Source organism: Mus musculus, chromosome 13 (genome assembly GCF_000001635.26).
Source record: "Mus musculus strain C57BL/6J chromosome 13, GRCm38.p6 C57BL/6J".
Taxonomy (NCBI): domain Eukaryota; kingdom Metazoa; phylum Chordata; class Mammalia; order Rodentia; family Muridae; genus Mus; species Mus musculus.
This window is the reverse complement of record NC_000079.6, coordinates 62,122,079-62,194,167: the sequence shown is the minus strand read 5'-3', so window position 1 is coordinate 62,194,167 and position 72,089 is coordinate 62,122,079. Positions and strand designations below refer to the sequence as shown.

General features: G+C 40.9%; 1 protein-coding gene, 1 non-coding gene and 2 pseudogenes across 4 annotated transcripts; all 4 read right to left on the bottom strand.

Moving 5' to 3' along the window:
• Nucleotides 1-20,229: 20,229 nt before the first annotated feature.
• On the bottom strand, nt 20,230-64,311 carry Zfp808 (zinc finger protein 808). Of its 3 annotated transcripts, XM_017315558.2 has the most exons (5): nt 64,140-64,311; nt 24,600-24,726; nt 24,354-24,414; nt 21,045-23,018; nt 20,230-20,960 (listed from the first exon to the last, which is right to left on the bottom strand). In XM_017315558.2, exons 1-5 carry the CDS (start codon nt 64,140-64,142, stop codon nt 20,948-20,950), a joined length of 2,178 nt encoding a protein of 725 aa, XP_017171047.1. In that variant the 5' UTR covers nt 64,143-64,311; the 3' UTR covers nt 20,230-20,947. The 3 variants fall into 3 exon arrangements, with proteins under 3 accessions (XP_017171047.1, XP_017171048.1, NP_001034328.2); XM_017315559.2 differs by lacking the exon at nt 64,140-64,311 and adding an exon at nt 46,642-59,420 and having other exon boundaries at nt 20,230-23,018; NM_001039239.2 differs by having other exon boundaries at nt 20,232-23,018; nt 64,140-64,278.
• On the bottom strand, nt 42,434-43,000 carry Gm36501 (predicted gene, 36501; annotated as a pseudogene).
• On the bottom strand, nt 57,106-57,238 carry LOC115488211. Its single transcript, XR_003950722.1, has one exon. It is a non-coding gene; the product is annotated as a small nucleolar RNA SNORA25 (small nucleolar RNA).
• Selenok-ps5 (selenoprotein K, pseudogene 5) lies at nt 67,798-68,525 on the bottom strand (annotated as a pseudogene).

The following is a 72,089-nucleotide window of genomic DNA, read 5'->3' as shown; positions in this document are numbered from 1 at the left end:
TCTGTAGATTGCTCTCAGCAAGATAGCCATTTTCACTATATTGATCCTGCCAATCCATGAGCATGGGAGATCTTTCCATCTTCTGAGTACTTCAATTTCTTTCTTCAGAGACTTGAAGTTCTTATCATATAGATCTTTCACTTCCTTAGAGTCACACCAAGGTATTTTATATTATTTGTGACTATTGTGAAGGGTGTTGTTACCCTAATTTCTTTCTCAGACCCTTTATCCTTTATGTAGAGAAAGACCATTGATTTATTTGAGTTAATTTTATATCCAGCTACTGCAGTGAAGCTGTTTATCAGGTGTAGGAGTTTTCTGGAGGAATTTTTAGGGTCACTTATGTATACTATCATATCATCTGCAAATAGTGATATTTTGACTTCTTCCTTTCCAATTTGTATCCCCTTGATCTCCTTTTGTTGTCAAATTGCTCTGGCTAGGACTTCAAGTACTATATTGAATAGGTAGGAAGAAAGTGGGCAGCCTTGTCTAGTCCCTGATTTTAGTGGGATTGCTTCAACTGTCTCTCCATTTAGTTTGATGTTGGCTACTGTTTGCTGTATATTGCTTTTATTATATTTAGGTATCATCCTTGAATTCTTGATCTTTCCATGACTTTAATCATGAAGGGGTGTTGGATTTTTTTCAAATGCTTTCTCAGCATCCAATGAGATGATCATGTGGTTTTTGTCTTTGAGTTTGTTTATATAGTGGATTACGTTGATGGATTTCCATATATTAAACCATCTGTGCATACCTGGGATGAAGCCTAGTTGGTCATGATGGATCATTGGTTAGATGTGTTCTTGGATTAGGTTTGCGAGGATTTTGTTGAGTATTTTTGCATCGATATTCATAAGGGAAATTGGTCTGAAGTTCTCTTTCTTTGTTGGATCTTTGTGTGGTTTAAATATCAGAGTAATTGTGGCTTCATATAAATCCATATTGTTAATGGGATGTTACCAAAAGGGAATATATGTTTAAACAGTTACAATTGGACAGAAGAAAACAACATAGGGCAGGAGACATAGCTCAGCTGTGAAATGTATGGGGTTGTTTTGAATGTATGGGAACCTGCATGTAAACTCTAAAGGTCCTTCTCCCCAATTGCTTTTTGATCAATCAATAAAGATGACAGCAGATTCCGGGTAGTAGTGGCACATACCTTTAATCCCAGCACTTGGGAGGCAGAGGCAGGTGGATTTCTGAGTTCGAGGCCAGCCTGGTCTACGGAGTGAGTTCCAGGACAGCCAGAGCTACACAGAGAAACCATGTCTCAAAAAACAAAAGAAAACAAAAAAGGTAAAAAGGTAACTGGACAATTAAGCTGATGGTTGGTTTAAGATGTTGAGCAAGGCCATGTAACTAGATAACTAAGCTATCTCTAAGGAGATATAGAGTGTTGAGCTAGGAGTAAAGGAAAGGACACACTAAGTATGAGAAGCTTGGAAAAGTCCAGCCACTGAGCCATAAGGCAGGGTAAAATTATTAATGTGTCTATGTTTGTGTGACTTTCATCTGCTGATCCAAGGCAACCAGAGCAGGAACTGGATGTGTGCCTGTCCGGAACTTAAGGCAAGGTAGTTAAAAGGCTACGTGCCACATGAAGATCTCTTGCTGCTCCTACAAATGAGTGAACTCAATTCCCTCTACTTACAGGGGTTTCACAGCTTTCCCTTGTTCCACTTTCAGGAGGTCTCAGGCCATCTTCTGTCTACTGTGAGGACTGGACACACATGAGGTATATATTCATGTACACAGACTAAAGACTCATAGTGTTCCCAACATAAGTCACTACAAAAACAACAACTAGAAAGAAGGTCAGCACCTGCCATCCAATGACTGAGAAGTCTAAGCAGTATTAATGCCATGCGTACATGCCATGCTGGGAAATACGATGATAATATCTGTGAAATTTCAAAAACCAGGAGGTGGATAAAGCTCAGCACAAAAGCATATCCTTGACATTACACATATGAAATACACACACATTACAGGCCCATCTGTCAATAAAACAGGCCAGGCTAGTTGGCCCACATTTGGTCCCAACATTTGAAGTCAGAATCAATTTGATCTCTATGTTCAAGGCCTGGCTGGCATACAAGACTACTAGGTAGGGCGACAGAGAAACATTATCTTTAAAGATAGAAAACAAAAATAAAGTATGAAAGTATTGGTTAAGCAAAATAACTTAAGACTGACTAGCTAGCTATTGCTTCCACAGCATCTTAAGGGATTTAAAGACAGAGTCTATTATGGGGAAGGCATGACAGGAAGGAAGGATATTTGAAGGAAGCTACAGGATGAATTTCAATCAAAACTGTATAAACAGAAGGAAGAGGAAATGGATTAAACCAATAGACACTCAAATGCCATCTCAATAAGGAATTGCAACTAGTATGGCTTCTTCTACAAAAACCTCCATATTCTCATCAAGGAAGGACACCGGGAAGAGACAAAAGTTTAAAGCTAACTTGCTATCTGGAAGCTCTTTGATACACCTAACTACCCACCAAGTCATAGTCATTCCATGATAAAATTGCCTTGAATCCTACTTCATAGACCCTTAAAATCTGCAACAGCATATACACTGTTCCAATGTCCAAAGTCTCTTTTGACCCTCAAGGCAATTTTTGCACTGTCACATCTTCTAAAGTCTGAAAACAAGTTATATTTTTATAACATAAAATGGCACAGAATGCCCTTTCCCATTCCAATAGACAGGAATGAGTACAGTGGGTAGATGGGGCAAAGGAAGAAGCCAGCAGGAGAAACAGCAAGTCCTGTTGCTCTGTCTCAGACACATGTAGCTTCAATTTTTTTTGTTTTGTTTTTGTTTTTGTTTTTGTTTTTTTTGTTGAGACAGGATTTCTCTGTATAGTCCTGGCTTTCCTGGAACTCACTCTGTAGAGAAGGCTGGCCTCGAACTCAGAAATCCACCTGCCACTGCCTCCCAAGTGCTGGGATTAAAGGTGTGTGCCACCATGCATGGCCTGTGTGGCTTCAATTTTAAGGGGCAACTTCTCCTACATCTCTTGGGTTTGTTACTTCTCCTCTATATATGCAGCTCTCCATAGCAGATGTCTCATACCTTGTGTATCTCAACATCCTGAGTTCAGATAATGCAACTAAGTATTCATCCTCATAGCTTCAAGCAGTGAGCTCACCCAGGTTTGACACTGGGGCTCTGATGCTTAGCAAGAGAGGAACTGGAAGAGTGCTGAACTGAAACCACAGACCAAGCATCCTTGACCTTAAATTTTGCATCACTCTTCTTTCCAGAACCGACAAGACATAAGTGGTTGTCCTGAGTTTGGCTTCTAAACTGAGATTGAGACTACTATAGGTGAACCACAGTTGTAGCAGATTTTTCATGAAGTTATTTACTGGGACTGGGAATCACTTTGACTATTCCCACCATTAATTAGAAACTTTGTAGGAAACATTTTAATCTCATGTCACCTTCTAAGATTTCCAGTCCATAGAAAAGACCCTGAACTCAGAAATTTGCCTGACTTTGCCTCCCAAGTGCTGGGATTAAAGGCTTATGCTACCTGCCTGTGTAAAGACTTTTTCTTTTCATTTTTTAAAAAAAGGTTTATTTATTTATTATATACAAGTACACTGCAGCTGTCTTCAGACACTCCAAATGAGGTCACCAGGTCTCGTTACGGATGGTTGTGAGCCACCATGTGGTTGTTGGGATTTGAACTCTGGACCTTCAGAAGAACAGTCGGGTGCTCTTACCCATTGAGCCATCTTACCAGCCCAAGACCTTTTCTTTAATAGTGATAATGTTCTTGCATTTCAATTTATGTATTTCTTTCAGCACTTGATGATCATCTCAAACTACCTGATGTTCTTCTATATAACCAACAAATTTGCTTTAGGTTCTAACCCACTTGTTGAGTTATTTCACTTTTCTCATGAATGAGACATTAGGAATAACTGTTCTAAAGATTTATTATTCAATCTAGGAACTCAGCACCCTTATCTTTTAATCCTGCCATAGTCAATATCCCAGAGCATAGGCAAAACAAGAAGGTTTTGAGGCCAAAATATCACAAAAATGGCCCAATAGCTCATTTTTTCATGGAGTCTCTTTCCCACTGGAAACTTATGACATTGATTTCCTTTGTATGCATGTACTGGCTAGTTTTTTGTCAACTTGACACAGGATGGAGTTATCACAGAGAAAGTAGCTTCAGTTGGAGAAATGCCTCCATGAGATCCAGCTGTAAGGCATTTTCTCAATTAGTGATCAAGGGGAGAGGTCCCCTTGTGGGTGGTGTCATCTCTGGTTTGGTAGTCTTGGTTCTATAAGAGAGCAGGCTGAGCAAGCCAGGGGAAGCAAGTCAGTAAGGACCATCCCTCCATGGCCTCTGCTTTAGCTCCTACTTCCTGACTTGATTGAGTTCCAGTCCTGACTTCCTTGGTCATGAACAGCAGTATGGAAGTGCAAGCTGAATAAACCCTTTCCTCCCCAACTTGCTTCTCGGTCATGATTTTTGTGCAGCAATAGAAACCCTAAGACAATATATTACTCTTTTCTTTTCTTTACTTTTTCTTTTGTTTTTTTTTGTTTGTTTGTTTGTTTTTGTTTTGTTTTTTGTTTTTTGTTTTTTGTTTTTTTTTGAGACAAGGTTTCTCTATATAGCCCTGGCTGTCCTGAAACTCACTCTGTAGACCAGGTTGGCCTTGAACTCAGAAATTCACCTGCCTCTGCCTCCAAAGTACTGGGAGTAAACACATGTGCCAGTACACCCAGCTGTGTGCATATAACAGGGCCTATCTTTTGGGTTCTATGAGGACAGTCAATTAAGACAAATATATATTTCAATGCCTTTATCATTTAAAGATCCTATATTTTCAACCTAAATGGAAATGACAATATTCCTAGGTTCTGTCAAGCAGCAAATTCATGTTTTACTCAGCATTTTATTTTTCTGACTAGCAAGCTAGATCTGTTGTGATTAAATCCTAAAACCAAGTGTCTCAATTAACAAGGAAATTTATGTAGCTGGTTCTTACAAACTTCATTCCATTGATCTTCCTGCCTGTCACTGTACCAATACCAGGCAGTTTTATTACAGCTTGAGCTCAGGGCTGCTGATTTCTCCAGAAGTTCTTTTATTGTTGAGAATAGTTTTCAGGAACCTGGGTTTATTGTTATTCCAAATGAATTTCAAATTGCTTTTTTACTCTATGAAGAATTGAGTAGGAATTTTGAAAGGGACTGTATTGAATCTGTATATTACGTTTAGAAAGACAGCCATTTTTACTTTATTAATCTTGCCAATCCACAAGCATGGGAGATCTTTCCATTTTCTGAGGTTTTCTTCGATTTCTTTCTTCAGAGACTTGAAAGTTTTACAAATCTTTCACTTGCTTAGCTAGTGTTACACCAAGGTATTTTATATTATTTGTGACTACTGTGAAGGGTGGCATTTCCCTAATTCCTATCCCAGCCTGTGTATCCTTTGAGTAGGGGAAGGACACTGACTTATTTAAGTTAATTTTATATCCAGCCACTTTGCTAAAGTTGGTTAGCCTGTGATTCTTTAAAAAAATGAGAGGCAGGCAGATTTCTGAGTTCCAGGCCAGCCTGCTCTACATAGTGAGTTCCAGGACAGCCAAGGCTACACAGAGAAACACTGTCTCGAAAAACCAACCAACCAAACAAACAAACAAAAAAGAAATTTATAAATTAATGCCAAAAATGGACTTTTCGGGAAGATATGTAACACACAGGTTTATTGACATTGAAAAAGAGCAGGACATTCCTTGGCAGAGGCAATGGTATTAATAAAATACTTTTTGATCTTGCCTGTATGTGGATTGGTAGTTGCTGAGTCCTGTAACCTGACACACACAGCTGCACCTAATGAGTGGCCTGTGTCTCAAAAATCTGAGCTGCCTTAACCACGTCAAAGAGGACCACACACATGCACACAGGACAGTACCCTAACTGGAAATTCAGTATTCATTGGATCAACCTAAATACCTCAAATTGTACACCCACCACTCTTGTGTGTTTATATTAAAATGTACAAATTAACCTAGGCTAGAAAATTACAAAATCACCCAACCTGTGCAAATCAGGTCCTTCTTCCTATTGGTGAGCAGCTGAGTGCCTTTATCTTAAGTTAGTCTATGATCTAGCTTCTGCCTACCCTGTTTCACTGTTGATTGTACTCAGGGTAACTGACACTACAGCCTGAGGCATCCCAGGAGATCTGCTACTCACAGGGCAACTGATCAACCAATAGCCAACTTATATGATCCCCTGAAGACACCACAGCTTGAAGGAACTTCAGTGGTTCCTCTGTACACAGGGCAACTGGGCACCAACTTCTGAAGACCTCCTGGGGTCTCTGTGGCATGCAGGGTAACTGACCCAACAGACAGAAAGCCTTTCTGGAGTTCTGCTGTACACAGGGAAACAGAAACCACAGTCCACTGTCTGAGAATTCACAAGTGAGGAATCTCAAATGGCTGAGAAACACCTAAAGAAATGTTCATAGTCCTTAGTGATCAGAGAAGTGCCAATCAAAAGGAACCTGAGATTTCACTGTACACCAGTCAGAATGGCTAAGATCAAAACCTAAGGTGACAACACATATTGGAGAGGACGTGGATAAAGAGGAACATTCCTCCATTGCTGGTGAGATGGCAAACTGGTACAACCACTCTGGAAATCAATCTGGAGGTTCCTCAGAAAATTGGAAATAGATCTACCTGAAGACCCAGCTATAACACTCTTGGGAATATACCCAAAAGATGCCCCCCACTATGCCAAAGGGGCAGGTGTTCCACTATGTTCATAGTTGCCTTATTTGTGATAGCCAGAAGCTGGAAACAACCTAGATGTCCCACGACAGAAGAATGGATACAGAAAAGGTGGTTCATTTATGTACAATGGAATACTACTCAGCTATTAAGAACTAGGACATCCTGAGTTTTGCAGGCAAATGGACGGATCTAGAAAATATCATTCTGAGTGAGGTAACTCACACCCAAAAGGACATGCATGGTATGTACTCACACCCAAAAGGACATGAATGGTATGTACTCATTAATAACTGGATATTAGCGGCTGGCGTGATGGCTCAGTGGTTAAGAGCCCCGACTGCTCTTCCTAAGGTCCCAAGTTCAAATCCCAGCAACCACATGGTGGCTCACAACCATCTGTAATGAAATCTGATGTCCTCTTGTGGAGTATCTGAGGATAGCTACAGTGTACTTACATATAAATAAATAAATCTTAAAAGAAAAAAAACTGGATATTAGCCAAAAAGAAAGAAAAAGGAAAAAAAAAATCCCTATACAGAATACACAAGACACAGTCCACAGAATTCAAAAGGCTCAACAAGCTGAAGTGTCCAAGTGAGGATGGATGCCTCATTCCCACTTGGGAGAGAGAAGAAAGCAATCAAACACAAGTGGGGAGGGAGGGAGCAACTTGAGAGGGAAAGTGGATGGGGTTGGGGGGCAGTGGGAGGTAGAGGGGAACCTGATCTGGTATTGGGTGAGAGAAAAGGATTGAAGACTTGAGGGCCAGCCGAATGAATGTAAACAGGCAACCTCAGGAAATAGGAGGTTGGGGGGACACCCCCCACACCCCCAGAATGCACCAGAGACTTGGGAAGTGAGAGATTACCAAGACTCATAGGGAGGGACCTTTGATGAAATGCCTGACAGTAGGCAGAGTGAACTTATAGAGCCCACCTCCAGCAGGAAGACAGGACATCAAATGAGGGATGGGGTTGCAATTCCACAGTCACATCTCTGTCCCATAATTGTTTCTGCCTGAAAGAATTACAGGGATGGAAATGGAGAGGAGCCTGAGGAGAAGAAGGTCTAGGGACAGGCCCAAAGTGGGATCCAGCTCAAGGGGCGGTCCTAAAGCCTGACACTATTACTGGGGCTATGTAAAGCTTAAAAAAAGAGCTAAAGCTCACAAAAACCTGAAAGACCCAACAAGCAGGTGAAAGGGTCAGATGCAGCTATTTATATCCAAGCAAGGGACAGAAGCAGCTGACCCCTGTTGTTGAATAAGGGAAGGCTGAAAGAACTTGAGAAGGGCGATCTTGTAGGAGGAACAGCAGTCTCAATTAATCTGGACCCCCGAGATCTTTCAAACACTGGACCACCAAACAGACAACATATATCAGCTGATATGAGGCCCCCAACATGCATACAGTAGAGGACTTCCGGTTCTGTGTTCATTCAGAGATGATACACCTAACCTTCAAGAGGCTAGGTGTTTAGAGTTCAGGTGGAGTTGGAGATGGAAGCATCCACATGTAGATGGAGTGGGGTGGGGAGGAAGTGTAGGATGTGGAGCACTCAGAAGATGGATGGGGAAGGGCAGGGAATGGAATATGGAGTGTAAAAAATGAATTCGAAATAAAACATTTTTTAAAAGGATGTTTCTACAGGAAATCCCGTATTCCAAATGTTTTTGTAGATCCAGCTCCCATAAAAAAGTTATTAGGAACCTGACAGAAGGCTTCTGGTTTCTACTCCGCCCAGGGGAGAGTCACCACCTCATCTCCCTCTTCTCAGTCCACTAGGAATTCAGGTTAGGGGGCAGTGGTCACGGCTGCCACTCCCCTAAGGCACTCAGCAATAGAAGTCAAAGCATATCGCACCAACTGCAAAAGCCTGCTCAGCAATGGAGGTGAATGGAACAAGGCATATGGAAGAACCCTCCTCCTCTTCTGACTGGAGGGTCTTCCTGGTGTTTCTCATTGGCCAGCGAATCTTGAGTGACAATAGCACCTTCCTTAGGGTTAGACTGTGCTGAAGGGCACACAGCAACATTAGGTTTCCTGGCCCAACTTTCTTGTGCAGGAGCTGACCCATTATCACAATGGCAGGTTTTGCCTTTCATGTCACTTTTCCCTATCTTTCAATAGCCTACCTTTCTGTCTTCCAACACTAAGCAAGGATTTCTTCCCCCACCCCAGCTGCTCCTCCTCCCTTCTCCTCCACCTTCTCCTCCTACTGTTGCACCTCCTCTTTCTGTTCTATTTCTTCTTCTCATGCTCTCCCTTCTTTTCATCTTCTTCTTGGTCTCCTTCTTGTTCTTTCTCTTATTTTTCGTCTTCTTTTCTACCTGCCCCTCCTCCCCCCTCCTCTTCTTCTCATGCTAAACCTCCTTGAATCAAGATGGACAGCGTCAAAAGTCCATTAGTCATTGTATGATCCATGCACAGAATGATTCTAAGGACATTAAAAGTTGAAGAGAGATTTTAGGACACAAAATACGATATGTGAGGCAGGTGTGGTGGTGCACGCCTTTAATCCCAGCACTCGGGAGGCAGAGGCAGGAGGATTTCTGAGTTCAAGGCCAGCCTGGTTTACAGAGTGAGTTCCAGGACAGCCAGGGCTACACAGAGAAACCCTGTCTCGAAAAACCAAAAATAAATTTAAAAAATTTAAAAAAATACGACATGTGATTCTGTGATTTCACACTTCCATCAGGAAAACTGTAGGTAATATTCATCTGCTACATAATGTATGTGTCTGAAAATCACTGAAGGAAGACCCCAGACTCAGATACTATGCAAAAACAAAGAGGGCTTACTGTGCAGAAACAATCATCATACAGGGGTCAATCATTCATTGAAATAGCGACCTCAGGCAAAGGCATGAATGCTTTTTTTTATAGGAACCAGGGAAACAATCTAGGGTATCAAAAATTTCATTGGTGGGCCCTAGGGGGTCACAGGTTTTCAGTTGTCTGCATGCCTCTGTCATGGACTTCTAACCACATGATGAAATAGGGTTGCCCAGTGCAGATGGCCCATTCTGAGAGAGGATATCACCCCTTGTTTTTTGGGCTGGTCCCTGTGGGTTATGAATTTGTTCTGGATTTAAGATCTGTTCCTAGAGCTGGTGTCTTACGACTTTCCTTCTGTTACTGTGGCCTGTTCCTGAAGCTGGTGCTTTATGGCTGTTTTAAAAATCAGGCCCTGTCTTCCAAATGGAGACAAATGGGCTCCTTAAAGGAGATAAGTGGAGTTTATCTCTCCCTTTCATTATGATTCTCCAGAAATGAAGTTTATTTTGCCCTTTCAACATGAGATTCCAGACAACCTTGGGACAAAAGCAGGGGATGGATTCCAATCACTATGGAGCACTATTGTTAGCCAGCACATCTTCCTACGTGGGAAGGTGAAAAAACATATCTGTATTAGTAAAGGTTTTCCATGGGAACAGAACTTATAGCATGGATCTCTCTATGCATGCAGATAGTGGATGTGTAAGAATGGCTCACAGCAGGGCTGGAGACATTGCTCAGCAGGTAAGAGCCACTGACTGTTCTTCTGAAGGTCCTGAATTCAAATCCCAGCAACCACATGGTGGCTCACAACCATCTGTAATGTGATCTGATGCCCTCCTCTGGGGTGTCTCAAGACAGCTACAGTGTATTTACATAAAATCAATCAATCAATCAATCTGTGGGCCAGAGCGAGCAGGGCCAGAGTATTTGAGGCCGGAAAGAGAGATAATGTGTCTGAAAATAGCTACAGTATACTTATACATAATAAATAAATAAATCTTAAAAAAAAAAAAAAGAATAGCTCAGAGAATGTGGTCCAACTAGGAAAACAAAGACTATATACGAAGGGAAAGTTGAAGAACACAGTAGTGCTTGTATGTCACAGCTGGTCTGCAGCATATGCCAGAACTCCAAAGAAGGAATCTTTAATGCTAGAAAAATAAAGTGATCTCTCTTACAAGAGTATGGCAAGCAGAAAAAGACAAAGTTACCATCTTCATTATCTTTTATATATGTAAGCTGCCACCAGAAGCTGTGTCCTAGATCAAAGTATTTTTCCTGTCGAATCAAAAGCTCCTGAATAAAGGTCGGTTTTCCCATGGTAAGGATTGCAAATTGTAAAAAGTCCTCATTGTGCCCACCTGTTCAGTGTTAGGTAATTAACTACAGTAACTACAGTGCATTTTACCTAACCTGATTGCTGTCTGTCTCAAAGCTGTGACATCTGCATAGAAGACTGTTTTTATACTTTATTTTCATTTTATGTCTGAGTGTTTTCCTGGCACTTGTTCGTGTGCAGGGCCTGCAGTGTTCAGAAGAGGGCACTAGATTCAGTGGGATTGCATTTACAGCACCTGGGTCACTGCCAAGTGGTCACCTGTAACAATAGCTCATACCTATGCCACCTCTGTATCTAATACATTTTGATTATAATTAATTTTATACATGAATTAAAATATAAGATATCACTTTCTGCAACCTTTACCTGTTTACATTTTTGTAATACACATTCGCAAAGACAAATGAGGTTGGAGGTTTGGTAACAACATGCTGCCCTTGTGAGCTAACTTCATTTCCCCAACTGTATGCAAAATATCTATTTACAAGCTTGAATGTAGGAAGAAGCTGCTAGATGCTGAGAAATCTCCTATCATCTATACCCTTTTACCTAGCTAGTCTACCTTTCACTTGATCTCATTGAAACAAAGGTGGTCCCTGTTGCTCTTTTCTCAAATCCTGTTTCATCTGTGTACTGCTACTTCTTACCCCTCTGCTTCCAGGATGCTTTTCAAAAACCAGAGATAGAGATAAGAGTCCAAAGAGAGTGCTCACCAAGAGAGCTCTCAAATGTCTAATTGCTGTAAAAGAGGGGTCTACCTCCCTCACTACACCCTTGACAAGCTGGAACAGGTTATATCTTGATGGGGGTTTGGGCGGGACAGGGGTTACCAAGGGCCAAAACTTTTCAACTTTATTGTGGAGCTCCTCAGTGCCAGTCAGCTGACTTTGCCTCAAGTCGCCAAGCAAAGACCACAAGACTCCTCCCAAGCAATTTGCCTTACAATAGGCAGGAACACTCCTTTCTTTAGCATTTCTTCTATTGAGGCTTTGGCTTTCAGAGCCACACCCAAACAAGGTTTCTGGAAACCCCTAGCTGCATCAGGTTTTCTATGAACCATATTCAAATATCCTTCATCAATTTACCCCCTTACTTCTCCCATCTCCATTCTAAATTCTTCCCTGCCAATTTCACCCTTGTTACAAATATGTGACTATGAAGACTCAAATACATAAATAAAACTTGCTGATTGCATTTTTATTGGTTGTGTGTAAATGGTTGAAGGGCTGCCCACCTTGAATTGATTAGCTAAATAGGGAACTCACTGCCTGGGGCTAATTCTCCAACCTGAGTGTTGCACTCTTTAAGAAGCAATAGCATTTGAGGAGCACCAATCACCCACAGATCAAGAGGTCAATAAGATATGGTCTCTTCTCTGAGAAGTAGACAAAATACCTGCCTTGAATCCAAAAGCTGCAAGTGGATTATTTTATTTACTTGTGAGCATTTTGCTACTGGTCATGGCAAGGCTACCATACCTTCAATATAGAAGTAGCTGTCACCCACATTCCCCAGAATGATTATCCCAGACGTTCCCCCTGCTCCTCCCAAAGATTTCCAGGTACTGGAAAATAAGTATTCAACATAGGAGCAAAGGGCGACATTCCCATTTAAACACATGATCTTGCTTCAACTCTTATAGAGTGAATCCTGCCTCTTACCCTACCACACTCTTCCATGACTATCAATGAGACTTATGATTCCAACATACAATGCTAATAATAAACAACATTATTCCACAAAGAGTCACAGCCTATCAACGATGCAACATAGCAAAGAAAGACCAAATCCAGCAGGAAAATATGAAATCATGAAGTTCATTGTTCAGCTTCTTCAGATAATGATGAAATGGCCTAGACTACAATATACTTAGGCATCCCTAGTCTTCCACCTCTGTCACTGAAGCACACATGGCTTCACTTTTAGGCCAATCCAACAACATGCTTAGAGCTCTTTTCAAAGATTCTCTTCTTGTCCCAAACACCTTGTGTATGGTATTATATTTTACTTTGTTGAAATTGGGTTAGTCGGGTGGGGGTGGCTCATGCCTTTAATTCCAGCACTTGGAAGGCAGAGAAAGGTGGATTTCTGAGTTTGAGGCCAGCCTGGTCTACAATGTGAGTTCCAGGACAGCCAGGGCTACACAGAGAAACCCTGTCTCGGGAAAACAAACAAACAAACAAACAAACAAAAACAAAAAAAAACCAAATAAATGAATAAAGAAATAAAATAAAAAGAAATTGGGTTAGTGGGGCAGGAGAGATCTTTCAGTTGTTAAGAGCACTGACTGTAGAACTAAGCTTCATATCTAGTATTTACATGGCAGCTCACAACAATCTAGAACTATAGTTCCACAAAAACATAAGGTCTAAATTGTTACATATATGCTGTTAGCTGGCATTTTCTGGGGTATTACCATAAATGAGACCTTTTCTGCATGTCTTTCATATAGATTCTAAAATGAATGGCATGAAAATATTCTTCTATACTACAGAGGAACAAAACAAAGTTGTTTGAATTACGCTTTCATTCAGCAATGACATGTGAAATAAAGTATCAAATGTATATTCTAGTCTATGATTTCAGGGGAAATAAATCACCTATACCAAAAACAAAAAACAAGCTTTTAAACAATTTGTGTTGTTATTTGTCAAAAATCCTAATCTACAGTGAGAAGAGTTTATTCTATCTACAAACACAGAATCCCCGACCACAGATAGATTCACAGTTCAATTTTGGACCATGCTTTATTTTCACTCCCTTTGTTTTCTGTGTTAAACCATACTTACTGGTATCATTTTCCTCTGCCCAGTTCACTACATGTATGAGCAGGACTACTGTCTCTCTAACAACCCTTCCCAGGCCCAGCAGATCAGAATCTGATAGCTCAGCCAACCTGTTCTTCCTGACCATGGAATTTACCATCCTAAACACTGGCTGCCACACTCAGCATAGTATTGCTTGTAGGGCTGCTTCAGAGGAGAATCTTAGAATGAACCCACAAGGTTCCTCCTACTGTAGCTACTGAGTGTTAGCTCTTTCCAGCTTCCATCACTATCTAGGTCACCTGCTGGACCTCAGGAAAGTAGCAGCACTGCCACTGGATGGGAAGAGATCAAATGACTCAGAGAGGCCAGGCCTATTGAGCTCTGCCATTCCACAATGGGTGCAGACAGGGTCCTAGACTGGGAAATTTTAGATATGAAGAAGATGTTGCAGTCTTCCAGAGCATGTCTATTTGATTTATTCAATCAAGAAACAGGGTACATCATGTCTACATTCTCTTACACACCTACAGTCAGTTCAGCCATCAATTTGCTTCATAGCTGGGAAGTCCTGCAGGCAAACATAGGTCACATTCAAACAGTAACTGTTGTTTAAGGAGAAATGGCCGTCATGAAAAACAATAAATTGTCTATGAAGGAATTCAGAGACAGAAGAGAGATGGTGAAAATGCTGTAAGTATAATGGAAAATACAGTTTTTAAAGTGGAAAAGGCTTGATGATTATGTGCTCCAGAGAGGAGGGAAGTGTATTAGAGCACACCAAGTGTTACTCAGGCCTAGTCTCTCAGGAAGATCATTTTTTTAAAAGATTGATTTACTATTGTGTATAAGTACACTGTAGCTGACTTCAGACGCACCAGAAGAGGGCGTTAGATCTCATTTCCGGTGGTTGTGAGCCACCGCGTGGTTGCTGGGATTTGAACTCAGGACCTTAAGAAGAGCAGTCAGTGCTCTTACCAACTGAGCCATATTGCCAGCCCTCAGGAGGATCATCTTAAAAGTGTAAAAAAATTGTCTTATTTGGTGGCAAGACAATCATTACCTAGATATTATTCTTGGTAGAACAAGTATAAATACAGTAATTTGACATTTTAGCAAGTTCAGCTTCTTATCCAGATTCTTGATTGCCTGGGGTTTGATAGAAAAATGGGTCAGCAGGACAGTTATCAATCATCTAAAATTGATTACCTCAATGCGAATCTTAAGTACTGTCAAAGCAGAGATATTATCACTTCCTTTTGTACTGACCCTTTCTGGGCTGTGACTAAACATATTTCAAAGTTGGTCACAAAATTCAATTCTTGCACAGGTGCAGCTTCATTGGACAGTCCCAACAGAAAACAGAAGTTGGATGACAATCATTCACTGGCCTATCTTTCCTTTCAATGCAGTCAAGGCCCAGGCTGGGAGAGGTGCAGGACTGACATCCAAGCTTGTGGCAGCAGAGACAGGATTGAAAGTTCAAATTAATTCTAAATTACAGAGAATGAGCCAGTCTATGCTACAGCAGATAATGCTCTAAACAGAAATAAATAATCAACAGCACTCTTTAAAAATGAAAAGAAATTTTTAATGACTGGGAAGTACTGGAGAATGAAAATGATTAAGAGACAAGAGCAGAGATGCATTTTAAGGAAATCACATTCAAAAACTGAAATTACAGGGGGTGGTGGCATACGCCTTTAATCCCAGCACTTGGGAGGTAGAGGCAGGTGGATTTCTGAGTTTGAGGCCAGCCTGGTCTACAGAGTGAGTTCCAGGACAGCCACGACACAGAGAAATCCTGTCTCGAACAAACAAACAATCAAAAAACTGAAATCAATTATTAACTCTTTAAAAAGATAAATATCATTGAAAAGTTCTCACATATCTCCACCAATTTTCAAAAAAAGAGAGCATTCCCTGGCAGAGGGAATGCTGTTAAGAAGATAGGGTTTTACCTCACCCCATGAGCAATGTTAGCTGCTGAGTTATGTAACTTAACACATGCAATCACATGAAATCACTGGCCTGTTTCTCAGCCCTCAGAGCTGAAGTAAATTTGCAAGTGGATTGGATATAAAGGCAATATTGACATCTAATCGGAAATTCAATATTCATCGAACCAAGCTAATCATCCCAATATGTATGCCCACCAGTCTGATCTCGTTTCACTCATATGACATGAATTAATAAATGCCGGGGAACTACAAGTTCACTCACCCTGGCATAACCAGGGACTTCTACATAATGGTGATACTAAGAGTTGTTTGTGTGCCAAATATCTTTCTGTGAATTACACAAAAACTTGTCCTCCTACTCTGGTCTGAAGGTAGAAGCCATGCTCCACATGCAAATCCTTTCCCCCCTTACTGCAATGGAAAGTTGACTACATGGCTCTAACAGGTAATTTAAAACTGAGTGGTGCTGCAGGCAGTTCATTTAACCATTTGGCTAGCTTAATCAAGAAGACAATATGTTATTGCCCTCAGGAGCAAGAACTGAGATCAAGGCCACCTGAGTGTAAGTGGGAGAGTTTTTCTCAGAAACATCTTTCTAGGCTGGAGGTACAGCTGCTCTAGCACTGATGTGTTTGATAAGGAAATCACTGCACAAAAGTAAATGATTATTTTGAAAAATCTCTTTACAAAGAATGTGTATTCAGCTCAAAGAGAAACCAGCCAAGAAGAGATTTTGCATTTCACATATGCTACCATTTTAATTCTTTTTAAGTTTTAGGACCCAGGTCATTTTTTTTTTATTTTTTAAATTTATTTATTATATGTAAGTACGCTGTAGCTGTCTTCAGACACTTCAGAAGAGGGAGTCAGATCTTGTTACGGATGGTTGTGAGCCACCATGTGGTTGCTGGGATTTCAACTCTGAACCTTCGGAAGAGCAGTCGGGGGCTCTTACCCACTAAGCCATCTCACCAGCCCCCAGGTCATCTTTTGAACCACAGCAATAGGGAAAGGAGTCTGCAAGTCTAGCCACTGAGGTACATGGGGATTTATAACTCAAGTGCACATTTTAATCATGAAGGAGGATTTCAAAGATTGAGTTAAAAGATGTATCAGTGCCACAATCCTCACACATACAAGGGACACAAACACAAATATAGAATATTGCAAAAGTCACCTAACAGTACTGTGGTTGCTGCTCTTACATGAACAATTCTGCTGAGCTACTCTAACCTCAAAGAAACCTCGGCCTTGGCTCTCCAGACCTTGCAACACACTCTGTTGACCACTTTTAACTTGGATGACTGTGAAATCCTGGTGTCCTCACTCTGTAAGCAGCAAGAATATAGGTATGTGCAACCATACCTGGTTTAGGTGGCTTCCACTTCAATTCCTAACGCATTAGAATTACAGTGTGTGAAAGATGAACAAGAAAGTGAGTTCCAGGACAGCCAGGGTTATACAGAGAAACCCTGTCTCAAAAACAAAACAACAACAACAACAACAACAAAAACCCAAAAAGCAAAACAAAACAAAAAAGAAAAAGGATAACCATGATTAAAGACTGACATAAAAGCTAGGATGCATAACAACCAACTCTCAAAGGAATTTGTGAGAAAATGACACAGAAAGCAGCGCCCACCATGCTTTCACCAGCAACCTTCCTGGATCTTACTTATGATCTCACTGCCCTCATATTTAAATAAACAATGGACCACTTAGAAGATGAGTATCCAACTCATTTCATTGCAGTGGAAGAGTACCTATCAACAAGAAAAGTGGGATTAAAGCTGAACAGAAATCACAGAAGGAAGTCAAGGATCGCATAATATACGTTTGTAAATGGATTTGAAAGATATAGAAAAAACTTTAATATCTATTCCAAATGTTTGAAAATAAAACCACCAGCACAATTGGTGATCTCTACTGCAACACTCGAGGGACCATGGGAAATAATTTACTTCCTTCAAGGCTATGATGAAGAAGAGAAGAAACAGGATGCTGTCCCTGATATGGAAAACATCTGTGATGTTACAGGCTATAACAAGGTCATCAACATGGATAGGGTGTTTCTCTTGTATAAGATTTTTTTCTATTTCCTGACATCATGATGATATAAAACACTTTAATTATTTAGATGGCTAGAGACATGGTCAAGTAATTAAGAAAATTTCATTCCCAGGGACAAAGTCAGGTTTGGACATCTTGGTGTATCTTCTGCTAGAAGAAGATAACAACAACTTAATGATCATGGAAATCTTCATAGACATGCACATACTCACCCAAAGATGCAGATAAACCCCATAAATAAAATTAAACGAAATTGGTCAGCAAAGAAAATTTTATTCATGATGTTATTCTTGTATAAACATTGACTACTATAACCCAGGGTTTGTGGCAAATAACGCTTATCCAGAGTTTTTCTTCATCATGTGTTGGCTTATATAACAAAAAGCAAGCATAGAGGATTGATGGCAGAGAAATCAATACTTCTCAGTTAGTAGTGTCATTTGGGGAGATATAGGAAATGTCTGCCTGCTGGAGAAAATATGTCACTAGGTTGAATTTCAGAGTTTACTTCCTCAAATCATGTCTAGTCCTAACACATTCGAACACATTCATATTCTTTCTCTCTCTCTCTCTCTCTCTCTCTCTCTCTCTCTCTCTCTCTCTCTCTCTCTCTCTCTCTCTCTCTCTCTCTCTCTCTCTGTCTCTCTCGGTTTTATTGAGACAGGGTTTCTCTGTGTAGCCCTGGCTGTGCTGGAATTCACTCTGTAGACCAGGCTGGCCTCGAACTAAGAAATTTGCCTGCCTCTGCCTCCCAAGTGCTGGGATTAAAGGTGAGTGATACCTCACCTGGCTCTAACCCTCTCTTTGAGGCTATAGGTTGAGGACGTGAGCTCTGAGCTCCTCCTTTAGCTGCCACAAATGACACTTGTTGCCCTGACAATATCATGGTGATCCTATATCCCTTTAGAACTCTAATGAAATTTAAATGCTTCTAAAAATTGCCTTCATGTTGGGGTTTCATTTCTTGCTATGACCTGTAATGTTAAAAGCAGGAAACTGAAAAAATGATTGCTCCATAGAAGACAAGATCTGCACACAGAACTAAGAGAAGGTGTGTGACCTTGCTCTCAAGTTTCTTCTGACTGGTTATTAAAGATGACAACAATCAATAGCTGGACAGTAGCTGGGCAGAAGAGACATAGACAGGGATTAGGGATACTGGACTTGGGGTCAGAGGAGAACCACAAAGACAAGAAAGTAGACAGAGAAAAGACAGCCTTAAGTTAGGTCAACAATAAAATAATGGAGTTAAGCCTAACCCAGAAGAAATAAAGCAAAATAGTATGACAAAATTACTGGCTGGCAAATAGACAAGATAGCATAGAGGATAGATATTAGCCAATATTGGGTGTTGATTAAGGTTTATTACAAATATAAAAGTTGTGTGTGTTTTACCTGGAAAAAAATTGGCCAAAGCTGGGGTGGAAACCCTGGTTTGGGACTTCAGTATTCTACAATACCTTAGACATTTTATCACAACAACAGAAAAGGCACTAATACTCACCAACAGTGTTTCACACCTGAATGAGTTATTTTACGGACTTAAAGTGAACTGTGAATTTTAAACCAGTACGTTATCAATGAATCTCACAGGGCTTTTGTCCCTATGAGTTTCCATGTATGAACAAAATAGAGACATCATCATGCTTGAGCAGATAGTTGACATTTGCTAAAGGTTTTCTCAAGAATGATTAATGTTGTGTGAATTAATGTAACTGGGTTGGCACAAGATGGAACTGAAGAATAAAGTTACTGAACTCTTCCTCACCTCAGAGCCAGACCCCTTCCATCCAGAGATTGTTCCCAGAACACTCCTGAACTCTTCACCCCAGAATACATTCCTGAACTCCTCACCCTGGAGTCCGAACCCTCCCAACTAAAGACTGTTCCAAGAACATTTTTGAGATAAGGGCCTCCTGGAACAACCTCAAAATGAACCGGGTACATTGCCAAATAATAAGACATGACCCCTTAGTTACGTAGATTCCCTTGGCAGAACCCCTTGTCCCTTGGCAGAACCCCTTAGTTATGTAAACTTGTACTTTCCCTGCCCAGCTCTTCCCCCCTTGAGTTTTTCCTATATAAGCCTGTGAAAAATTTGGCTCGAGGTCGATTCTCCTCTACACCATACTAGGTGCATGAGTTTCGACCCCAGAGCTCTGGTCCATGTGCTTTCTTGCTGTTGCTCTATTAAATCTTACCTTCTACATTTTGAGTACGGTCTCAGTGTCTTCTTGGGTCCGCGGCTGTCCCGAGGCTTGAGTGAGGGTCTCCCTTCGGGGGTCTTTCAGAACCATGTCCATCAGAGTCATAGATTGCCTTATTTTTGAGTTCTTTAAAGTCCTAAAAGATTATTGTGACATGCAAACTTTAAGCGATCCAGTCCATGCTAAAGGTTTTACTCTCGCATACAGATACTGTGACATACAAAATGTTTCCACAGTGGCTCCATTTACAGGGTTAACCTGCAGCATGGATTTTTCTCAAGAAAAAAAAAAAACGACTGGTCCACACACAAGCTTACGACATTTCTTATTTTTATTTTTATGAGATTTCTTACAAGTCTGTGTTAATTTATACATGATGAGATCAATGTCAATGTCAACTGCAAAGGCCTTACCACATTATTCACACACAGTTTCTCTCTTCAGTGTCTTCTTTTATGAATTCTGAGATATATTGTGTGCTCTTTTATGTATTCAAAGATAACTGTGATACGCAAAGGTTTACCACATTGTGTATATTTATACTGTCTCTCTCTGTATCTCTCTGTCTCTCTCTGTCTCTGCAGTATGTGCTCCTTGCTGCATTAGGAGATAACTGCCTGACATAGATTTTTCCACATTCCTTATACTCAGAAGGATTCTGGCCCCTAAAATATGTTCATGACGATTAAGACTATGATCACACCCATGGTCTTTCTCTTCAGTACGTTCACTTATACATTCAGAAATGTAAATTGTAAAAAATTGTAAAAAATTTGCTCACAATCCAATTCCTTCGTAGCTTTTTTCTCCAGTGTGGATTCTTTTATTTTTTGAAGATGAAAATGTTTTGAAAAGACTTACACACACTGAATACACTTGTAAGGTTTCTCTCTAGTATGTCTTTTCTTATGAATTTGTAGATTATAATGCTGGGAAAAGGCTTTATCACATTCATTAAATTTGAAGGGTTTCTCTTAGGTATGTGTTTTTCTATGAATTTGAAGATGACAGTATTGGGAAAAGCCTTTATCTCATTGATTACATTTGTAGGGTTTTTGTCCAGTATGTGTTTTTCTATGAATGTGGAGATTACTGTATTGGAAAAAGGCTTTATCACATTGATTACATTTGTAGGGTTTTTCTCCAGTATGTATCCTTACATGGTTTTGGAGATTACATTTCATAGAAAAGGCTTTATCACATTGATCACATTTGTAGGGTTTCTCTCCAGTATGTGTTCTTCTATGAGTTTGAAGATTACTGTATTGAGAAAAGACTTTATCACATTGATTACATTTGAAGGGTTTCTCTCCAGTATGTGTTCTTCTATGAGTTTGAAGAGTACTGTGTCGTGAAAAAGCTTTATCACATTGATTACATTTGAAGGGTTTCTCTCCAGTATGTATTCTTCTATGAGTTTGAAGAGTATTGTATTGAGAAAAGGCTTTATCACATTGATTACATTTGTAGGGTTTCTCTCCAGTATGTATCCTTATATGTTTTTGGAGATTACATTTCTCAGAAAAGGCTTTATCACATTGATCACATTTAAAGGGTTTCTCTCCACTATGTGTTCTTCTATGAGCTTGAAGAGTATTGTATTGAGAAAAGGCTTTATCACATTGACTACATTTGAAGGGTTTCTCTCCACTATGTGTTCTTCTATGAGATTGAAGAGTACTGTGTTTTGAAAAGGCTTTATCACATTGATTACATTTGAAGGGTTTCTCTCCAGTATGTGTTCTTCTATGAGTTTGAAGAGTACTGTATTGAGAAAAGGCTTTATCACACTGATTACATTTGAAGGGCTTCTCTCCAGTATGTATTCTTCTATGAGTTTGAAGAGAAAAGTATTGAGAAAAGGCTTTATCACACTGATTACATTTGTAGGGTTTCTCTCCAGTATGTATCCTTATATGGTTTTGGAGATGACATTTCTCAGAAAAGGCTTTATCACACTGATTACATTTGTAAGGCTTCTCTCCAGTATGTGTTCTTTTATGATTTTGGAGGGGAAAGTGTATTGAAAAGGCTTTATCACACTGATTACATTTGTAGGGTTTCTCTCCGGTATGTGTTCTTCTATGAATGTGGAGGTGATAGTTATGGGAAAAGGCTTTATTACATTGATTACATTTGTAGGGTTTCTCTCCAGTATGTATCCTTATATGTCTTTGGAGACTACATTTCTCAGAAAAGGCTTTATCACACTGATTACATTTGTAGGGTTTCTCTCCAGTATGTGTTCTTCTATGAGTTTGAAGAGTACTGTATTGAGAAAAGGCTTTATCACACTGATTACATTTGAAGGGTTTCTCTCCAGTATGTGTTCTTCTATGAGTCTGAAGATTACCGTATTGAGAAAAGGCTTTATCACATTGATTACATTTGTAGGGTTTCTCTCCAGTATGTGTTCTTCTATGAGTTTGAAGAGTACTGTATTGAGAAAAGGCTTTATCACATTGATTACATTTGTAGGGTTTCTCTCCAGTATGTATCCTTATATGTTTTTGGAGATGACATTTCTCAGAAAAGGTTTTATCACATTGATCACATTTGTAGGGTTTCTCTCCAGTATGTATCCTTATATGTGTTTGGAGATTACATTTCTCAGAAAAGGCTTTATCACATTGATCACATTTGTAGGGTTTCTCTCCAGTATGTGTTCTTCTATGACTTTGAAGATGATTATGTTTTGAAAAGGATTTATCACACAGATTACATTTGAAGGGTTTCTCTCCAGTATGTACCCTTATATGTGTTTGGAGATGATGTTTAAAAGAAAAGACTTCATCACATTCATTACATATGAAGGGTTGCTCTACGGTATGAAATCTTTCGTGCCTTTTAAGATGACTGGGCTTTGCAAATCCTTTACCACATTGTTTACATTCATAGGGTTTCTGTCCAGTTTGTGTTCTTTTATGTACTTGGAGACTAGTGTAAGGTAAAACGTCTTCGACACAGTGAATATCTTCAGAGGGGATCTTTTCTGTATGAATCCTTTCATGCCTTTGGGCATGACTGTGAGCACGTAAAGCAAAGGCTTTATCACGTTGAGTATATTCAGAGGGTTTCTCTGCACTCTGACTCCTTTCACACCTGAGAAGAGAATTGGCACATGTGAAAGCTTTACCCCATGAATGAATACTTTCTTTTTGTTTTTCTGTTTGGTAGTTTGATTACTTATTATATGTAAGTACACTGTAGCTGTCCTGTCTTCTGACACTCCAGAAGAGGGAGTCGGATCTCACTAGGGACGGTTGTGAGCCACCGTGTGGTTGCTGAGATTTGGTGCTCTTAACTGCTGAGCCATCTCTGAAGTCCCAGAATACTTTCATCTCTAGGATTTAATGTTACTATTTGTCTAAATGTAAAGGGGCATCAGACCTTTTATCCCTTTCCTTACATTCATGCTGTTCCCCTTCATTATGGGTTGTTTCTCATGGTGAGAGACACCTGAGAAGGTATGAACATTGATTACATGGCTCAGTTTTAGGTATTCTTTTTCTATAAAATGTTGTTCCCGTACTTGAAGAAAAGTGGAGCAATTCAGAGCTTTAACGCACTAAGTGTATTCCAAATTTTACTGTACTGTGGCTCATAGTATATTTGCAAAGTGAACCAGGAGAAATAGGATCATTTCCACATCCCTAGGACTCAAGAAAATTTTCTCCAGAATGAGGTTGCTGATGTATTGCCATCAAACGTGGAAATGTAATTAACTGTTAACTTGTATTATGTTCAAAAATCTACTCTATAACTGCAACCCACTATATTTCTTCTAATAGTTATAGGAGGCAAAAGAAAAGAGAGAGAGAAAGAAAGACAGACATAGTTTTTTGGGATATCTGTTTGGTATACATGGTGTGTATCCATTATAAAATATTATATACTTATGAAAGGAAGTCCAATACATAAAATGTTGAAGTTTGCATTCACAAGGTTTGACTCAGTGTTCTCATAGACATGTGAAATATGGATTAAGGTTACTGCAAAGCCCCCTACTCACCTCCCAATTGCTGCCCTTGTAACTAAACTTAGCACTGACACTGCTAATCAATGAGTACAACCAGCTTAAATAGAGACTATTTACTTCTTAGAAGCTTTTGGACACATATTTATCAACTATTCAATTCTTGTAGCTTTTCCAAATTAAGCAGAAACAGACTGGCATTTGTACTGTGTAGCGCTAATAGGGCTATGTTTCAAATGGGGATACACACTAAGGCATTGTTTCCTTGTCCTCTTTCTTAAAGGAAGATCTTTCAAAAAATCAGATACAGGACATTAAAGGTGATGGTTTTGTTGGAATGTAACACTCATCAATACACTTAAAGCTGTGCTAATCTACACTGCTCCTTTTCTTATCAATTTTCAGCACAAATTAACATATATTTAAAGGTAGATTTGTATGAGCTTGCACATGAAAATTACCTTCTGTGTCTTCTAGAACTTTGACAATGTTCTTCAATATTTTGGGCTTCCCAATTAAAGCCTAAAACAGAAAATGTATGCCTTGAAATTTGGCAAAATGTAAGTTACTATCTTCAGTGAACCTTATAGTCATGCATGATTTATTCACCAAATCCTTCCTTCATTTTTATTGAAACTACAGAAGTGCATCAAAAGAAAAAATTTTTTCTTGAATTTTAAATCAGGGAAGGGAATTCATAGTCTTACCTATAGCATTGAGGTTCCTGTAGGTTTCCAGCATGACATCTTTGTAGAGCTTCTTCTGAGAAGGATCCAGCAGAGCCCACTCCTCTTGAGTGAAGTTCACATGCACGTCCCTATAAGTCACTGCATTCTAGAGCATCCCATAAACGTGTACAAAAGAAAGCACAATAGAACAACATCGGGCATCTATTCTTCATAGGCAATGTCTTCATATAATTCTGGGGCCTGTAAAACTTATTTACTCACACCCAAGTTCTACTGTAACTACCAAGTCATATCAGAAGGAACCTTAATAATAAGGTTCACCCCTGTCATTTCTTTTTTTTTCTTTTTTTAAGAGTTATGTATTTCATATATGTGAGCACACTGTTGCTATCTTCAGACTCCCACATGAGGGCATTGGATCCCTATTACAGGTGGTTGTGAGCCACCAAGTGGTTGCTGGGAATTAAATGCAGGACCTCTGCATGAACAATCAGTTTCCTAAGTGCTGAGGCATCTCTCTAGCCCTGTCACCCCTGTCATTTCTCAGCCCTTTGAATAGGATGTAGCCTTTTTTAAAAATGTCAATTACACATATAAAGAGAAAAGCTCTACAAGAGCAATAGTGTTTGGCACACACCAAAGAAATTGTATTAATATTAACAAGTACTAAATATAAAAATCAATAAGCATGCTGGGTCTACTGGCTTATGCATTTAACAATTCAGTCAGAGCCAGGCATGGTGGCACATGCTTTTAATCTCAGGACTTGGGTGGCAGAGGCAGGCAAATTTCTGAGTTAGAGGCAAGCCTGGTCTACAGAGTGAGTTCCAGGACAGCCAGGGCTACACAGAAAAATCCTGTCTCACAAAACCAAACCAAACCACACCAAACCAAACCAAACCAAAACAAACCAAAACAAAACAAAACAAAACAAACCAATGCAGTCAGGAGACATAGGCAGAAGGCATTGAGTAGGATGTCAGTGTGATGTATACAATGAGTTCTACGACACCCAAAGATACATAGGAAGACCCTGTATCTCCTGCCATAATTAACCAACCAAACCAGAAACATAGAATGAACTTATGTGCTTTTATTTAAGTTCTTATTTTTAAAAAAAGATTTTATTTATATATTTTATGTATATGTTACTGCAGCTTTCTTCAGACACATCAGAAGAGGGCATCAGATCCCAATACAGATGGCTGTGAACCACTATGTGGTTGCTGGGAATTGATCTTTGGAAGAGCAGTCAGTGCTCTTACCTGCTGTGGGATCTCTCCAGCCCTTTACTTAAACTCTTTTGAGAATGATACATACAATACAGTTCTGTATTCATCTTCCAGAACCTGAGGTACACCAGTTCACAATATAACATTAACAAGATATTACCAAAAGGGAATATATGGTTTAGCAGTTCCACTTGGACATAAGAAAATATTGGCCGAGCTCCTGGGTGCCTGGTTACCTATGGTGCCAGTACTGCAGGTATTGGGGCACATGTTTTCTGCTCCTCACCTCTAATCCTATGATCCAGGAAGTGTTAGAGCACTTGGGAGTGGTGCTTCCTCTGGGTGTTGTGGGACAGGTTACAGAATTTACACCCAATGTCCACTCATGGCACCAGTCCATAGTGGAAGCAAGTTGATCCATTCTTATCTCCTTGTACAAAGCTCAAGTCCACTTGGATCAAGGACTACCACATAAAACCGGATACACTGAAACTAATAGAAGAGAAAGTGGGGGGAGAGCCTCAAACACATGGGCACAGGGAAAAATTTCCTGAACAGAACACCAATGGTTTATGCTTTGTCTTAGTCAGGGTTTCTATTCCTGCACAAACATCATGACCAAGAAGCAGTTGGGGAGGAAAGGGTTTATTTGGCTTACACTTCCAAACTGCTGTTCATCACTAAGGAAGTCAGGACTGGAACTCAAGCAGGTCAGGAAGCAGGAGCTGATGCAGAGGCCATGGAGGGTTGTTCCTTACTGTCTTGCTTCCCCTGGCTTGCTCAGCCTGCTCTCTTAATAGAATCCAAGACTACCAGCCAGGAATGGTCCCACTGACAAGGGGCTCTTCCGCCTTGATCACTAATTGAGAAAATGTCTTACAGTTGTATCTCATGGAGGCATTTCTTCAACTGAAGCTCCTTTTTCTGTGATAACTCCAGCTGTGTCAAGTTGACACAAAATTAGCCAGTATATGCTCTAAGACCTAGAATTGACAATCAACCTCAGAAAAATGCAAAGCTTCTGTAAGGAAAAGGACAGACCCAATAGGACAAAATGCAATCAACAGATTGGGAAAAGAATTTTACCAACCCTACATCTGCTAGAGGGCTTATATTCAATATATATAAAGAACTTAAGAAGTTAGACGCCAGAGAACCAAATAACCCTATTAAAAATAGAGTCCAGAGCTAAACAAAGAATTCTCAACTGAGGAATATTCAGTGGCTGAGAAGCACCTAAAGAAATAGTCAACATCCTTAGTCAAAAGGGAAATGCAAACCAAAACAACTCTGAGATTCCACCTCACATCTGTCAGAATGGGTAAGATCAAAATTTCATGTGACAGCAGATGTTGGTGAGGATTTGGCAAAAGAGGAATACTCCTCCATTGTTGGTGGGATTGCAAGCTGGTACAACCACTCTGGAAATCAGTCTCCAGTTTATTCAGAAAATTAGACATAGTATTACCTGAGAACCCAGCTATAACACTTCTGTGTATATACCCAAAAGATGCTCCAACATATAACAAGGACACATGTTCCATTATGTTCATAGCAGCCTTACTTATAATAGCCAGCTGCTGCAAAGACCTCACATGTTCTTCAACAGAGGAGTGGATACAGAAAATGTGGTACATTTACACAATGGAGTCCAACTCAGCTATTAAAAACAATGACTTCATGAAATTCTTAGGAATATTAACGGAAATAGACAATATCATCCTGAATGAGGTAACCCAGTAAAAAAGGACACACATGATATGCACTCATTGATAAGTAGATATTAGCTGAAAAGCTCAGAATAACCAAGGTAAAATTAATAGACCATATGAAGCGAAAGAAGAATGAAAGCCAAAATGTGGATGTTTCAATCCTTGTAGAAGGGGGAAGAAAACACTCATGGGAGGGAAATTGTGGCAGGACTTGGGAAGAAGTGAGGAGTGGAAGGTAGGAAAAGGGGGACAGGACCAAGTATGGGAGGAGAGAGGGATGATTTACAGAGGAACAAAAGTTTGAACACAGGTGTGTAGCAATGGGGAAGGGTGATCTGGGGATAGCTACCAGCAAGCCCAAGATGCTATGAGAGCAAAAGGCTCCCAGAATGTAACAGGGATGAGATTAGTTGAAATGCCCAACAAAGGAGGGGAGAATCATTAGAGAACATATCCACAGGTTAGGCAAGGCCCCCATTTGGAGGCTGGAGCCACCCACTCATCTTCAAATTCCTAACCCAGAATGTCCTGTGTAAAGGAAAGAATGGGACAAAGTATGGAGCAGTGTCTGAGGGAAAGACCATCCAGAGACTGCCTCACTTGGGAATCTAGCCCTTATACAGACAGCATCCAGAGACTGCCCCACTTGGGAATCCATCCCCTATACAGACACCAAACCCAGACACTACTGTGCATGCCAAGAAATGCTTGCTGACAGAAGCCTATTATACCTGTCTCCTTAGAGGCAATGCCAGAGCCTGACAAATACAGAGGCACATGATCACAGCCAACCACTGGACTGAGCACATGGACCCCAACGGAGGAGTTAGAGAAAGGACTGAAACAGCTGAAGGGGTTTGCAACCCCATAGGAAGAACAACAATAACAACCAACCAGATACCTCAGAACTCCTAGGAACTAAACCACCAAACAAAGAGTACAGATATTGGCACCCATGGCTCCAGCCCTAAGTGGAGCAGAGGATGGAATTGTCTGGCATCAATAGGAGGAGAAGCCGTTGGTCCTGTGAAGGCTCCATGCCCCAGTGTACTGGAATGCCAGAGTGGTGAAATGGGAGTAGGAGGGTGGGAAGGGCAGTATCCTCATAGAAGCAGGACGAGGGAGTATGGGAAAAGGGGGTTCCAGAGGGGAAATGGTGAACAGATATAATATTTGAAATGTTTTATGTATTTGAAATACACAAAATATCCAATTAAAAAAAATTCCAAAACCTCCTTCCATTATTTGGGACTCTTATGATAGAAAACCAACTTCAAGTATAAAAGCAAAAACCATGAGCAAATATTGTTTCCTGGCTTGCTCTCTTGCTCATCCAGACCAGCCCTACTCACTTAGCAATTCTTCCACACTCAGTGGATGAGCCTTCCCTAGTCAAGTGTCAATGCCACAATCTCTCACCAAGTTAGCAAACAACCATTCTGACTGTGTACCGCCTCAACTGTAGTTCTCTCAAATGATTGTAGGCTCTGAAATGCTGACAAATTAAGTAACTTAGGAGACAGAGACAATAATATATGAAAATGATTTAAGAACCCCCATACCAAATCAGTCACTGAAGGATTAAAAATCCAAACACTGATGACTGCAAGGACTGGAAAACACAGATTCTCCAAGAAAGGAGGAGAGGCAACCTTTTCAGGTCAAGAAGAGAAAGCTAACACTGTTTCTCCACAGAAAGTTCCCAAACCAACAAAAACTCAAGGAACTGATAGTAATTTATCAGAAGAAGAAGAAAAGAGGTGAAGGCTTATTATTTCCTAGACAAACAATAGTATAATTAGATTATAATTAATGAATCATACAACATAGATGGCAGCACTGTAAAAAGGAAACATAAACAGGCCTGTGAACCTAACATGGTCATTTAAATAAGAACCGCAAGACTATAATCAGAATGAAAATTACAAACTCAGTGGCCAGCACTCTTCCTGTTCATTGCTATTGTCTGCTTTGACAATAATGTGAGATGGATTGGGAATGGAGGCTAATCCAAAAAAACTGAAGAGATTAAGCATTCTGATATTATAAAATTATAAAAACGTGTACTACATTTATGAAATGGAAACTCTAAAAAAATACAAAATACCAGGTTAAAAAACACTGTATGGTTTCTATTATACACATAAGCTTGCTTGATTTGCTTACCTTGCATTATAAGATATTAGCACCTCTGAAGACAAGTCTGTCCCTATGTTCATGTGTATGATTTTTTGTGAGAGAGAATGTTTTCCATGTATGTGTGAGTGGCACACCAGAGAGGAGGGTGTCAGACCCCCTGGATCTGGAGTCGCAGGTAGTAAACATGGGTGGTGGTATCTAAACTCAGATCATCCCAAGCAAAATGCTTCCTAAGTGACCTGCCCAGGTCACAGATTCTTTTCACGCAATAAAAGAAAAGACTTAACATAGATTAATAACAACAAAAATTTAAACTAACAAAGAAGTGAATAAATTACTTCAGAGAACCTGAAGCTCAGTGTTTAGATGTGAGTTATAGGGCCAGGGTAGAGGCACGTGGACCATCTCTAGTAACTGTTATCTGAGACCCAATAATCATGGCTATCCCTACTGCTGAGTCTTCTACTGCCCTTATACTTACCTGCTGTGTGTAGAGAAAAAGCCAAAAAAAAAAAAATCTTTATTAGTAAATGTTTTCTACTTGAACAGAACAGATAGTTTGGATCTCTCTATGTATGTAGAAAGTGGATATATAAGAATGGCTCACAGAATGTGGTATAACTAGGAAACCAATAACTGCATACCAATGGAAAGTTGAAGGATATAGTAGTGCCTGTATGTCTCAACTGGCCTTCCTCATATACCATAATTCCAAAGATGGAACCTCTAATGGTAGAAAAATCAACTGATCTCTCTTACCACAGTATGGCAAGCATAAAGAGAGAAGGAGAGAGCATCTTCAATATCCTTTATAAATGTAGGATGCCGCCAGAAGTTGTAGCCTAGATTAAAGACTGTTTTTGTCAATTCAAAAGCTCCAGAAGGAAGCAGGGTTCTCCCTAGCCAGGCATGGTGGTGCATGCTTTTAATCTGAGCACTTGGGAAGCAGAGGCAGGGGGGTTTCTGAGTTGGAGGCCAGCCTGGTCTACAGAGTGAGTTCCAGGACAGCCAGGGCTACACAGAGAAACCCTGTCATGAAAAAACAAAAACAAATAAACAAACAAATAAAAACAACAAAAAAACTACTTTCACAATGCCCACCTGATCCAGTTTTAGCTAAGTCAACTTGATTTAATACAGTAATTTGAACTACTTGAAGTAGTGTTAATTACACTTGACAATAAGTTCAGTTCTTTATCCAGATTCATGACTGCCTTTTCTGCAGCCAGAGTAATGGCCAGTCAAGGTGATTATCGACCAGGTCAAATTGATTACCTCACTTCTCATTGCTAATGTCAAGTACTGCCAAACCAGGAAAACTTTCCCCTTCAAAGCCTAGGCTAGAAGAGATGCAGCACTGTCTTCCCATCATGTGGTCTTAGGGACAGGATCAGATGTTCAAAGCTGTTATCAATTACATAGCATGAGCCAGCCTAGGCATCAAGAGACCTTGTCCTAAACTGCCCTTGTAATAAAATAAAAGAAATTTTTATATGTGGGAAACACTACAGAATTGCAAATAGTAACAGATCAGAGCAGTGATGAATTTACAGAAATTACATTGAAAAGGGAACCAGTAATTGTTTTGTTTTGTTTTGGTTTGGTTTTGGTTTTGGTTTTTGGTTTTTGAAGATAGGGTTTTTCTGTATAGCCCTGGCTATCCTGGAACTCACGCTATAGACCAGGCTGTCCTCAAACTCAGAAATCTGCCTGCCTCTGCCTCCCAAGTGCTGGGATTAAAAGCGTGCACCATCGGCAGGAGACATCTTGGATCAGGGACTCCACTGAGACTAGTCTGCACAGGTGAGAGTGTGGACTATAGGAGCTGACAGTTACTGGGACAGGATGTCTGAGGCACCCCCCTTTTCGTGCTCCAGACATCCGGGCACCTGTCCTGCCAGAGGATAGGTGTCCAACCGGCCGGGAGGGATTTGCCTGAGCATCAGCGGGAGCCATCTTGCTTTCCGGATCCCTATGAGACTAGTCTGTGCAGGTGAGAGTGAGGACTACAGAAGCTAACAGCTTCCGAGACAGGCCAAAGCAACACAGCTTCTGGGACAGGTCCTGTATTGGGCCATCATCTTCGGCCAGGAGGGAAATCCCAACGCCAGATATCTGTGCACCTTCCCTGTAAGAGTAGAGCTTGCCTGCAGAGAGTGCTCTGACCACTGAAACTCAGAGGAGGGAGCTAGTCTCGCAGGACTGCTGAGAGAGGCTAACAGAATCCCGACAGGAACAATCTCTAACCAGAGACAACTAAAACAACTAACTCCAGAGATTACCAGATGGAGAAAGGCAAACATAAGAATCTTACTAACAGAAAACAAGACCACTGATCATCATCAGAACGCAGCACTCCCACCCCACCCAGTCCTGGGCACCCCAAAACACCCGAAAAGATAGACCCGGATTTAAAAGCATATCTCATGATGATGGTAGAGGACATCAAGAAGGACTTTAATAACTCACTTAAAGAAATACAGGAGAACACTGCAAAACATGTAGAAGACCTTAGAGAGGAAGCACAAAAATCCCTTAAAGAATTGCAGGAAAACATGACCAAACAGGTGATGGAATTGAATAAAACCATCCAAGACCTAAAATGGGAAGTAGACACAATAAAGAAAACCCAAAGTGAGGCAACGCTGGAGATAGAAACCCTAGGAAAGAAATCTGGAACCATAGATGGCAGCATGAGCAACAGAATACAAGAGACGGAAGAGAGAATCTCAGGTGCACAAGATTCCATAGAGAACATGGTACAACAATCAAAGAAAATATAAAATGCAAAAATATCCAAACTCAAAACATCCAGGAAATCCAGGACACAATGAGAAGACCATCCTATGGATAATAGGAGTAGATGAGAATGAAGACTTTCAACTCAAAGGGCCAGCAAATATCTTCAACAAACTTATTGAAGAAAATTTACCAAACGTAAAGAAAGACATGCCCATGAATATACAAGAAGCCTACAGAACTCCAAATAGACTGGACCAGAAAAGAAATTCCTCCCGAAACAATAATCAGAACAACAAATGCACTACATAAAGATAGAATAAAAAGCAGTAAGGGAAAAAGGTGAAGTAACATAAAAAGGCAAGACTATCAGAATTACACCAGACTTTTCACCAGAGACTATGAAAGCCAGAAGAGCCTGGACAGATGTTATACAGACACTAAGAGAGCATAAATGCCAGCCCAGGCTACTATACCCAGCCAAACTCTCAATTACTATAGATGGAGAAACCAAAGTATTCCACGACAGAACCAAATTGACACATTATCCTTCCACGAATCCAGCCCTTCAAAGGATAATAACAGAAAAAAAACAATACAAGGACGAAAACCACGCCCTAGAAAAAGCAACAAAGTAATCCTTCAACAAACCTAAAAGAAGACAGCCACAAGAACAGAATGCCAACTCTAACAACAAAAATAATAGGAAGCAACAATTACTTTTCCTTAATATCTCTTAATATTAATGGAGTCAATTCCCCAATAAAAAGACATAGACTAACAGACTGGCTACACAAACAGGACCCAACATTTTGGTGCTTACAGGAAACCCATCTCAGGGAAAAAGACAGACACAACCTCAGAGTGAAAGACTGGAAAACAATTTTCTAAGCAAATGGTCTGAAGAAACAAGCTGGAGTAGCCATTCTAATATCGAATAAAATCGACTTACTTCCAACCCAAAGTTATCAAAAAAGATAAGGAGGGACACTTCATACTCATCAAAGGTAAAATACTCCAAGAGGAACTCTCAATTCTGAATATCTATGCTCCAAATGCAAGGGCAGCCACATTCATTAAAGAAACTTTAGTAAAGCTCAAAGCACACATTGCACCTCACACAATAATAGTGGGAGACTTCAACACCCCACTTTCATCAATGGACAGATCCTGGAAACAAAAACTCAACAGGGACACAGTGAAACTAACAGAAGTGATCAAACAAATGGTCTTAACAGATATCTACAGAACATTTTTATCCTAAAACAAAAAGATATACCTTCTTCTCAGGACCTCATGGTATGTTCACCAAAATTGACCATATAATTGGTCACAAAAAAGGCCGCCACAAATACAAAAATATTGAAATTGTCCCATGCATCCTATAAGACCACCATGGACTAAGGCTGATCTTCAATAACAACATAAATGATGGATAGCAAACATTCACGTGGAAACTGAACAAAACTCTTCTCGATGATACCTTGAACAAGTAAGGAATAAAGAAAGAAATTAAAGACTTTTTAGAGTTTAATGAAAATGAAGCCACAACATACCCAAACTTATGGGACACAATGAAAGCATATCTAAGTTGGAAACTCATAGCTCTGAGCGCCTCCAAAAAGAAACTAGAGAGAGCACACACTAGCAGCTTGACAACACACCTAAAAGCTCTAGAAAAAAAGGAAGAAAATTCACCCAAGAGGAATAGATCGCAGGAAATAACCAAACTCAGGGGCGAAATCAACCAAGTAGAAACAAGAACTATTCAAAGAATCAACCAAATGAGGAGCTGGTTCTTTGAGAAAATCAACAAGATAGGTAAACCCTTAGCCAGACACACTAGAGGGCACAGGGAAAGCATCCTAATTAACAAAATCAGAAATGAAAAGGGAGACATAACAACAGATCCTGAAGAAATCCAAAACACCATCAGATCCTTCTACAAAAGGCTATACTCAACAACTCGAAAACCTAGATGAAATGGACAAATTTCTAGACAGATACCAGGTACCAAAGTTAAATCAGGATCAAGTTAATGATCTAAACAGTCCCATATGCCCTAAAGAAATAGAAGCAGTCATTAATAGTCTCCCAGCCAAAAAACGCCCAGGACCAGATGGGTTTAGTGCAAAGTTCTATCAAACCTTCAAAGAAGATCTAATTCCAGTTCTGCACAAACTATTCCACAAGATAGAAGTAGAAGGTACTTTACCCAACTCATTCTATGAAGCCACAATTACTCTGATATGTAAACCTCAGAAAGATCCAACAAAGATAGAGAACCTCAGACCAATTTTTTTTATGAATATCGATGCAAAAATACTCAATAAAATTCTAGCTAACCGAATCCAAGAACACATTAAAACAATCATCCATCCTGACCAAGTAGGTTTTATTCCAGGGATGCAGGGATGGTTTAATATATGGAAATCCATCAACATAATCCATTATATAAACAAAGTCAAAGACAAAAACCACATGATCATCTCCTTAGACGCAGAGAAAGCATTTGACAGAATCCAACATCCATTCATGATAAAAGTCTTGGAAAGATCAGGAATTCAAGGCCCATACCTAACCATGGTAAAAGCAATCTACAGCAAACCAGTAGCCAACATCAAAGTAAATGGTGAGAAGCTGGAAGCAATCCCACTAAAATCAGGGACTAGACAAAGCTGCCCACTTTCTCCCTACCTATTCAACATTGTACTTGAAGTCCTAGCCAGAGAAATTCGACAACAAAAGAATTCGACAACAAAAGGAGATCAAGGGGATACAAATTGGAAAGGAAGAAGTCAAAATATCACTTTTTGCAGGTGATATGAGAGTATATATAGATGACCCTAAAAATTCCACCAGAGAACTCGTAAACCTGATAAACAGCTTCAGTGAAGTAGCTGGATATAAAATTAACTCAAAAAAGTCAATGGCTTTTCTCTACACAAAGAATAAACAGGCTGAGAAAGAAATTAAGGAAACAACACCCTTCCAATAGTCACAAATAATATAAAATACCTTGGCGTGACTCTAACTAAGGAAGTGAAAGATCTGTATGATAAGAGCTTCAAGTCTCTGAAGAAAGAAATTAAAGAAGATCTCAGAAGATGGAAAGATCTCCCACGCTCATGGTTTGGCAGGATCAACATTGTAAAAATGGCTAACTTGCCAAAAGCAATCTACAGATTCAATGCAATCCCCATCAAAATTCCAACTCAATTCTTCAAAAAATTAGAAAGAGCAATCAGCAGATTCATCTGGAATAACAAAAAACCTAGGATAGCAAAAACTCTTCTCAAGGATAAAAGAACCTCTGGTGGAATCACCATGCTTTACCTAAAGCTGTACTACAGAGCAATTGTGATTAAAGACTGCATGGTACTGGTATAGCAACAGACAAGTAAACCAATGGAATAGAATTAAGACCCAGAAATGAACCCACACACCCATGGTCACTTGATCTTTGACAAGGGAGCTAAAACCATTCAGTGGAAAAAAGACAGCATTTTCAACAAATGATGCTGGCACAACTGGTGGTTATCATGTAGAAGAATGCGAATTGATCCATTCCTATCTCCTTGTACTAAGGTCAAATCTAAGTGGATCAAGGAACTCCACATAAAACCAGAGACACTGAAAGTTATAGAGGAAAAATTCCTGAATAGAACAGCAATGGCTTGTGCTGTAAGATCGAGAACTGACAAATGGGACCTCATAAAACTGCAAAGCTTCTGTAAGGCAAAAGACACCATCAATAAGACAAAAAGGCCACCAACAGATTGGGAAAGGATCTTTACCTATCCCAAATCAGATAGGGGACTAATATCCAATATATATATAAAGAACTCAAGAAGGTAAATGCCAGAAAATCAAATAACCCCATTAAAAAATGGGGCTCAGAGCTAAAAAAAAGAATTATCACCTGAGGAATACCGAATGGCTGAGAAGCACCTGAAAAAATGTTCAGCATCCTCAATCACCAGGGAAATGCAAATCAAAACAACCCTGAGATTCCATCTCACACCAGTCAGAATGGCAAAGATCAAAAATTCAGGTGACAGCAGATGCTGGTGAGGATGTGGAGAAAGAGGAACACTCCTTCATTGTTGGTGGGATTGCAAGCTTGTACAACCACTCAGGAAATCAGTGTGGTGCTTCCTCAGAAAATTGGACATAATACTACCGGAGGATCCCGCAATACCTCTCCCGGGCATATATCCAGAAGATGTTCCAACTGGTAAGAAGGACACATGCTCCACTATGTTCATAGCAGCCTTATTTATAATAGCCAGAAGCTGCAAAGAACCCAGATGCCCCTCAACAGAAGAATGGATAAAAAAAAATGTGGTACATTTACACAATGGAGTACTACTCAGCTATTAAAAAGAATGAATTTATGAAATTCCTAGGCAAATGGATGGACGTGGAGGGCATTATCCTGAGTGAGGTAACCCAATCACAAAAGAACTCAAATGATATGTACTCACTGATAAGTAGGTATTAGCCCAGAAACTTAGAATACCCAAGATATAAGATACAATTTGCGAAACACATGAAACTCAAGAAGAACAAAGACCAAAGTGTAGACACTTTGCCCCTTCTTAGAATTGGGAACAAAACACCCATGGAAGGAGTTACAGAGACAAAGTTTGGAGCTGAGACAAAAGGATGGACCATCTAGAGACTGCCATATCCAGAGATCCACCCCATAATCAGCTTTCAAACACTGACACCATTGCATACACTAGCAAGATTTTGCTGCAAGGACCCTGATATAGCTGTCTCTTGTGAGACTATGCCGGGGCCTAGCAAACACAGAAGTGGATGCTCACAGTCAGCTATTGGTTGGATCACAGGGCCCCCAATGGAGGAGCTAGAGAAAGTACCCAAGGAGCTAAAGGGAACTGCAACCCTATAGGTGGAACAACAACATGAACTAACAAGTACCCCGAAGCTCTTGTCCCTAGCTGCATATATATCAAAAGGTGGCCTAGTCGGCCATCACTGGAAAGAGAGGCCCATTGGTCATGCAAACTTTATATGCCCCAGTACAGGGGAACGCCAGGGCCAAAAAGTGGGAGTGGGTGGGAGGGTATGGGGGACTTTTGGGATAGCATTGGAAATGTAAATGAGGAAAATACCTAATTAAAAAATATATACATATATATATATAAAGCGCGCACCACCAAGCCCGGCATTTTTTTTTTTGAGACAGGGTATCTCTCTGTAGTCTAAGCTGTACTGGAACTCACTCTGTAGACCAGGGTGGTCTTGAACTCAGAAATCCGCATGCTTCTCAATAATTGTTTTTTTCATACTTAAATAAAATTGAAAAACTGCATAGACATACTGACGTCCAAAACAAGCAGCCTATACCCTCATATCAGGAATAGCATTAATGAAACACTATTTGAACTTGCCTCTATGTGGACTCTTAGCTGCTGACACCTGTATCTTGACACAGGCAACTACAACCACTGGCCTGGGTTTCAATTCCTGAGCTGACTTAATGATGTCAGTTAAGATTGCACATGTATCTGTAGAACAGTACCCTACGTGCAAATTGAATACTCATTGGCTTAACTGACGTTCACAAATCAAACACCCATCAATATAGGCTGTCTTCATCACAGAACATGATTAATACATGATCCAAAATTAAAAATCACCTCCCTGTCATAATCAGGTCTTGTTCATAATGGCAACTCCAGCAGCTGATTGCCTACCCTGTTTCCCCAGTAGGGATCTCAATAAACTCTCTTCTCTTGTGGTGTGAATGCAGAAGCCATGCCCATCATGCAAATCCTGTTCCTCTTACTGTAATAAAAAACTTGATTACATACATGATTCAGCAAGTAATTTAAAAACACCGTGGTGGTAGTGATTTAGACTTAAGTATTTAGTTGGTTTAGTCAATAGGAGAACAATGTTATTGTACTGGGGAAAAACAGAGTGGAATCAATGCTACCTGACTCAACATAGGAAAGCTTGTCTCAGAAACATTATTTAAAGCCTGCAAGTACACCTGGTGTGGATTAACATCTTTCCCAGGGAGAGATCACTTATTCAGCTCTGGCTGATGCCCAAAGAAGACCCAGCCTAGGAAACAGCATGAATTCCACATATGGTGTCATCAATAAGTCCTTTTAGGTTCAGCCCCCAAGTTATACTTTGAATAATTTACTGGGGGACAGGACATTGCAAGTCACTGAGGCTGATGCAGATTTACAGAGCAAAACTATCTTCTAGTCCATAATGTAAGATCTAGAAAAGAGGTTTTGTTGTTATTGTTGTTGTTATTTGTTTTTTTGTTTTGTTTTGTTTTGTATTTTCATGACAGGGTTTCTCTGTATAGCCCTGGCTGTCCTGGATCTCAATTTGTAGACCAGGGTAGCCTTGATCTCAGAAATCTCCCTGCCTATGCCTATCAAGTGCTGAAATTAAAGGCGTGTGCCACCACTACCCGGCTTAGAAAAGAGTTTTAAAAGATAAGATTCATGCCAGAACTCTCCCATACATAAAGGACAGAGAACACAAATACAGAAAATATCAAGGACACATCACCTAACAGCACTGTGGTTATGGTTCTACATGATCATGTCTGCTGACCTTCTCTAACCTCAGAATAAGACTGTTTGAAGGTTCTGACTCACCCACCTGTCTGTCCATCCATCCATCCATCCATCCATCCATCCATCCATCCATCCATCTATTCATCCATCCATTCATCCAAATATATGGGTGTAGCTATTTTCCACTTTGCCCAGTGTATATGTGTCTGTGTGAGTGACTCCTTTCCACTCCTCTCCTCTCTCTCTTGAAGAAAGTTAACAAACTCCCTCGCCAGAAAGTAGCTTCTAGCAATAAAAACTTGTATTTAATACTCCCCAGGCTAACCAGCAGGTTTTAATCCCCAGATATTAGTGTTTATTTATGTAGAAATAATAAAGAGTTAAGTTGATAGCAATACTAAGACATAACAGACGTAAAGAGTTAATAAAAAATAGTTTCTCCAGCACTTAATGTACCACAGAATAATGAGAAAGAATGTAGATTTTACCACAAGATTATAAGAAAGAGGTAAGATTCCCCAGCACGGCATGAAGCACAGGACAGTCATAAAGTTAAGAAGGAGTTAAGTTTTCAGAGCTTAATAAAGCACACAATAGTAATAGAGAGTTATAAAGTGAAGATACAGCAATTAATAAAGCATAGAGTTTTATAAAGTAAAAATAATGCACAGCGAGATAAAGAGGAAAGAAGCCAGCCATTTTCAGCCACAATATGAGTAAGAGAGTGTCAAGTCTCTAGAAGCCATTAGTGGATAGCATCCAGTACACTGGGAGAAAGTTACCCGGCCAGAGATCATCAGTCTTTTGGCCCTCATCCAATGCTGTGTCCCACCCTCCTGAGCTGTAAACCCCCAAAACCTGGTATGCCCCCAGCAGCAGAGCTGTCCCTAACCTGTAGCCTGATGTGGTATCTGATGCACCTAATCTGGGGAAGACTTGATGAGCAAAGGTGGGAAGATACCTGGGGCCAGAAGAAGCACTGGGACAGGTCTCTATGACAGGGAGGGGAGATCAGCAGATGGGACAGCATTTGAAATGCAAAAAACAGCACCTCAGTTTAGTAAAGCTTTCACCAAGAACCTAAGGCAATTCTGTGAGGTAAAATGTGAACTTCATCAGTGTTACCAAAGGCTTTATGTGTAGAAAATTAAAACAACACAGACTTCTCAATGCCCACAATAATGACTCAAACTGGACCGTAATCTGTTATATTTCTCACCCTCCAGCTACTACTGATCTTTCTTCCAAGCCTGATCCCCATCACCTCCTCTCTCAGTTTTGAAACTATTTGTAAAATTTATCACACAAACATGTCTGTGGAATGCAATGTTCAGAAACCCTAGAAACCAGAAATTTATTCTGTAGAATTGCCTTTCCACTACATCGACAAAACAATGTCTCAGTGTGTACACTGTATAGTAATTTTATAAGCACCCCAGTTTAACACTGCAAGGAATGCAGAACCTCTCTCTCCCCATGAAATCCAAACTCAGGAAGGCTGAGAGGCCAAGGGTTTCTGCTCAGTTCACCACATGGACGAATAGAACCATTGTCTGACTCACAGTCCATCCCAGTCCCAGCAGATCAGATTCTGATAGCTCAGCCTACCTGCTCTTCCTGGTCATGGAATTTCCTGTCCTAAACCGTGGCTGCCACACTCAGCACAGTATTGCTTGTGGTCTACCTCACAGACCACTCATGCTCCATCACAGGAGAATCCCAGCAGGATTCCACAACATACCTCTTAATGTTGCTTTTAATGACTAGGTCTCCCCAGAATTCATCTCAACCTAGAGTCACTCAGCTGTACCTCAGGACAGCAGCGACATTGCTACTGGATGAACAGAGAACAAATGACTCAGACAGCACAGACCTACCTAGCTCTGTACTTCCTCAACAGGGGCAGACAGGGCCCTAGTCTGGGAAATTTGTAGTTATCAAGAAATTCTTCCAGTCTCCCAGAGAACATCTTCTTATTCAATCAAGGGACAGAGTACCTTGTGTGTGCATTCTATTACCCTCCAATAGTCCATTTCATCCATTAACTCACTTCATAGTTGGAAAGTCCTGCAGGCAGACGTAGGTCATATTCAAACAGTAACAATTATTCAAGCAAAAAGAGCTCTTAGGTGATAAACAATGAGTCGCCTATGGAAGGATTGGAGGCTGAAGATGGATGGTGGAAATGCCATAAGTACAGCCAGAAAATATTGTTTAAAAGTTGAAATGGGCCTTATGGGCATGTGCTCTAAGAAGCTGGCCAGTTTGCGTCTCAGTCATGATGTTTGTGGAGGAATACAAACTGTGACTAAGACAGTGATGCTAACGGTTGTTTGCTTGCACTATTTCTCTCCTTGAATTACACAAGAATCCTGTCCTACTCTGGTCTGAAGGCAGAAGCCATGCTGCACATGCAAATCCTTTCCCCTTACTGCAGTGGAAAGTTGATGATATGAGTCAAACCGGTAAGTTTAAAACTGAGTGGCGGTGCAGGCAGTTCATTTCAGAATTTAGCTATAGCTTAATCAAGAAAACAATGTTATTCGACCAGGAGCAACAACTGGGATCAAGGACACTGGAGTATGTGTGGGAAAACTTTTCCAAAAACATATTTCTAGGCTGAAAATACAGCTGCTCTAGCATTAATACGTGTTTTTTTCTTTCTTTTTTTACAGTAGTTAGTTTTATTAAGTACTCTGTAAACTGAGACGAATACGCTGACATCAGAGGATACCACTTTGTCACATTATCTCACCATTGTGGCATAGGTTATGCCAAGTGCCAGAATGCCCCTTTCTATTTGTCCTAAGGATTGGGTGAAGGTGGGGACAGATCCTTCCACTTTAGGAAAGTCATGTTCATGTCACAATACACCTGGTTTAAATGGAGCAACAAAATTCCAAAGTACATTCTACCCACTTTTGAGATGTTCTAAACCCAAATATTTCTATTCAGTTGAGTGCAATGGGGCAGACACAGAAGACACCTCACCTCAACTTACATCTTTGGGATTAAACAGCATTTAACAGGGTAGGTGATTTACAGCCAAAATCAAGCAAAGATTTTCAAAGAAGCATCAACAGAAATGTTAAGAATGACATTTGAATTCCAATCCAGAAGAAGTGCTACTGGGAGATACTGAGGTCTTAGCCAATATCAGAAAGGGTTGGGAATGACCTTTTAGACACTGTTCTGTAAGAATGCTTTGGCCAATAAAGTCTGGGTCTGCTGAACCAGATATCCCGAGTACTGCAAGGCTGGCACGTGTGCAGCTCCATCAGAGTGCTCTCCAGTGTGTTATAGTTGTCTTTAAAGCTCTTCAGTTCTAGGAAGTGATTAGGGCGTTTGCTCTTCTGATTGGAGGGCAGGTATGTGACCTGGATTGTTGTTGGCGACTGAGTTAGGTCTTTGGCTGCTGACTGGTGTTGTCTCTGAGAACTTCCAATTCGTGCTTTGACCACAGTGGCCAGCTCACTCAAGGCCTCTTGATATCGCAAGTACTCACTCTGGCCAAAGACCCCTGTCCCATAGCGGGCTGTCTCATATCCATCCAGGAGAGTATCAATGAGGGCCTTGCCAACACCCTTGAAAGGAGTGCTAGTATTTCACAGATCTAGCAAGTAGGAGCGGAAATTCTTACCCATGAAAGAACAGGGGTGCCAGCCTTCAGCATGGAACGGGATCTCAGAGGCACGGATGGCATCTAGAGCTTTCATTCTGTATAGATAGTTGTAGCAACTTTGATTCCCCTGGGTTTCCAGCTGCAGTAGTCTGGTATCATCATCTGCAAGGAGCTGCGGTTCATACTTGATTTCTTGAACCCTGGATAGTCGAATATCGATCTTCTCTTTTAAGTCCTTGGGGGCATTGTGTCCTACAGGAACATGAGGTCCCCTTCTAGATTTCATTGCAAAGCGCATGATTTGTCTCTTCACAAAAATAAACAGCAGTACGAATACCAGGCTCCCGTACGCTATCACCAGCAAGACATTCACTCCAGAAAGCCAGTTACTACTAGATGCCATCGCCTCTCTCTCCAGGAACACCTGCTAGGACAGTCACGTCTCGCTTGACTGTTAGCCCAGGTTCTGCCGAAGCCAGGGCACCTAGGTTCTCTGGAGCTTTCCAAACATTTCCATATGGTTTTCAATTAAAAAAAAACAAAAACAAAAAAACAACAACAAAAAAACAGGCTAGAGTCCGTCGGAAAACATGGTGGATGGGGGCTCTAGTTAAGCATAGGACCTTCCTGTCCCATTTCCCCAACACCCCCACCCCCTCCGCCACGTGACTTATGTCCACAAAGGAACCTGGGAGTCAATACGTGTTTTGATAAGGAAATAACTCTACACAATTAAAAATTATCTTTAAAAATCTTTTCTTAATCAGATATTTTCTTTATTTACATTTCAAATGTTAGCCCCTTTCCTAGTTTCCCCTATGAAAATCCCCTATCACCTCTCCCCCTGCTTATCAACCCACCCACTACCACTTCCTAGCCATGGCATCCCCCTATATTGGGGCAGAGAACCTTCACAGAACTAAGGGCCTCTCCTCCCAGTGATGACCTACAAGGCCATCCTATTCTACATATGCAAGGGGAGCCATGAGCCCCACCGTGTGTTTTCTTTGACTGGTGATTTAGTCCCAGAGAGCTCTGGGGGTACTGGTTAGTTCATATTGTTGTTCCTCAGCCTGGGACTCTCAGCCCCATAAAGAATAGGGGAGGTACAGGAGGGAAGTTAAGTCAAGAGGGTGGGTTTTCTAATCTCAAAATTATCAGTCCCTCAAAATCAAAGTTGCTCCTTAACAAGAAACAGAAAACAAGAGTGGACAAAAGAGAGCAAAAATAAACAAGACACCATGTGGAGAGGTTCCACATCCACTCAGTCTTTCCCAGAAAGTAACACCAGGCACATTCTGTTCCCTGGGGTCCTTGGAACATCTCTCAAGGCCCCATGGCTATGAGGAACCAGCACATCTGCTGCAGCGAGATTCCACATCCTCTTTTGTCATTTCTTCCATGAAATACAAAGTTTTAGGCTTCTTCAGAACAGAATTACAGAATTATTTAGAAAAGAATTATTGTGGCACATAGACACAGACATTACTGGCATTGAGACCTACTGTGTTGGGTCCTGGTGGCCTTGTAGTTCCTGTGCCAGAAAGCATTCCTTAACCCCAAAGACCACCAAGGAGCCATTTCTGAAGTAACAGAATTTGGGTAGCTTAATTACAACTCAGGCTTGGGCTCTCCTCCAACCCAACTCTGACACAGTAGGACAGGAAGGAAAGGTGGATGAGCCCCAAATCTCAGCAGGACAAGATTTTATAGGACAATAGAACCCAGTGAGGGGGTGAGGGAGGAAGTCCAGTCTGACAAATATCTATTAGAATAACTATTGTAAGCCAACAGGTGGCTGCTCTAAGGCAAGATCATATACAATCACCACAAGTCTGAAAGTACATCTGAAACAATCAGACTACCTTTGATTAACTGCTGCTTTGAAGTAGTTAGGGAGGAACTCATGGCCAAGGACAAACAGTGGGGTCCTTGCTGGTACAGGGGTGGGGCTTGGGTACTCCTGCAGGTCAAGTTCTCAGGCTTTTTTTCTTTTCTTTAAGATGGAGGACGGTCCCAAGATGGAGTATATATAATCTCTCAAAACAACTCTCAAAGTAATTTGTGGAAATATGAATGACAATACCAGGCAAAACTGCTCCGAACAAGCAGCCTTCCTTGAAAAGTATGATGAAGCACAGCTTGATATTCGTATAAACAGTGATGCACTTAGACGATAGGAGTCCCTTTCTATACAATGCTGCAGAAGGCAACCTATCACCAGGTGAAAGCATATTCCAAGATGAACAGGAGTCACAGAAGGAACACAGGAACAGCCAAACAATCTCTCTGAATGGATTTGTCACACACAGAGCAAATGTTAATATCTACTACCAATGTTACAACAACCACATTGGTGATCTCCCCAAAACCACTTGAGTGAATGTGGTAAATAATTTACTTCCTTCAAGGCTATGATGCAGAATAGATGAAACAAGATTGTTCTTTGAAACAAGATGTATTGCTCTTGAAATTGAAGACAACTCTGATGTCTACAGTCTTTACCAAGTCATTTACATGGATAGGATTTTTCTCTTCCTTTTCCTATTTCCTGACATTAAGATGATATAAAAAGACTTGAAAATATTTACAGTGCTATAGACATAGACAAGCCATACAGAAAAGTTCATTTCCAGAACAAATGAAGTTTTTTGGCAACATTTTATAATTCCTTCTAAAAGAAGATCTAATGTTTAAATCTTCTGGGAAACCAGTATGTATATCCTATCACAAAGACACAGAGATGTCTCTTAATAAAAAATTAAAAGAAAATCTATAAATACAGTTACTGTGGTAAATGTCAACACTTCATGGTCTCTTTAAAAGTAAAATTATGAGAGTGTACTCAGTCTATCAAAGCCTTTGCATAATATAGAAGTCTTTGAGGACCAGAGAGAATTAATACTGAAGGAACTCCAAGACTACAGAGAATATAGTATGATCTTTAGCTAGCCTGCTTATGTTAAGTTCCACAGGATTGTATTTTCTTGAGAAAAACTCTAACAAGTATCATGAGTCTTCTTAAGTATACTGATGTCCCTTCTGTTGTTTCTGTATTTGCAAACTCATGCAAAGAAACCTATGAATTTCATTGATAAGGCAACCTGTTTAGATTTCACACTTCTCTTTACTTCCATGATATAACTCATTTAGGTGTAAAAGGTTATGGCTATGTACCAGTGACATCTCAGCTGCTGGTGATAAAACAAAATATCTAAGGCAACTTTTAAAAGTGTTTAACTTGGGGCTGGAGAGATGTCTTAGAATATCTGGCCACTGGTTCCCACCCAGCCAAGGGAAGTGCCCACTTCCCCAGCTTCAAATGTTCATGTCCCTGCTCTTTCAAGTAAGAGGCAGCTGTCACAGACTCACCATAGAGCTGAACCTCCAGTATGGCACAAAGTACTGGGAAGAACCCTCCTATTCTCCTGATTGGCCTGCCCGGACGCCCTGATTGGCCAGTGATTCTTGAGTGACATAAGCATGCTCCTTAGGGTTAGAGTGTGCTGAAGGCACACAGTATACACCTTCAATGCTCAGAATTCTAGTTCAGGAACTTTGAAAGTAGTGTAGTCACAGCCCAGAAAGGGACAGGACAAAAGGAAGTAGATAACTTCGCTGCTTTGACAGTACATAGTATTACGAATGAACAGTGATGCAATCAATTTTAGGTCATTGACAAGATTCTGACTGGCCCGTTTTTTTGGGTCCACACACCAGGCAATCAAGAATCTGAATAAAAATTTGAACTTGCTGTGAAACCAAGATACTACATGAGTCCTACCAAACTTATTAATACATTGTGGCCCATCAACTCAGAGGAAAAGGGGAGGGGGACCTGGGGGAAGAATTGTGCAAGCGGGGTGACTGGGAGGAAGGCAGTGAGCAGGATGTAAATTGAATAAAGAGAAATCGATTTATTAAAAAGAAGGGGAGTGCTTTTATAGTCAAGCTCAAGGCCTAGGTACATAGCATGTGCTTACAAAGGTAGAAACTTTTTCAGTTAGTAACTTAGTTCACTATCACACAGTTAACAGAACATACCAGGAACACTGGAATCCATTTCTGATGTGGAAATCACAAAACTATAAATAAAGAACAAGTCCCCCCCCCCAAAAAAAAAAGAAGGTGACTTTTAACTTGGAATTGAACTGTTACATTAAGATTAATTTGTAAAAGAAAGAAAAACTGGAGTCTGCAAGCCTATCACCAATATAATCCTGATTATTTCCTGTGTTTGAGACAGGGTCTAATTCAGATGCCCAGCTGACTTTGATTCACTAAGCATACCCCAACGTATCATACATATTAAAAGTATAATAGATAGCAGGATGTATCTAATCTTGAGCCTTTGAGAAAATATTCCAAGCATCAGAATCTTCTATAGAAGAGAGAGCTGAGAAGTCATTTGGCGTAGGTCTGGTTATTGGAAAAGGAGAGTGATTTTGAAAAATAGCAGGCCATTCCCTGGCAGAGAGAACAGCATAAGAAGATACAGTTAGATCTCACCCCTATGTGCAATGTTAGCTGCTGAGAGATGCAACCTAACACACAGCTTCTCAGCACTCTGAGCTGAAGTAACTGTGCAAGTGGATAGGACATATCTGCAAAGGAGTCCCCTTTAGTTGGAAATTCAACATCAAAGTATATGAATTTGTATATGAATTTATGTGAGTTTATCCATATTTGCTTGTGTAAAAGTCTTTCCTACTGTGAGGGTGGCTCTCTTCTCCTGGTTTAAGAGAAGTTTATTGCTCCAAACTTCCCCCAAGCTTAGCAAGCAAGAGGCATCTGGACAAGAGGGAAAGGCTCTAGCAATGACTCCTTTACTTAATCACCCACTCCCTTTCCTTGGAGACCTTTCATAGGAAACTTTTTAGAAGAAGTTGAAAATAAAGATTAAAGACATGTTTAAAAGTGTCCCACTTTTCTTCCTATGACTTCAACTAACAGCTGGAAGTTAAAGCAGCCCAGTTTCTGTGGAGATAGAACAAAAGCTACTCACTTAATCCCCTGCCATTTTAAGAGGAGGCTCTAAATACTAGAGAAAACAGCTTCCAGCCTTGCCTTAGAGGAACTCCGGTAGGTCAGCTTCAACTGCAAAGCGAATGAGACTCAAGACAGGCAAATGTCTTAATAATAAACAGCAACCCTAAATATCCCTGAAGACCAAATCTTGTCACCTCAAAAACTCTTCTCCCTCCGGAGGCCAAAGAGGAACCAAGAATGGCCAGGGCTGGTGCCCTGCATCCCATCATCCCGACTCCAGCTGCTTGGACCCCTGCTCCTTCTGGTTAAGGGCAGTGGTCACATGCTCACCATGTTGCCACGTTGAAGATCACTGGCAATTCACTAAGGCCCCTGTCAGCAGACATCAAAACACATCAGACCAATCTTTCAGCCTGCTCCCAAAGGTGAGGACACAGAAAAGAGAAACATGGCACACTGAAGAACACACCTCTACTTCTATTGGCGGGCCTAACCAGAGGCGTTGATTGGCTATTGAATCTTGATTGACGTGACCACCTCACCTAGGGTTAGAGTGCTATGTAGGCACACTGCATTGGGCTTCCCAGCTCGGGTTTCTTATCCAGGAGCTGACCCTTTTCAGATCTGCAAGACTTTCTTTCAGTCCTGTCCTCCAATAGTCTATCTTTCTGTCATCTAGAACTCAGCAGGAATTTCTTCTTCTTGCTCCTCCAAGGCCACCACCTATTCTCCTCCTCCTCGCTCCGCCCCCTCCTCCTCCAAGGAATCAAGAGCCACACCTTGCACAGTACATTATTCAACCTGGAGCAGAGTGAACCATAGGTTCCAAGGATAATTACAATTAAAGAGAGATTTTTAGGACATAAAATGTGATGTTTGCTTCTCTCATTTTACACTGACATCAGGAAAACCGCGGCTAATATGCAATTGCTACAGATGAGACTCCAAATAACCCTGGGAGAGAAGCAGGGGATGAATTCCAATCACTATGGAGCAGTGTTGTTAGCCAGCACATCTTCCTACGTGGGAAGGTGAAAAAACATACCTGTATTAGTAAAGGTTTTCCAGATGAACAGAACTCAGAGCATGGATCTCTCTAAGTATGCAGAAAGTGGATAGGTAAGAATGGCTCACAGAATGTGGCCCCACTAGTAAATCAATGACTGTACCAATGGAGAGTTGAAGAAAACAGTAGTTCCTATATGTCTCAGCTGGTTTTCAGCATTTATCAGAATTCCAAAGATGGAGCCTTAAGGCTAGAAAAATAAAAAGACCTTGCTAGCCACTATGTGGGAAGAAGAGAAAGAGAAAGAACTACCATCTTCAATATCCTTTATATATATAGGCTCACAGTAGAAGTTCTGGCCAAGATTAATTTTTTTTTCTTCTCAACCTAAACCTCCAGATTAAAGAAGGGTTTTCCCAAGTTAAATGGTGAAAATAATAAAAACCCCTCACAGTGTCCATCTGTTTGGTTTTAGGTAACTAAACTCCTGTAACTACAGTCATTTGAAATAATTGTATTGGTGGCTACAACAGTTGACAGGAAGTTCTTATCCAGATTCTTTCTGTTTTCTTTTGTTTTGTTTTTTTCAAGACAGGGTTTCTCTGTATAGCCCTGGCTGTGCTGGAACTCACCCTGTAGATCAGGCTGTCCTCAGACTCAGAAATCCAACTGCCTCTGCCTCCCGAGTGCTGGGACTATAGGTGTGGGCCACCACCATCAGGCTTCTATCCAGATTCTTAATAGTCTGGTCTGCAGACTAGAGTAATGGCCAGTCAAGGAGACTATGAATATGGAAAATTGGTGACCTCACTACTCATTGCTGATGTCAAGTACAGCCATACCAGGAAAACGTTCACCTTGAAAGCCTAGCCTAGAAGAGGTGCAGGAAGCTGGGATGGAGTAGTAAGTTGCTAAGGCTTATGCTAAGGAAGCTTCATAAGAATGGCAGCTTGTAGCTGGGCGTGGTGGCACACACCTTTAATCTCAGCACTCAGGGGGCAGAGGCAGGTGGATTTCTAAGTTTGAGGCCAGCCTGGTCTACAAAGTGAGTTCCAGGATAGCAGGGCTACACAGAGAAGCCCTGTCTTGAAAAACAACAAAAAGAATGGCAGCGTGTATACTACCTACAGGGAAATGGAAAGATATGGGAGACTTCCACGCTGTCAGCAGAAACTAGCGTACAATGGGACAGAGGAAGAATCCAATCAAACACTGCTGCTTAGGGAGAACACAAGTAATCTCATCAATATCACTGCGCATGCCTACGGTGGTTTGTGATTGACATCATCAGCCCTATGTGGTAGGAACTATTAGATTCTCAGGATAAGAAACCACCCCTCTTACAAACTCAGTGGCCGGCACTCTTCCTGTTCATTCCTATTGTCTGCTTTGACTATAAAGTGGGATGGATTGGGAATGGAGACTAATCCGAAAAACTGAAGAGATTAAGCATTCTGATATTTTCAATTTGGAAGAAGTAGGGTTACTTACTGAAACATCTCATTTATTATGGTAAGAAAAAAGGATATCTATTAGGATCACATAGAATCCACGCTTTTTCCTATGATTGATGATTAGATATTAAGTGTGTACTACATTTATGAAATGGAAATTTTAAAAAAATACAAAATACCAGATTAAAAAACACTGTATGATTTCTATTATACACATAAACTTGCTTGATTTGCTTACCTTGCATTATAAGATATTAGCACCTTTGAAGACATCTCTGTCCCTATGTTCATGTGTATGATTTTATGTGAGAGAAAATGTTTTCCATGTATGTGCGAGTGGCACACCAGAGAAGAGGGTGTCAGACCCCCTGGATCTGGAGTTACAGATAGTAAACATGGGTGTTGGTATCTGAACTCAGGTCACCCCAAGCAAAATGCTTCCTGAGTGACCTGACCAGGTCACAGAGTCTTTTCTTGAAATAAAGGAAAAGATGTACAAAGATTAATGAGAACAAAAATTTAAATTAATAAAGAAGTGAATAAATTAGTGCAGAGAACCTGAAGCTCAGTGTTTAGATGTGAGTTATAGGGCCAGGGTAGAGGCACGTGGACCATCTCTAGTAACTGTTATCTGAGACCCAATAATCATGGCTATCCCTACTGCTGAGTCTTCTACTGCCCTTATACTTACCTGCTGTGTGTAGAGAAAAAGCCAAGAATAAAATGCCCAAATATATTCAAGTCTTCATCAAAAGCTGTGAGGAATCTCAGCCAGGAAAAATTAGAGTTTCAACGATGTTAATTAACTGTGATTGTAATTGCTTAGAAAAAAAACAAACTCAAAACTCACAGGAAAAATAGCTCAAACTGACCCCTAAGTTGTTATATTTCTGCCCCTCCACCTCCTTCTGATCTTTCTTCCATATAGAGAGGCCCCATTCTCTAGAGCTCCCTCTGAAAATGAAGTGATCAGAAAGGTGGGCTATGGCTTTATAACTCCTCATAGGCTGTTGTGGTTTCAGTCAAACCCAGACCCTCTGATGACCACACAAAAAACAAAGTAAAGAATAATTTAATGTCTGCTTCCTGTCACATGACTTATGAACCAAAATGCAGAATCTACCCTATTGACAGCTCAACATGATGAACACATCAAACACCTCTGTATCACAGAAACTCTCTTTGTACCATGGAGCTGAACTTGCCTGAATCATGCCATTGGGACTGGTAGGAGTAGAAAGTAAAAAGCATTCTAATGAAGTAAGGCTCACAGATGATCAGCACCTCCATTCTACCAGTTCCCAAACTATTTGTAAAATGTATCCCATGAAACTGAAGTGTGGAATAGAACATTTAGAACTTCTACAAACCAGACCTCAAGTTTCCCTACCTGTCCTCGAACTACACACCAAAAGCCTCTGTGTGCACACTGCACAGTGATGGTATCAGCACCACAACATCCAATGGTGACAACTGCAGAGCCTCCCCTCCCCAAGGAATTCACTCTCAAGGAGAAAAGAAAGCCATGTGCCTCTACCCAGATCAACACATGTATGAACAGAAATGTGTGGCTCAGAGTCCATCCTAGTTCCAGCAGATGGGACTCTGATAGCTGTACCAACATGCTCTTCCTGGTCTGGGGTCAGTTGTCCTTACCTTCTCCATGGTAGGATTGTGGTCTCTTCCTCAGAGCTCCAAGGCATGTGGCTGAGGAGAATCCTAGAAGAACCTGAATGCTATCTCCCACTGGTGTCCCTCATTAGCTTGCACCACCTACCTGAGCCTCATGACCTTAGCACCTCCCCTACTGGAGGTTTACTGATCAATAACTAAGACAGGACATTTCTCCCCAGATCCACCCTTCCATACAAGTCAATGAAGTAAATTCTTAAGAAGGTTCCTCTTTTTTTGTAATTACCCCCAAAAGGACAGAGACCTCAGAAAACACTCACGCATGGTCTTTTTTCCTTTTCATTGACCGACCAGTCATGGCACATCCTGGAATGTGTTTCAGGTCTATCGTTCAGGAACTGGGTGGCAGCGTCAAGATTGAGTTTCCAAAGTAATTCTCTATTATACAGGGTAAGTCAAGTCTGAGCTACAGAAGATACTACTATTAATAAAGACAAATAAGCAAAACAATTGGGAAAAAATTGAAAATATTATTGATTGGGAAATGTTGGAGAATTCAAACAAGTCAGCGTGTGGTTCTTTAAAAAATGAAATTTATAAATTAATGCCAAAAATGGACTTTGGGGGAATATATATAACGCACAAGTATACTGGCACTGCAGGTCATTCCCTGGCAGAGGCAATGGCATTAATAAAATACTTTTTGATGTTGTCCCTGTGTGGACTGGTAGTTGCTAAGTCCTAACCTGACACACACAGCTGCAACTAATGAATGGCCTGTGTCTCAAAAATCTGAGCTGCCTTAACCACGTCAATGAGCATCACTCAAATCCACATAATACAGTACCCTAACTGGAAATTCAGTATTCACATGATCACCACATAGGACAGTACCCTAACTGAAAATTCAGTATTCACATGATCACCACATAATACAGTACCCTAACTGGAAATTCAGTATTCACATGATCACCACATAATACAGTACCCTAACTGAAAATTCAGTATTCACATGATCACCACATAATACAGTACCCTAACTGGAAATTCAGTATTCACATGATCACCACATAATACAGTACCCTAACTGGAAATTCAGTATTCACATGATCACCACATAATACAGTACCCTAACTGGAAATTCAGTATTCACATGATCACCACATAATACAGTACCCTAACTGGAAATTCAGTATTCATTGGATCAACCTAAATTTTCAAATTGTATATTGTAAATATTTCAAATTGTACACCCACCAGTCTTGTGTGTTTATATTAAAATGTACACATTAACATAGGCTAGGAAATCACAAAATCACACAACCTGTGCAACTCAGGTCCTTCTTCATATCGGTGAGCCCTGTAGCTGAGTGCCTTAAACTTGAGTTAGTCTGAGATCTAGCTATTGCCTACTCTGTTTTACTCTGCACTGTACACAGAACATTGCTCCTCCTGTTCTGTTCTGAGGGCAGAAGCAATGCTTCATGCAAATCCTTTCCCTGTTACTGCAACGCACAGTTCATTCACGGAGCCAAATGGGTAACATTAAAACTCTGTTGTGCTACTACCCTTTAACTTAAGAATACAGAAACTTTAATCAAGAGGAAAGCAAGGCCATTGCCCTGGGAAACAACAGACTGGTTCAGGGCCCTGTAAAGCAATATACCTCCTGTCAGAAAAATGTGCCAGAAAGGCTGAAAATCCATTTGTTCTAGAATTAGTATGTCTTCCCAGGGAGGGAAACACTCAACACACAATTCAAAGATTAATTAAGAAAAAAAAAAATCTACCTTTTGCCTGGTGATTTCTGCCTGGCTAGCTAGTCTGCTCTCCTGAAGAAACCATATCCTGAGGCATCCCAGGAGATCTGCTTCACTTAAGCCTCTGACACCACAGCCAGAGACCTCCCAGGAGATCTGCTGCACACAGCACAATTGAGCAACTGATCACCAGCTTGTGTACTCCCCTGAAGACAACACAATTTGAAGGCATCCCAGGGGTTCCTCTGTACACAGGGCAACTGGGCAACCAACATCACAGTCTGAAGACCTCCTGGGGGCTCTGTAGCACACAGGGCAACTGACCCAACAGATTGAAAGCCTCCCTGGAGTTCTGATGCACACAGGGAAAATGAAACCACAGTCCACAGGCCCCACTGGAGAACAGCTTCCCATAGGACAACAGCTTGACTGCTCCTCTGAAGACCCAAAAGTCTGATGTCCTCCCTGGAGATCTACTGCAGCCAGGGCAACAGATCAGGAGCTTCTCTGACCTTCTGAACCCAACACCCACCCCCCAGTTGGAAGGCATCACATAAGGTTTGCTAGAACTAGACCTACCAGGAGACCTGAAGTGACCCAGGAACAAAAGAGCAGACTACAGACAGACACCAGGGATTAAACAGATGGGGAGAGGCAAGTGCAAGACCATAAGGAAGAGAAGCCAATGTAGGTGAGCTTCATCAGAACCCAGTTCTCCCACCACGACAAGCCCTGAATACACCAACACACCTGAAAATCATGAAGCTGACCTAAAATCCTATCTCATGAAGATAATCGATTTCTTTAAGGAGGATAAAAATAACTCACTGAAAGAAATTCAGGAAAACACAGGTAAACGGTAAAAGCCCTTAAAAAGGAAACAATAAATCCCTTAAAGAAATACAGGAAAACACAATCAAACAGGTAAAGGAACTGCAGAAAGCACTCCAAGACCTAAAATTGGAAGTAGAAACAAAGAAAATACAAACCTGGGAATGGAAAACCGAGGAAAGAGGTCAGGCATTACAGATGTAAGTCTCATCAATAAACAAGAAAATACAGGAGATAGAAAAGAGAATCTCATGTGTAGAAGATACTGTTGAAGAGGTTGACACAACAGTAAAAGAAATTCAAAACATAAAATCTCCTAATCAAAACATCCAAGAAGCCAGGCAGTGGTGGCACATGCCTTTAATCCCAACACTTGGGAGGCAGAGGCAGGCAGATTTCTGAGTTCGAGGCCAGCCTAGTCTACAGAGTGAGTTCCAGGACAGCCAGGGGAACAAAGAAAGACTATTAAAAGCTTCAAGGAAAAAGGGCCAAGTAACACACAAAGGGAGACCTATCAGAATTATACCAGACTTCTCAACAGACACTATGAAGGCCAAAAGTGCCTGGTCAGAGGTCATGCAGGCTCTAAGAGAACACAAATGCCAGTCCAGGCTATTATACCCAGCAAGATGCTCAATCAACATAGATTGGAGAAATTAAAATATTCCAGGACAAAACCAAATTAAAAACAGTATCTATCTACCAATCAAGCCCTACAGAGGATCCTAGAAGGAAAATTCCTACACAAGGAAGGTACCCACACCAAAGAAAACACAGTAAGCCACTCACAACAAAGCCAAAAGGAAAGAACCACAAGCCCATAAAGCCACCTACAAAACCAAATATAACAGGAACCAACAATCTTCTGTCTTTAATATCTCTCAATATTAATGAACTCAACTCACCTATAAAAAGACATACGCTAACAGACTGGATTTGCACACAAGATCTAACATTTTGTTGCATACAAGAAGCATACCTCAAGAACAAAGACAGATTCTATCTCAGATAATAGTGGGAGAATTCAACATCCCACTCTCACCAATGGGCAAGTCTTTGAAACAGAAACTAAACAGAGACACAGTGAAAGTAACAGAGGTTATGAACCCAACAGATTTGACAGATATTTAGAGAACATTTTACCTAAAACAAAAGAATACACCATCTTCTCAGTGCTTCATGGTACCTTTTCTCCAATCAACCATATAATTCGTCTTAAAGCAGGCCTCAACAGATACAAGAAGATTGAAATAATCCCGCACATCCTATCAGATCACCAAGGCATGAGGCTGCTGGGTCTGGTTTCACTCAGAGAAGATGCACAAAACCCTCAAGAGACTGAGTCCCCAGGAAGTTTAGAGCTTTGGTTGGGGGTGAGAGGACATCCTAGGGGAGACAAGGGGATAGGTAGTAGGTATAGAATGTGGAACAGTCTGAGGGTGGATCAGAAGGGGAATAAAATCTGGAGTGTAAAAAAGAAAGAAAAAAAATAAAAAAGAAAAAAAATCTCTGAAAATACCAAGTATTTAGCTTTAGTTAAAGCTAAAAGAGGAGCCAACTTAGAGAGACTTTGCATTATTCTCCATGTTTTGCTATCCTTAACTCTTCTTTAGGTTCTCACCCCAGGTTATAATGTGAACAATTTAACAATGGACTGCACACTACTGGGGATTTGGCCAGCCACTTAGGCAGATGGGAGATGAACAAGGCAGAGATATTCCAGACTCATTTCTTAAGTACACCAATACCCTGAAGCATCAGGTCATTCTGCACTGGCAGAGTCCTAAGTGGAAAGTCCCAGACGAGGCCAGAGATAGGAAAAGTAGGAGGCAGAAAGCACAAAAGCTGGGGTGGGGGAGCAAGTTGCTAAGGCTCTGCTAAGGAAGCTTCTTAAGAATGGCAGCCTGTGCACTACCTACAGGGAAATGGAAAGACATGGGAGACTTCCATGGTGTCAGCAGAAACTAGCGTACAATGGGACAGAGGAAGAATCTAATCAAACACTGCTGCTCAAGAAGAACACAGGTAATCTCATCAATATCACTGCGCATGCCTACGGTGGTTTGTGATTGACATCATCAGCCCTATGCGGTAGGAACTATTAGATTCTCAGGATAAGAAACCACCCCTCTCCACAGGCTCTGGCCCCAGACCATTACCAGCTCTTCCAAGAATATACCTGGTTTTAGAGAAGGAGCTCTTTTTCTCTGTTTCTTTGTCAGTACCTCAAGGCCTTAGGGAAGGATGCCAAGGCCTAGGCCCCAGGCTGTTACAGGCCCAACCAAGACTGTTGCTGAGTTAGAGAAGAGGCTACGTCATTCTCCATCTATGAAGGCCTCAGGGATGTCCTTGCTTGATCAGGACAGTCCTCACCACAACTGTGTTTTTCCTTTCCAAATGGTGTTGACAGATGTCTTGACCATGTGACAGAACTATGCTTTTTCAAGAAGAAAAATGGTCCTTTATGGGACACCAGGCCTTAGTGTTGGTTGTGAGCCTGCAATACTTCATTGAGCAGCTTGTTAAAGGGCTGGTCTGTGACCTGGGAAAGGGCCTATTTGTTAATCAGGATTGTCTCCTTTGTTATGACCTGGAGCGATATTTCCCACAATCCTGATGAACAACCTGGTGTATCCCAGCGTCCTAATCTCTCAGATGCTTGCTTACTATACTACTTCTCTGTGGGTGTTTAGGAGGCAGTCCCTCCCTCAACTAAATGTGACTTCCCATTTCCTTTTTTTTCTTTCTTCTTTTTCTTTTTTTTTCTTCTTTTTTCTTTTCTTTTTTTTTTTCCTTCTTTTTCTTTTTTTCTTTTTTCTTTTTTCTTTTTTCAGGGTATGTTATCTTCTCAGAAAAACACAGCACTATCAAAACAGTGCAGGATTTTCTCTGTGAAGAACATCAATCTTTGGTCACAGCGTTAAGAGCTGTGGGTTTTATAGCCCAAAAAGCCCTCTTTGAAATGACCTTCATTGTATGTATATGGGAGCCCCTTCCATATACATACCTTTCTCAAATGTCCCAGTCAGCCATCCATCCATCCCATCCAGCCATCACCATGTTCCCAACAGGTTCCCAACAGGTTCCCAACAGCATATGAAGAACCTCATGGGAATTTCTGTCTATGGTCATGACTTCCCATTTTCTTATCATTGGAAAATCTTTTCCATCATTGATTCTACTCTATGCTTCTTATCACAGCATAAATTTAGAGTTCATGGAATGGGGTTTACAACTGCCACAAAATTAACTCCAAATGGATCTTCAATGGTGGCCACGGCACAATGTTTAGAAGACACCAGAGAATCTCGGACATCCAAATTTGGCATCTTGCTAAGGATGTTTCTACATGGCAAGCCCTTGCTCCAAATGCTTTGTGCAGATGAAGCTCCCATAATGAGTTGTTAAGATGCCACCACTGAGTACATCTAGTGGCTAAGACCTCAAGGAATCGCACAGCTAGCTGTTAGTTTCCACCTAACCCAGGAAAGAGCCCACTATAAGGATTCCTGCTTCTCACACCACTGCTCTTTCAGGTTAGTGGCAGCGGTCACATGCTCACCATGATGAGACTTAGTAGCTCGCCTGCACTCTGCAAAAACACCCAGCATCAGAGTTCAAAGCACATCACACCAACCATAGAAGCCTGCTCTGCAATGCTACTGAACCTGCAACAGGGAACAAACCACCTGGAAGAGGCCTCTCTTCGTCTGATTGGACGGTTTTCCAGGAGGCCCTGATTGGCCAGTAGGAATAGACTGTGCTGAAAGCTTACCTCTTAGAGCTTCCTGCCCCAGGAAATCAGTCCAGGACTTGACACTTTTCAGATTTGCAAGATCTTTGTTTCAGTATTGCATGTGCCTATCCTCAAATAGTCGAGTTTTCTGTTACCAGCACTGAGCAAAAACGGCTTCTCCCTCCATTTCGTAATCCTCCCCCTCTGCTCCTCCACTAACCAATCCTCCTCCTCCGTTCTTGCTCCTGTTCCTCCTCCTCCTCTATCTCCTCCTCCTATTCCTCCTCCTCCTCTTCATCCTACTGTTCTTCCTCCTCGTCCTCTTCTTCTGAATGTTCCCCCACCCCTCCTCTTCCTCCCGCTCCTCTTTCTCCTTTTCTTCTTCTCCCTGCCCTCCTCTGCCTCTCCTCCTCCTAGAATCGAGATGGGTAGCTTGCACAGTTCATTATTCATCTTGGTGCAGAGTGAACCATATGAACCACATGCAGAATGCTTCCATGGATATTATCAATTACTGCATCATTTTAAGATATAAAATGTGATATTTGTTTCTGTGATTTTGCACTGATCTCAGGAATACCTCAGCTAATATTCACCTACTACATATTGAAAGGGTCGAAAAATCACTGAAGACCCCAGATCAGATAATATGCAAAAAGAAAAAGCAGTTATTCTGGAGAAACAACCAGCATTCTTTGAAATGGCGACCCCAGACAAAGGTACAAGGACCTCCTTATAGAAAACTGGTGGAACCATCTAGAAGGATAGGGTAGTCTAAAATTTCATTGGTAGGGCTAGGTGTCACAGGTTGTCAGTGATCTGTATTCCTATATCATGAACTTTTCACCATATGATGAAATAGGGCTGCCCAGCCCGGATGGACCATTCTCAGATCGTTCCCCATTTCTGTGGTTATCCCCAGTCTGGTCTCTGGAAGGGGGTTCTACCATCTTCTGGATCTTATGGTCTGTTCCTAATCCTGCTGTCTTATGCCTTACTTTTGGGATTTACAGTTTATTCCTGAAGCTGGCACCTTTTGGAAATAAGGACTGGTCCTCAACTGGCAACAAAAGGGCTCCGTAGATGGAGAAAAATGGGGTTTATCTTGCCCTTTCAATATGATTCTCCAGACAACCCTGGGAGAAAAGCAGGAAATGAGGAAATGGATTCCAATCACTGTGGAGCACTACGGTTAGCCAGCACATCTTCCTGAGTGAAAAGGTGAAAAAAACATCTGTATTATTAAAGGATTTCCACTTAAACAGAACTGATAGTATGGATCTCTCTATGTATGTAGAAAGTGGATATATAAGAATGGCTCACAGAATGTGGTCCAACTAAGAAACCAAATACTGCGTACCAATGGAAAGTTGAAGGACACAGTAGTGCCTGAATGTCTTTTTTTTAAAAAAGATTTATTTATTTATTTATTTATTTATTTATTATATGTAAGTACATTGTAGCTGTCTTCAGACACTCAGAAGAGGGGGTCAGATCTTGTTACGGATGGTTGTGAGCCACCATGTGGTTGCTGGGATTTGAACTCTGGACCTTCGGAAGAGCAGTCGGGTGCTCTAACCCACTGAGCCATCTCACCAGCCCGTGCCTGTATGTCTTAACTGGCCTTCTGCATATACCGTAATGCCAAAGATGGAACCTCTAATGCTAGAAAAATCAAATGATCTCGCTTGCCAGAGTATGGCAAGCAGAAAAAGAGAGGGAGCGAGCATCTTCAATGTCCTTTATAAATGTACGATGCCACCAGTAACTGTGGCCTAGATTAATGACATTTTTGTCAATTCAAAAGATCCAGAATAAAGAAGAGTTCTCCCTTATTAAATGTTGCAAATAATAAAAAACACTTTCACAATGACCACCTGTTCCAGTTTTAGCTAAGTCAACTTGTTTTAATACAGTAATTTGAATTACTTGAAGTAGTGTCAATTACAGTTGACAATAAGTTCAGTTCCTTATCCAGATTCATGACTGCCTTTTCTGCAGCCAGAGTCATGGCCAGTCAAGGTGATTATCAACCTCACTCTCATTGCTAATGTCAAGTAGTGCCAAACCAGGAAAACTTTCCCCTTCAAAGCCTAGGCTAGAAGACATGCAGCACTGTCTTTGAATCATGTGGTCTTAGGGACAGGACCAGATGTTCAAAGCAGTTATCAATTACATAGCATGAGCCAGCCTGGGCATCAAGAGACCTTGTCCTAAACTGACCTTGTAAAATATGAAAAGAAATTCTTATACCTGGGAAATACAACAGAATTGCAAATAGTAAGAGATCAGAGCAGTGCTTAATTCATAGAAATTACATTGAAAGGGGAACCAATAATTGATTTTTTCCAACTTAAATATTACTAAAAAACCACAAGCCATACTGACATTCAAAACTAGCAGCCCATATCCTCACATCAGGAATAGCATTAATCAAACACTACTTGAACTTGCCTCTATGTGGACTCTTAGTTGCTGACACCTGTAACTTGACACACAACTTGACACACACACAACTACACCCGATGGCCTGGGATTCAATTCTTGAGCTGACTTAATGATGTCAGTGAAGATTGCACATGTATCTGTAGAACAGTACCCTACGTTCGAATTGAATGCTCAGTGGCTTAACTGACATTCACAACTCAAACACCCATCAATATAGGCTGTCTTCATCACAGAACATGATTAATACATGATCCAAAATTAAAAATCACCTCCCTGCCATGATCAGGTCTTGTTCATAATGGCAACTCCAGCAGCTGATTGCCTACCCTGTTTCCCCAGTAGGGATCGCAATAAACTCCCTTCTCTTCTGATGTGAATGCAGAAGCCATGCCCTTCATGCAAATCCTGTTCCTCTTACTGTAATAAAAAACTTGATTACATACATGACTCAGCAAGTAATTTAAAAACACAGTGGTGTTAGTGATTTAGACTTAAGTATTTAGTTGGTTTAGTCAATAGAAGCCAATGTCATTGTCCTGGGAAATACAGAGTGGAATGAATGCTACCTGACTCAACCTAGGAAAGCTTGTCTCAGAAACATTATTTAAATCCTGGAGGTACAGCTGGTGTGGATTAACATCTTTCCCAGGGAGAGATCACTTATTCAGCTCTGGCTGATGCCCAAAGAAGACCCAGCCTAGGAAACAGTATGAATTCCACATATGGTGTCATCAATAAGTCCTTTTAGGTTCAGCCCCCAGGTTATACTTTGAACAATTTAATAGGGGACAGGACCTTGCAAGTTTAGTCACTGAGGCTAATGGAGATTTACAGAGCAAAACTATCTTCTAGTCCATAATGTAAGATCTAGAAAAGAGTTTTAAAAGATAAATCCATGCCACAACTCTCTCATACATAAAGGACAGAGAACACAAATACAGAAAATATCAAGGAAACATCACCTAAGAGCACTGTAGTTACGGTTCTAATATGAACATGCCTGCTGATCTTTTCTAACCTCAGAATAAGACTGTTTGAAGGTTCTGCCCCACCCACCCACCCATCTACCCATCCATCCATCCACCCATCCATCGATCCATCCATCCATCGATCCATCCATCCATTCATTCATCCAAGGCAACTTTTTAAACTGTTTAACTTGGGGCAGGAAAGATGGCTCAGCACATCTGGAAACTGGTTCTCACCCAACCAAGGGAAGTACCCACTTCCCCAGCTTCAATGGTTCATGCCCCTGCTCTTTCAGGTTAGCATAGAGCTGAACCTCCAGTAGGGCAGAAAGTACTCAGAAGAACCCTCCTATTCTCCTGATTGGCCTGCCTGGACGTCTTGATTGGCCAGTGATTCTTGAGTGACATAAGCATGCTCCTTAGGGTTGGAATGTGCTGAAGGCACACAGTATACACCTTCAATGCTCAGGATTCTAGTTCAGGAAAGTAGTGTAGTCACAGCCCAGAAAGGGTCAGGACAAAAGCAAGTAGATAACTTCACTGCTTTGACAGTATGTAACATTGAGAATGAACAGTGAGGGTTGGCGAGATGGCTCATCAGGTAAGAGCACTAACTGTTCTTCCAAAGGTCCTGAGTTCAAATCCCAGCAACCTCATGGTGGCTCACAACCACCAGTAATGAGATCTGATGCCCTCTTCTGGTGTGTCTAAAGTCAGCTACAGTGTACTTATATATAAAAATAAATAAATCTTAAAAAAAAAAGAAAAGAAAAGAATGAACAGTGAGGCAATCAATTTTAGGCCATCGACAAGAGTCTGACTGGCCCATTTTTGGGGTCCACACACCAGGCAATCAAGAATCTGAATAAAAATTTGAACTGCAAAACTAAGATACTACATGAGTCCTACCAAATACATTATATTACCAAATCTACGTAATACAATGTGGCCCATATACTCAGAGGAAAAGGGGAGGGGGAACTGGGGGAAGAATTGAGGGAGGGGGTGACTGGGAGGAAGGCAGTGAGCAGGATTTAAATTGAATAAATAAAGAGAAATCGATTTATTAAAAAGCAGGGGAGTGCTGTTATAGTCAAGCTCAAGGCCTAGGTACATAGCATGTGCTTACAAAAGTGGAATCTTTTTCAGTTAGTAACTTAGTTCACTATCACACAGTTAACAGAACATACCAGGAACACTGGAATCCATTTCTGATGTGGAAATCACAAAACTACAAATAAAGAACAAGTCACACACACACACACACACACACACACACACACACACACAAAGAAGGTGACTTTTAACGTACAATCTAATTTTAACCTTAATATTAATTTGTAAAAGAAAGAAAAACTGGAGTCTGCAAGCCTATCACAAATACAATTTTGATTATTTCCTGTGCTTGAGACAGGGTCTGATACAGACACCCAGTTGATTTTGACTCACCAACCACACTACAATGTATAATACATATTAAAAGTATAATAGATAGCAGGATGTATGCGCCTTTAAGCAAATATTCCTAGCATCAGAATCTTCTGTAGAAGAGAGGGTTGATAAGCCATTGGCCGTTGGTCTGGTTATTGGTAAAGGAGAGTTATCTTGAAAAATTGCAGGCCATTCCCTGGCAGAGATAATGGCATAAGAAGATAAAGTTTGGCCAGGCAGTGGTGGCACAAGCCTTTAATCCCAGCACATGGGAGGAAGAGGCAGGCAGGTTTCAGAGTTTCAGAGGACAACCTGGTTTACAGAGTGAGTTCCAGGCCAGCAAGAGCTATACAGAGAAACCCTGTCTCAAAAAATCCAAAAAAAAAACAAAAACAAAAAAAAACAAAAAAACAAAACAAAACAAAAACCAAAAAAGAAGATACTGTTAGATCTCACCCATATGTGCAATGTCAGCTGCTGAGAGATGTAACCTAACACACAGCTTCTCAACACTCTGAGCTGAAGTAACTGTGCAAGTGGATTGGACATATCTGCAAAGGAGTCCCCTCTAGTTGGAAATTCAACATACATTGGACCAAACTAACCTCCCAAAAGGGTATGAATTCGTATATGAATTTATGTGAGTTTATCCATATTTGCTTGTGTAAAAGACTTTCCTTCTATGAAGGTGGCTCTCTTCTCCTGGTTTAAGAGAAGTTTATTGCTCCAAACTTCCCCCAAGCTTAGCAAGCAAGAGGCATCTGGACAAGAGGGAAAGGCTCTAGCAATGACTCCTTTACTTAATCACCCACTCCCTTTCCTTAGAGAACTTTCATAGGAAACTTTTTAGAAGAACTTGCAAAAAAAGTTTGAAGAGATGTTTGAAAGTGTCCAACTTTTCTTCCTGTGACTTCAACTAGCAGCTGGAAGTTAAGAGTATCTCAATTTCAGTGGAGATAGAACAAAAGCTATTCACTTAATCCCCTGCCTTTTAAGAGGAGGCTCTAAATACCAGAGATTGCAGCGTCCAGCCTTGCCTCAGAGGAACTCCGGCAGGTCAGCGTCGGCTGCAACGCGACTGAGACTTAAGATAGGCAAACGTCTTAATACTAAACAGCAACCCTAAACATCCCTGAAAACCAAGTCTTGTCACCTCAGACACTCTTCCCACTCCGCTGCCTGAAGAGGAACCAAGAACGGCCAGGCTGGTCCCCTGTATCCCATCACCCCGACTCCAGCTGCTTAGCCCCAGCTCCTTCCGGTTAAGGGCAGTGGTCACACGCTCACCATGTCGCCACCTTGTAGATCGCTGGCATTGCCCTAGGGTCCCTGGCAGCAGAGATCAAAACACATCAGACCAATCTTTCAGCTTGCTCGCAACGGAGAGTAACAGAGAGCAGGGGAAACAAGGCACACGGAAGAACACGCCTGTCCTTCTGTTGGCGGGCCTATCCGGAGGCCCTGATTGGTTAGTGAGACTTGATTGACATGAGCACCTCCCTTAGGGTTAGAGTGCGCTGAAAGCACGGGGCATAGGGCTTCCAAGATCGGGTTTTTTATCCAGGAGCTGACCCTTTTCAGATCTGCAAGACTTTCTTTCAGTCCTGTCTTCCAATAGTCTATCTTTCTGTCATCCAGAATTCAGCAGAAATTTCTTCTTCCTGCTCCTCCAAGGCCGCTGCCGGTTCACCTTCTCCTCGCTTGGCCCCCTCCTCCACCAAGGAATCAAGAGCCCACACCTTGCACAGTACATTATTCTACTTGGAGCAGAGTGAACCATAGGTTCCAAGGATAATTACAATTAAAGAGAGATTTTTAGGACATAAAATATCATGTTTGCTCCTCTCATTTTACACCGACATCAGGAAAACCGCAGCTAATATGCAATTGCTATATATGAGACTCCAGACAACCCTGGGGGAAAAGCAGGGGATGGATGCCAAACACTATGGAGCACTGTTGTTAGCCAGCACATCTTCCTACGGGGGCAGGTGAAAAAAACATATCTATATTAGTAAAGGTTTTCCAGATGAACAAAACTCAGAGCATGGATCTCTCTAAGTATGCAGAAATTGGATAGATAAGAATGGCTCACAGAATGTGGTCCCACTAGTAAATCAATGACTGTACCAATAAAGAGTTGAAGAAAACAGTAGTTCCTGTATGTCTCAGCTGGTGTTCAGCACGTAACAGAATTCCAAAGATGGAGCCTTAATGTCAGAAAAATAAAAAGACCTTGCAAGCCAGTATGTGGGAAGAAGAGAAAGAGAAAGAACTACCATCTTCAATATCCTTTATATATGTAGGCTCACAGCAGAAGTTCTGGCCTAGATTAATTTTTTTTCTACTTAACCAAAACCTCCAGAGTAAAGAAGGGTTTTCCCACGTTAAATGGTGAAAATAATAAAAACCCCTCACAGTGCCTATCTGTTTGGTTTTAGGTAACTGAACTCCTGTAACTATAGTCATTTGAAATAATTGCATTGGTGGCAACAACAGTTGACAGGAAGTTCAGTTTTTATCCAGAGTCTTTCTTTTTAGATTTATATATTTATTGTTTTATTTATATGAGTACAATGTAGCTGTAAAGACGGTTGTGAGCCTTCATGTGGCTGTGGAGAATTAAATTTTTCAGACCTCTACTTCACTCTGGTCAACCCCACTCAGTCCCTGCTTGCTCTGGCCCAAACATTTATTTATTATTATTATACATAATTACACTGTAGCTGACTTCAGACACTCCAGATCTCATTATGGATATTTGTGAGCCACCATGTGGTTGCTGGGATTTGAACTCAGGACCTTGGGAAGAGCAGTCAGTGTTCTTACCAGCTGAGCCTTCTCCCCAGCCCCTTTATCCAGATTATTAATTGCCTGGTCTGCAGACCAGAGTAATGGCCAGTCAAGGTGACTATCAAGATGGAAAATTGGTGACCTCACTACTCATTGCTAATGTCAAGTACAGCCATACCAGGAAAACGTTCACCTTCAAAGCCTAGCCTAGAAGAGATGCAGGACTCTCTTCCCAACATGTGGCTTTAAAGACAGGATTAGATGTTCAAGGCAATTATCAATTACATGGCATGACCTATCCTGGGCTTCAGGAGACCTTGTCCTAAGCAGCACTTGTAAAAGAAATGGAAAGAAATTCTTATGCCTGGGAAACATCACAGAATGGATACAAGTAAGAGATCAGATAAGTGCTGCATTTAAAGCAAACCAATAATTGACTTTTTACAAACAGAAATATTATTGAAAAAACACATAGCCATTCAGACTTTGTAAAAGAATAGTCCATTTCCTGGTAAAAGGAATAGCATCTTTCAAATATTTTTTAACCTTGCCACTATGTGGATTGTTGCCTGCTGAGACCTGTAACTTCACACACAACTACAGCCAATGAAGGCCTGTGTTTTAAATTTCTGAGCTGATTTAATTATGTCAATGAGGATTGCACATATCTCATAGGACAGTAGTAACCTAACTGCAATTTGAGTATTCACTGGCTTAACTGACATCACAAATCATACACCCACCGATCTAGTCTGTTTTCATTTACCCAACATGAATTAAGACATGCTGCAAAATTATAAAATTACCTCCATACCAGCATCAGGCACTTTTTCATTATGGCGATTCCAGCAGCTGATTACCCACCCTGTTTACCCCATTAGTGTACACAATAAACTTCTTCCCATTCTGGTCAGAATGCAGAAGTTATTCCCCTCATGCAAATGCTTTTCCTATAGAATCAGTAAACAGTTGATTACATGACTCTAATGCATAATTTTAAAACACAGTGGTGGTACAGATGTTAACTTAAGAATTTAGTTGTGGGGGGCTGGTGAGATGGCTCAGCGGTTAAGAGCACTGACTGGTTTTCCGAAGGTCCTGAGTTCAAATCCCAGCAACCACATGGTGGCTAACAACCATCCTTAATGAGATCTGACGCCCTCTTCTGGTGTGTCTGAAGACAACTACAGTGTATAATCAATAAACACATCTTAAAAAAAAAAAGAATTTAGTTGGTTTAAATAATAGGATAGCAATGTTACTGCTCTGAGACATAACAGAGTGGAATGAGAGCTACATGACTCACCATAAGAAACCTTGTCTCAGAAATAATTTTCTAAAAGGCTGAAGGTATAACAGGTAGAATTAGCATCCTTTCATGGGAAAAGATCACTCATTCATCTTTGACTGATGCCCAAAAAAAACCCAGCCTAGAGCAGAATTTTTAGTTCCCAATATGCTGTTGTACCTAAGTCTGTCTTAAGGTTGGGCCACAGGTTATAGTTTGAACAATAGTCACTGAGGCAGATGGACATTTACAGAGTAAATCCATCTTCTAGTCCATAATGTATGATCTAAAAGTAAATTTAAAAGATGTATCAAAGCCACAAATCTCCAATATACCATGGACATAGAATACAAATACAGAAAATATCAAGGAAACATCACCCAACAGCACTGTGGCTAACATTTTTACATGAACAGGTTTGCTGAGCTAGTCTAACCTCAGAATAAGGCTGCTTTTTTACTCAGCAACTTGGTTCAGAGGAAAGGCACAGGTGCTTCTCTGTAGGACCAGAAAGAAGTGCATCCTGAATGCTGTGTGTCTCAAGGCTGTGACATCTCTGTAGAAGATTCCATATTTTATACATTATTTTTATTTTGCTTATGTGAGTCTATTGCTGGAACATGTCTGTGTGCACTACCTACAGTGGTCGGAAGAGGGCATTATACCCCTCTGGATTGCAGTTACAGCAATTGAATTACAGCCATGAGGTTTTTTGAAATGCAATCTGTATTACCTGGAACAACATCAATTGCTCATAACTAACTCTGTATTTATTATATTTTTGTTGTAAAATTAATTTTTATGCATTTAAATTAGATCATAATACACCACTTCATGTAACCTTTACCTTTTTACACTTTTTTTTCCAGGACTAAATACATGGCCTTTATTTTTTCCAGATCAAAGATTTTGGGTATGATCATATAAAGATGAACAATCAAGTTTTGCAACCTGGAAATATTTACTTCTTAAAACTATATTAATACTTTAGTAAACTATACAAAAAAGAGATAAGTAGACAAACATGTACATTTATAGAACTGTGTATCAGTCAGGCCAGATCCTGCAGAGGGAATTCCCAGCATGGCCTCATTCATCTGTGAGGACACAGAGCAATCCTTGTTTGGACATACACCATCTACTCCTGCACGAGCTGCTCTTCACCGCTTGATGGCTTCCTTCTACACGTGTGTATGTCTAGTTGTCTGCTTCTCAGAGCAGACATTTACCTTCCTCATCCACCAGCCATTGGAGGAGGGCTGGGGCCACGAAGGTGACTGATCCTACCCATTTTTTGTGGAGGGTTTCCTGGTGGCCCTCTTCCATCGTCGTATCTGGAATCAGAGGAGCTCCTGTAGCCTCTTCTTTTCTTTACATCTTGCTGAAGCAGTTTTGAAACAGAAAACGACAAATTCTGCTATTCCCCAGAAGAAGTCTGTTAGGAGAGACACTCTCCATGGGGACTGATTCCTGCTGTCCAACACCTGACCATTCGAGATGTAAACCATCTTCCCTCCGGTTGCCTGCTTCCTAGCGACAGAGAAGACCGGACACCCCTGTTGTCACCATACCTAGTCTCCCGCCCTGCCCTGACTACATTTTATAATATATATTCCCAATAATGTCAAAGGAGGTGGGAGGCTTGGTTAAAACATGCTAGCCTAGTGAGCTAACTTCATTTCCTTAACTATATACAATATATCTATTTACAAGCTTGAATGTACAATTAAACTGCTAGACGCTCAGAAATCTCTTTGTCTATGCCCATTTTTACATAGTCTACCTTCCTCTTGAGCTCATTGAAATCCAGGAGGGCTCCTTTGCTATTTCTTCAAATCCTGCCTCATCTTTGTCCTGCTATTTCTTACCACTCTGCTTCCACAATGCTATTCTAAGTCAAGAGATAGAGACAGAGTCCAAAGAGAATGCCCACCAAGAGAAAGCTCAAATGTCTTATTGCTACAAAACCAGGCTCTATCTCCCTTACTACATCCATGGCAGGCTGCAGCAGGTCAGCTCAAGGGGGAGGTAGTGGTGGCAGGACCCGGGTCAAGTCTGTAGGGAGCTAAAACTTCTCACCTTTACAGAAGAGCATCTCAATGCCATCCAGGCTGACCTTGCCCAAGTCACCCAGCAAAGACCTCAAGAACCCTCCCAAGTAACTTGCCTCAAAATGGGCACTACTTTCCATTCCTTAGCATTCTCTTGTATTGAGGCTTTGGCTGTCAGAGGCACACCCAAAATACACCTTTCCAAGACACACCTAGGTGCATCTGAAAAGGCAGTGTCTTTCCAAGCTTGGATATTTCAATACCAATTAGGTTTTCTATTAACCATATTCAAATATCCTTCAACAATTTATCCCCTTAGTTATCCCTTCTCCATCCTAAATTCTTCCCTGCCAGTTTCTTCCTTGTTACATACATGTGTGACTATGAAGACTCAAATACATAAATAAAACTTGCTGACTGCATTTTTATTGGTTATGTGTATGATTCAAGGACTGACTGACTTGCATTGATTAGCCAAATAGGGAACTCGTTGCCTGGGGCTAATTCTCCTACTTAAGAGTTCCCCTGTTTAACAAGCAATAGAATTTGGGGAGCACAAATGACAGATTAGGATGAAAATAAGATAGGCCCTCTTCTCTGTGAAGTAGATAAAGTACCTACCTTGAATCCAAAAGCTGCAAGTGAGCTTTTTGCTTTTTGTGGTGGCAAACCTCTCCCACCTTAGATATAGAGGTAGCTGTCACCCAAATTCCCCACAATGATTATCCTATACTTCTCCCCTACTCCTCTGAAAGACTTCCAGGTACTGGAAAATAAGTATGCAACATAGGAGCAAAGGGCAACATTCCCATTTAAACGCCACATCTTGCTTCAATGCCTAGAGAGTGAATTCTGTCTCTTACCCAACCATGCTCTTCCAGGACCATCAATGAGATTGTTATGTTTCCAACATACAATGCTAAGAATAAACAATATTATTCCACAAAGAATCAAAGCATATCGACGATGGAACAGACCAAAGCAACGCCAAATCCAGCAGGAAAATATAATATCATGAGGCTTATTTTTCAGCTTCTTCAGATAATGAAATTGCCTGACTACAATATACTTAGGCATCCCTAGTCTTCCACCTCTGTCTCTGAAGCACACATAGTCTCACTTTTAGGCCAACTCCACTATGTGCTTGCAGCTCCTTTCAAAGCTGCTCCTCTTGTCCTACTGTTCTGAACAGTGGCTGCCACGCTCAGTAGAGAATTGCTTGTTGTCTACCTCACAGCTCACTAGTGCTACATCAAGGGAGAATCCTAGAAGGATCCCACAAGCTTCCTCCTACTGTTGCTACTGATTGCTAGCTCTGCCCAGAGTCCATCACTATCTAGGGTCACCCAGCTGGGTCTAAGGAAAATAGCTGCACAGCTACTGGATGATGATAGTTGAAAGGATTCAGACAGCACAGGCCCATTGAGCTCTGCACAGCCACAATAGGGGTAGACATGGACTGAGATTGGAAACTTTGTAGTTATGAAGCAATTCTTCCAGTCTCCCAGAGCATGTCTTCCTCTTCAATCAAGGAACAGGGTACATCATGTGTACATTCTATTCCACACCTATATTCCTGTTCATCCATCAATTTGCTTCATAGTTGAGAAGTCCTGCAGGAAATCATAGGTCACATTCAAACAGTAACTGTTGTTCAAGGAGAAATATCCCTCATGAAAAACAATAGATTGTCTATGAAGGAATTCAGAGACAGAAGAGAGATGGTGGGAATGCTGTAAGTATAATGGAAAAATATAGTTTTAAAAGTGGAAAAGGCTTGATGATTATGTGCTCCAGAGAGGAGGGAAGTGTATTAGAGCACACCAAGTGTTACTCAGGCCTAGTCTCTCAGGAGGATCATCTTAAAACTTGGGGAAAAAAAAACCTGTCTTATTAGGCACAACCACAATCAGTACCTAGATACTATTTTTGTTAGGACTAGTATAACTACGGTAATTTGATTTTTCAGTAAATTCAATTTTTATACACTTTCTTGAATGCCTGGTGTTGAACCCAAAAATGGGCCAGCAGGATACTTATCAAGCATCTAAAAATGATTACCTCAGTGTTCATTGCTAATATGAGGTACTGTCCAATGAGGGAAGTTTATCAGCTCTTTTGTCCTGTCCCTTTCTGTCTCCACTTTTCAAGCACTGTGATTACAGGCCTGGGCCATCATATCTGGCTGAGGTTGCTTTCATTTCATTGATTAAGTCATTGGAAACACATCATGAGTAAGAAGAGAAGTTCCACATATCTATTCAGTAATGACTTAACACTCTAAGGCTCAGTTTCACCATCTATAGAATAAGGACAGAATCTGCCCTAGTCCTTTGGTGACTTATAACAGATGTTATGATAAGGCAAAACAATAGTGCTCTTAATTTGAAAGACAGTGGAGTTAAAGGCAGGAGGGCTGCATTTCATGATTGACTTTTGTTAGTAGAGCTAAGACCACAGTCTATGTTCTAGCTACCCTAACCAGAGAGATGCAGCCACTCATCCTGATTAAGCCACTTAAAAGGACTGATTTATCTAGCTGTGACATGCCCACCTATAATGCTGGTAATCTGGAGGCAAGGTGGGCAGAAGTCTCTGATGTGCTAGAACAGATAGTACAGTCCCAAGCCTTCCAGGGGTTCATAGTAAGAATATTCTTTAAAATAAAACAATAAAGCCGGGCGTGGTGCCACATGCCTTTAATCCCAGCACTCAGGAGACAGAGGCAGGTGGATTTCTGAGTTCCAGGCCAGCCTGGTCTACAAAGTGAGATCCAGGACAGCCAGGGCTATACAGAGAAACCCAGTCTCAAAAAACCAAACCAACCAACCAACCACACAAACAAACAAAAAACAAAAATAAAAATGATTAAATAAAAAAGGAAATTTCTAATGAGAATTGAAAACAGAATAACAATATTTGTTCTGTGTGACTAATTTGAAACAGAATTTTCTCCCTTTTCTAAGTTCTGAACAGAATTTTAGCTCCTTGCTCTCCTGAAAAGCATTTAGTTAACAAATGAATATTTATTATACACAGAAGTCCTTAACTAGATGGAAAAGTCATTTACACAATGAGATTCCAAGGAAAATTTAAAATTCCTGG

Coding starts and splice junctions, on each gene's coding strand:
- Zfp808 (NM_001039239.2), bottom strand. Junction 24,415..24,599: donor CAGGAACCTCAATGCTATAG/GTAAGACTATGA, acceptor TTTCTGTTTTAG/GCTTTAATTGGGAAGCCCAA. Junction 23,019..24,353: donor AGTTCTAGAAGACACAGAAG/GTAATTTTCATG, acceptor TTCTCTTCTCAG/GTGTGAAAGGAGTCAGAGTG.